General features: G+C 28.7%; 1 protein-coding gene across 2 annotated transcripts; it reads right to left on the reverse strand.

The window, feature by feature from the left end:
• Nucleotides 1-20,203: 20,203 nt before the first annotated feature.
• On the reverse strand, nucleotides 20,204-34,770 carry LOC129958176 (adiponectin receptor protein-like). Of its 2 annotated transcripts, none has more exons than XM_056070434.1 (8): nucleotides 34,618-34,770; nucleotides 31,562-31,751; nucleotides 29,492-29,644; nucleotides 28,459-28,609; nucleotides 28,065-28,245; nucleotides 26,298-26,485; nucleotides 24,889-25,082; nucleotides 20,204-24,766 (listed from the first exon to the last, which is right to left on the reverse strand). In XM_056070434.1, exons 2-8 carry the CDS (start codon nucleotides 31,748-31,750, stop codon nucleotides 24,626-24,628), a joined length of 1,197 nt encoding a protein of 398 aa, XP_055926409.1. In that variant the 5' UTR covers nucleotide 31,751; nucleotides 34,618-34,770; the 3' UTR covers nucleotides 20,204-24,625. The 2 variants fall into 2 exon arrangements, with proteins under 2 accessions (XP_055926409.1, XP_055926407.1); XM_056070432.1 differs by having other exon boundaries at nucleotides 34,573-34,770.
• Nucleotides 34,771-72,089: the final 37,319 nt, after the last annotated feature.

Genomic DNA, 72,089 nt, shown 5'->3' on the forward strand with positions numbered 1-72,089 from the left:
AAATTTTTTCTTGTTTCAATTTTAATATAACTTATAGATTTAATTATTGATGAACAGCTTTTGCAATGTTTCACAATTTCAGAGTAAATTTTACTTTTTTTTCGATCAAGTTTATATATATTAAATTTATATGACCGAAATTTAAATGCCATAGAAGTATGCAGTTTTCGTATTTTATGCTAGCCATACTTAATTCAATATACTCGGCTTCTTACAAAAATGAATCATCAAAGTTTTAATTAAGTTTAAAAAGTTGTGAAGTGAGAAAATAAAATGGTCAGTTATTTAAAGTCGGGGGTCTCGCACTGTTGGCAGTCTAAGGTCAAGAGCTTCTTCACAAACCTCTTTACCGAAATTTCAAAATATCATAGCGTTTTAAGCACAAAACGAAAGTATGATTCCATAATTGAAGATGTAAATCGATTAAAAGTTTCCAAGAAGAAAAAATCATCTTCAGATGATCGACTAATTCAAAGGTATGATGTGCTGCTGACTGTATAAGGAGTGAAAAACTCAATAAGCCTTTGTCAGATGCGCGAAATAACATTATGTTAATTTAAGCATACAAAAACATTGCTGTTATTCCAGCAAAAATCTTATTTTCACTTTAACGAATGTCTAGTATGTAATGTGCGGATTATCTAAGTAATTTGCAGATTACATAGGTAATTTAAGAAATAAAACAATTTTCGACACTTTAACGGGTCACCTTAGTTAATCTGCACATTACCTAGATAATTTATAGAATATCTGTTGAATTTAGTTGCAACACATATATTTAAAAACATTTTGACAATTAGGAATAAACATTTACTATACGAAAGTTATGATTTAATATTCAAAAAATGTGCCCAAGCATTGTTATAATCTCTAATCGTTTTCAACGAGACCTGTGATCGCAGTAGCAAGAATTCAATTGGAGATAAGGTTGCATTTTAATAATAAAGCTATTAGATCATCAATTTTTATTAATAATGTCTTTATATTTTGGAGGCGGTGCAAGGTGAACAAAGAATAGATTAGATCCTCTCAAATAGATCGAATTAAATCTGTAAGATTTGTAAAAGCATCTATTTGAACGCATTACATGAATGAAACACATTTCCTTAAACTTTATAGAGACCTCAAGAAATAAAACAAACTGGGAAAATATTTTTAATTTCGAATCAAGGTAGAATCCATATTTATCCTTGATAAGCAGACAACGCAGTGAAAAAATTTGTATCACTCATAATGAAATATAAAGTTAAAAAAAAAAAAAAATCTGCCTTTTTATATAATAATAAAAGCGCGTTTTTAGAGACTGTTTTTTAACATGACTTGTTTATATTCTAATTTAATAATCAAAAACATCGAATCTTATCAACAATATAACATCTGTAAGACATCTAATCGTTCATGAACAGATGGAAATACGAAATGCCATCATTTCATTTTAAAGAACCAACCAGCAAATGATAATCATATCTCGCGTCCTTGACAGATAAATCGTTTGATTCAACTTCTTTTCTTCTTTTTTTTTTCAGTCTTTTCTTCCAGTCTTCTACCAGAACGGAAACTAAGAGAATACTATCTTTATTTCTTTGCAATCTGTTAAAAAAAATTGTAGCATCTGACATTTGTATGAAAAAGCCGGCAGAAAAAAATTGCCTTCAACTTATTCGCTGTATGTCTAAAATTTCTTTTAAAAGCATATTCAAACGACAGGCTTACATGCCAAATTTTATAGCTAAATATCTTATTAGTATTGTGATTACATAGAATCAGAGTTTACAGAATCAGCGAACCATACATTAAATTATTCCAGTAGTAAGTACCCTGATGGTTTACTGTCCAAACTGCTTCGTTCAGTAGTGTTGGGGTGGTTGGCTGTATAAAAAAAGTACCGTGAACGTAAAGTCTCGGTTTTAGGATCCTCAGGATCCAGGTTCGAAACAGAATTCTATCGAATAACCGCAGTGTAAACGTTTTTGGTGAAAGCTAAATCCATCGGGGCCGAATGTCCTCCCACTGGTGTAGTGCAGAAATTTGGAAGAGGGAGATGCCAATTCAGGAGTCGCCCTGGTCATCTGGCCACAGCTTAAAATTGCGAGGTGCGTTTAAAAATAGCCTTAGGGTTGTTTGAAAGCAGGACATTAATATAAGTAATATAACCTTCTTCAGTACAGTGATGGGAAAATTACGCTGGTTTAGAGGCTGTATCTGGTCCACTGTAGACTTAATAGACAAAATAACAATATTGAAATCCGTGTATATAATCCTCCACCGCCATCTGTAACACTGGCCGAAGTTTAAAAATATCTCCGCCACTTTTAGCTGCATCATTAATGGATGCGCAAATTTCAGCTTCTTTTTTGGCGTTAAACAACTGAGATTTTTTTTTTTTTTTTTTTTTTTTTTTTTTTTTTTTAATGTTTGAAGTGACTGATTTATCTGTGCGGGAATAAACCGAAGCATGAATGAATAATATTTATGCCAATTCATCATATTTTCCCTTCACGGACAAAATCGAAGATTATTGCTAATATTTTCTTTCCACGTTCTTTTTTATTATTATTATTATTATTTTGTATTGAGCATTGTAATTTTTTCCTGTTAGTGGGTCACTATTTGTTTCAATCCGACTTTAGCGGTTTGAATTGAATGTTCGTGAAGATAATCTATAAAGAAATTTCTCGGGGGGGGGCGCCTCGTAATTGAGGATGAGAAGCTTCCGGTAAGGTGGATGGTTCTCGACACTCTTGATGGTATACGAAAGATGGCTACCTCCCATCGATGACGGGGCGTACTTCCTAAGGAAAGGGTTGTACCGTGGCCGGTGTGGCTCTTTGGACTCAACCACAGTTCCCGCCAGTGTTGTTGTCGCGGCGATCCGGTCATTCAGGTTTTTCTGTGTGCCTTCGGGCGGGTTCGGATTAGTCAGCCTATGATGATTATCTATAAAGAGGATCCCTTTTCAAGGAAACGAAACTTCTAATGCAATTCTACATTCAGATCTAAAGCGCACTGAAGATAATATATATATATATATTTAATTTCTTATGCGCTCTGCTAAATTGCATCATATTTTCTACTACAACTTACTTTCGTTAATCTGTGACAAAAAGATCTGAAATAATACTATCAGGATATTAGCCCGTCTAGACGAACACATATTTTAGTTTAAAATAAGAGAATGATAAATACACCACGGTTCAAACAAAATTTGTAAAATAATATTTTGTGAGCCCTGAAGCTCTATAATAAATTATAATTCTGTGTATATCATTTTATCAGCCAATTTTTTTTTCATTTGTTCTTTTCCCCGTTATAGTAGATTCCACCATGGAAACAACAACAACAACAACAACAAAAAAATCGATCCAACCTCAATTATTAAAGTACAAAAGGCAATAATAAAGCAGGAATTAATAATTTATCAGGAGGCAATAATTTCGAAGACTCTGTAAGTTAAAAAAAAAGCTGCAAATTAAAATAGCACTCTCTTCATTCGCAGATATTTTTAAAAGTGCTTATCACTTTCATTAGTCATACTCGAGATACTGTCTGAAAAACAAAAATGTGCTTGGCTAATCAAAATGAATGAATTTATGTCAAAACTGCTAACTTTTTATTTGATTCTATTGTAGTCTAATCTATGTTGCTTCATTCTGGGTTGTTTCATAACATGAATTTTGGCTGGGAGCAGTTAAAGTTCAAAATAAATAAATACAAAAGAAGAGTTCAGAAAACGATGAAAAAATTAATTATTGTTTAAACAAGTATGAGGCAGAAAAGCGTAAATAATAAATTTTGCTATAATTTTTTTTCTTAAAGCTGATTCACCAACGTTTATCAAGTTAGAATGATCTTGTTACTATAATACCCTTTCACTATACAGTACGGTTATTATTTTTTAATTTCTCATGCCGACTCATCAAAAAAGGTGTAAAACGATACGAGTCGATGAGATGATAGAGCTAATTAGAAAGGGCTGACTTAAAAAAAATTAAATCTAGTAAAACATTCATTCATTTATTTTAATATATTTTTTGATTTTTTATTTTTATCATATGTTATTACTATTATTATTATTGCTGTTCATTTTGGCCACATACAGGCATTTAGTTCAACATGCCTAATATTAAAATGCTTTATTTCGCAGGCGAGAAAAGAAAAAGTAAATCAATTTTGTATCAATTTCAATTTTAATCAACATATTTTTCTGTTTTATTAAACGCCAAAGGCAAAATGCATTACTTATCAAATGCTTAATAATCAGATAGTTAATATTTCGAGCGAAAAGGATGGTCGTCAAAACAGGCTAGTTAGTAACATATTAAAAAATACAAACAGAAACTATCAGGGGCAGTATAACAGTTTGTAAAATAAACGTTTTGATATACGATGGGCATTATTATGCTCAACATGTTCATACCTAGTACTTTGCCCTTGTCTTGATTCTGAAATAAACTGAAGTAATAAAACGTTGTACCAGCTTGGTTTCAGGATTTAGAAACTTTCATGAGAACTTTATTTTTAGTATGATTAAAAAAGTTCCAAAATAGCAGAACGGGGCTCATATATTCACAAAAATATTTAAAATTCAGCTATAAATTTGCACTTGCATCTAACTCTCCCAATTATGTGTTTAATACATGTATACTGTAATTTGGAATATATGTCATAGAAATTTAGATTAGGAGTAGATTATAGGAGTGATCGATTTTAATTTATTATATACATAATAACCACATTGAAGTTACATCTGCCTCTCCCGAAGTCATCCAGAATAAGTTGGAATGACCGGCAATGAAGTGAGAAACATGACTGAGTCCTAACAGCCATCACCGGCCACGGTACAACCCCTCCCGTAGGAGTGGGATGAGGTGAAGGTAATTTGAACCGACATCATTACTATGCCTACCAGAGATGCAAGAACTAACCACCATACCAACAAATTCTCATCCCCATTAATGGGATACCGTCAAGTAGGGTTATATTTATAATAAATAAAATTCATGAACATTTATATTTCGTAATGTTCACTTATTAGACATTAATATTGACCATTTCAATATATTCAAGTTTTTAATTCTTGGATCAACATCATTTTGTAGGCAAATAAATGAGTTCTTTCCTGTTAATCCCCCATTCAATATTTAGCTATTTTTAAAATAAAAATAAGTGAACTAAGAAAATTGGCATGGTAGTAGAAGAAATGTTCTTAATTATATATCACAGAAATTTCAGTCTTAAGTAGCCATCATAAACTATAAGATAGAGATTTTATTTTACTTTTAATCTTTCAGAAAATATTAACGAGTTGTATTTTATAATGTTGTAGTTGTAAATTTGATTTGTTGTATGTAGTACTTTTCATCAGTATAGCTAATTAAATTATTATTTTTCAAAAATGCATCCTTTTTACGAAACCGACATACAAAATTATAAAATTTGTTAAATCTGTAAAAATGAACAAAAATGTAGCATTTAGCGAGGGAAGGGGGAGCCATTTTGGCAGTTCTGCCAAAGGCGCATGGTCACCTTGGTATGATCCTGGCTCCCTAATAACTGTGCCAAGGACATATTCCCTGTCTATCCCGCCAAATTAAGCTACTGCTGCTTACTCAGTTTTCAAAATACCACTTGCGCTAAATACAGCTTCAACCAGCAAGTTGAAACAAATATCTGAGAAACCAAAATATTATTGAATACTAGATTGTTTAGAAAGAAAGTTCATTGACAAACGTGGATGTATTTTTAGCTGTCAATAGATATTTTAAAAACTTTATACAATGCTCTGAGCAATTGGGTGAAAAAATAATCTTATTAGGTGGAGATTTCCACCAAGTTTTATCTGTCATTCGAGAGATTTCAGATCACTAACAGTTTCAAATTGCTTTAAAAAAAACAAAAACAAAAAATGTAGACTTTAGTTTGAATTTTTTGTTATGCTGCTTGTTGAAAATAGGCGCACTCTTGATATTGAAAGAGAAATGACATGTTGGATTTTATAAGTTGGCGGATGTTTACGTGGATAAACCATTAAGTTGCCACGATTTTACTCTCCAGTAAATGACGGTCCAGTTTAACAAGTTTTTTCAGTGACATAAATTTTCAGACAGTGGACTCCAACAGCTTAAAAGATGAGCCATTCTTACAATGACAATCGATTTGTCTATCGAAAATAATGACATTGTTTCACCAGGTATGCCAGGAACTGAAATAATTTATGTAAAAATTAACTGTATTGTCAGTGAAGATAAAAATGATCCACTTGTGTATACAGAAGAATTTGCAAATAATTCAGCACTCACTGAAATCCCACCTCATACATTTGAATTTAATGCTTAGAAATTTAGCACTTTCTAAAAGTTTGAGTCGAAGTTTTTGCTTCAGTAAGTCTATTATTGAAACAAACAAACAAACAATGAATGAATAGTTTCTCATTCATCGAATACCACTCACTCTATCTGGCACTAATATGCTTTTTAAATTTAAGCTTAAACAGTTCCCTATTCTATTAACATTTACAATAACTATAAATAAATCCGAGAAGGAAATTTTTGAAAAAATTACCTATATTCGTTAAAACCAGTTTTTAAATATGGGCAGCAGTATGTAGATCTTTCAAGAGTAACATTGTTTGATTCGGTTCTTGTTCTGCCTCCTGCCCCTGAAATATATATTTCTGCATGTAAGAAAGTTTAAGCTTCAATATTCTCATCAAAAATGAAAGATAACTATGTTTTTCACAATTGATAATAGTGCACACTTTTTACAGTGGGTAAATAGAACAGTGTCCAATAATATTTTGTGAATACGCAGAACTTTCAAACATATATAATGCTGAAATCTATGCCTATGAGAGCATGCCTACTATTGAGAGCATTTTATATGCCTCAATATATATACATTTGATTGAGTTCATTTTGCCTCTGAATGATCGTGTTCACATAAGAACAGATGATAAATAATCTTCACATTGCCGGATTTGGATCAGAATAAAATATAGATCTAAAAATTTGATTTTATAACTACACACCAAATTTCATCCATCCGTTACTTTACGTTTACAGTTATTGCGTTAAAATGAGCATAGACTTAAAGATATTATATTTCTAAAAAAGAAAAAAATTGGGGTGGTGGTGGGGACTTATTGAAGTCTTAAACAGTGAGATTCATCAAAATCAAGAGATTGAAGTTTTTGATGATTACAATGCTACCTATACTTCATATACTAAAATTAAAGGAGTTTTAGAGACATAAAACATGCTCACCACATCCGAAAATTCGGTGTACATTTAAAACCAGCGGGAGTATTCTCCCCAAATCTTTCTCACAAACTCTATAATAAATGCCAGAGAACGCCTTACATGGCATTGGCATACAGTAGTTACGAAATATTAACTTTTCGTTTGAATATATCGTGTGATGCTTGGCGAGTTATTTGGCGATTAATCCCTGGCATGCGGTTAATAGTATCCGAAAATCGAATTTGTCTTTTAGATGCGTTTTTACCAGCGATTGATAAAAAATGACACAAGACTACATTTATAGCCACAAAATCCCAAATTAAATTTGATATAGCCAAGTCACTCAGCTTTTGGGTTATTGCGTTTACATGCTTTTGAAAGTATAGATCGACGGGCGGGCAACCCCTGGTTGGATTTGGTTCAGAATTTGATAGATGTTTATACTATAGATGTTAAACATATGAACCGAATTTTATTCTTCTAACTCTCTTCGTTTTACAGTTATTGGATTGAATTATACTCGAACAGCCAGACAGACAGACTTTCCGTGAACAGATTTTGCTCGAAATTTGATAGAAATCTGCAAATTTGGTGCAAAATATACTAAAAATCCAAATATATTTGGTATCCAATATATATTTGGATACCAAATTTCAACCGTCTAGCCCGAAACGTTTTTGAGTTATTTTTTTCACAGACAGATAGGCGGACATTTTTCCAAAAAATGTGTTTTTCGAATACAGGGAGGTCCAAAACGTGGAGATTCGTCAAAATCTCGAGCTCAATTTTTTTTTTTTTTTTTTTGACGAATATTATACTTTCTCTACACTGCGCATGTGAGAAAGTAAAAAAGCATTCAAATTTAACGGATAGCATGAGAAACAATGAATCTGAAAAAAAAAAAATTCTTAAATGAACTCAAGATTAAAGTATGAGGAAGAAATATAGCAAATATGTACATACTTGGTTCGTATATACATATTTCCTATGGTAAAATTGTAAACGGTATATATACATTAATACCAAGAGAAAAAAAACATTAAATAGGTAGATAAGTATGAAAGTAATGGAATTAGTATTTGCTAATTTAAAAAAAAAAATAAAAGACATATTTTTCTCGTGACGATGGTTTTACAATTTCGTGATAACTCAACTGGTGTCAAAAAATATTTCAGATTTGCCGAACTGTAAATATCTACAAATATAATTCATACTCATGAAATTTTTTTCTAATATAATGATGTAATTAATATTCACGAAATATATCAAGAATTATAAATTATTTTTTAAATTTATAATTCTTTGCACGGTTCGAAAACAAATTTTAGAATTTCACAATTTCAAAGTTTAAGCCTAAAAAAATTCATTTTTTACAATGTATAAATTCATCTAAAATAACCATTACGTTACTTGCAGATACTAATACACTTTAAGAACGAATTTTGTTGACATTTTAAAAAAGCATTATCAGTCAAATATAACGTATTTGCCTTTTGGATAGATTTTGATAAAACCACCTGACATATTCATAATCGAAAGCAGAGAAATCTTTTTTGAAAGTTTGCGCAATCAGATTTATCACCTACATCGTATTTTTTTTTTTTAAATCTTATCTTCCATTCCTACACTGAATTTCAAAACTAGTGAATTCATTTAATTTCAGGGATTATATGGAGTGTCCGACATGGTGCAGACCGACATTAAAAAAAAAAAAAAACTTTAGAGATCTCGGCCGGATATCCGCAAACAAGTTTTTTATGAGTCAGAAATGTAGAGGTGAAACCGCCTCAGAAGCCCTTTCAAAGTGAAATTAAAATAAAAGGATGCGTAAAATGTATAAGGCAGGAATTAATTGAATAAAATTTAAAATATCACGAATCGTACTCATTCAGATAGGACTAAAAAATAATACATTTTTTTTTCAAGCCGCTACACAGTCTAAAAATTGCCAATTCATAAGAAATATAATGAGGAAAAAAGTTAATAAAATTTACTGACATATTCCGCTACCAGATGCGCTTAAAAATCATAAAATATGACAAATATCGACTTTTTTTCAATAGTTTGTAAAATCTTACAATTCTTCTCTAAATGCTTATTACTGTATTAGCTGTTAAGCACCAATTCATGATTTTTAATTTATTATGTACGATGGTATCAGCAATATTATACTCTTTTATGCCTTTATTTACTTTAAAATAGACTGTTTTTCCTTTTTTTCCCCCTACGTTTTTCAATGTAGACGAGTATAGTTTTTTTCCATAGTTAAAGGGTTAAAAAGTAATATTTGGTATCTATCGCCCGTAAGACAGGCGTCCTGGGCATTTATACTCTCTTTGTCCTTGCTCGCTGTCATTAGACCAGAGATAGACATCGCTCCGTTTCCCCAAAAGTTTGAACTCAACATCAAGTTTTACGTTCATATGTTTGTAAAATTATATAAAAAATACAATTAAAGTCTATATTAACTATTTTACTGAAAAAGAAAGAAAATTGATTTAAATTAAAAAAAACAAATGTTGGTTTTATAAGATGGAAAACAAGTTTCACTTTTTTTATAACTGATTTTTTTTTTATTTCTCGTCTAAGGTGAGCTAATACTGACATTCCATGTGTCTCTGTTTCTAAAATGCATAGCATTGCGTCGTTTATGATAAAAAAAAACTTTATATTAATTAAACATATAAACTGAAATACAATATCGTGTAAATATATTCTCTGTAATATCCCTCAAAAAATCTAACTTTAACGAAAGTCAACTCATTAAATCCTGATACATTCAGTCACGAATATAAGAGATGCAATTGAATGGAGTGGACTGAGTAATCATATATCAAAAGGAACTATTTCCCTGGTTTTTATTAAATGGATTAAATTAGTAATTATTTAGGGTCGATTTTTTTAGCGATTACAGTTTCTTTCAGTCATCAAGAGATGGCACCAGTACTTGACGACCGGAGAGCCATTACAAGTCTTAAATAAGTACAGACATACTTCGCGTGATGAACAACACCCACTACGATGATTCGCATTGTTATATCAGCATTTAATATCGAAGAAATAAGTAAATACTACTTCTCTAATTACCAAAATGCTGGAACATCAGATTCTTTTAAACATTAAGATTGATATGGAACTTGGCAAATTGGATTGTGTGACAAAATAACGTTCACAGTTGTAAAAATGGAATTTTAATAAAAATAAGATTTACAAAAACAAACAAACAAAAAAAAAAAAGCTCGAATCCAAAGCCTTAAATTATAGTTTGCGTTTTATCCAGAAATCGTAGAAATCAATTGTTTAAATCAAATCGTATACGCGGCATGCATAAAGAACAAACCAAAATGCTGAAAAACACACACAACTCTCCTAATGAGCGATATTTCATAGAACAAATGATGAGAAGGCACCATGACGTCTTGGCCTGTATTTTGGATATCAGTCAGCGTTGAGCACTTGTTTGAAGTGAGTCCGCGATTGCTTGATGGAAAAAGCTCTGAGCGAATAGCGCTTTCGAATGCAGCTCCGAGGTGTATCAGCAAGTGCCAGTAAAGCCTTAATCGATGAGATTGTGTCTCTGACCACGATTATAGAGATATAGTTGGATAACAACGACATCAATGAGCTGGTGGAAGAACACAGCCAGAATTATCAAGGATGTTATGGATCGTTATTCTATGTCATAGAACGAAAAGTCGTGGTGATATTTGATCAAGAGAGGAGAAAATAATAGTCTCAACAAATTAACAACGCTCTAGAGACATAAGGGAGATGCTGAAGGCAGGGAAAATTACTGCATCGTATGTTGAAAAACATCATCATTTTATGCACGCTACAAATTAATTTAAAGAAAATACTTGTCTCATTTTTGCAATATTTTGAAGCTAAGCCAAAGACAAATACCCTCTTAGACTACTTTATTCTAAAACAAATGAATTATAAATAATAAATTACGTTATTATAAATCTATTAGAGTATCTTTTTTTTTTGGAATGGAAGGCATTGGCCTATTTCACATAGATTCCTACAAAAAAAAAAAAAAAGCATTACGAGTAAGATTCGAAAACGAATTATGCTCGTTAAGTGAAGCTCCACTGCATATTGCTTAACCATGGGTGATAGCAATTTCTTTTCTATCAAGCGGAGTTTTTTTTTTTTTTTTTTTTTTTTTTTGTACAAGTGGAGGCATTCGTCGAGTATCTCGAAATTTAGGGGCTTCAAAATTTATTCGAGGTATATCGCTGTGTTAAACGAATGGCAAAATTTCTACTTGTTCACAAAACATTTTTCGCTCTTGCTTTATCTTGTAAAAAGGAAGAAAGAAAATGAATGAACGAAAAAAATTAAATTAAACATAAAGGAAACTGAGAACTAAGGAAAACACAGAGAAAAAAAATCGGATTATTAAATAATTTCAAAAGCAACGACATTCAGGAAGTTTATATGATAATTGGATAAAACTGATCAGTCAAAAACCAATATTTTTAAATTAACAGTATCTTTTAAGCTAAAAGCATAAAAAGAATTACCATCAGTATGTTGTTTATCCAGAGAAAGGGAGAAATTTTGAGTAGAATTTGAAACATTGAGGGGATTTTCTGCTTCTGTGTTTATAAAATTTCACGCCCCCTTTTTATCATTTATTTATTTATTTTATTACCATTCAAAAGTATAAATACTATTTAATCTGTACTTTTGTACTCCCTTTAATTTTTAATGTATTATTTTTAATTAGCATTATAACTTTTATCATTATGGTTTATAAATATTTCTTTAATTCTTTTTTATCAGAAAATATGTCAATAGCCTGAGTTTAAATACCAATGTTTTTCATGGCATATTTCTGTTTAAATATATTATGTTGGGACTCTCTATTTTATTACACAATTCATATCAGATGATGTAATAACATTATATTACATTATTAATGAAGGAAAAAAAGGAAAAGTCGTCTTACCAATACTCGAAAAAGATTACAAATTTTTTTCTTTTAAAAACTTAGAAAAGGAGGGAGACGCCCATATCTTTCTGTTTTTGGTCTAGATTCTCATCTTAAAAGGGTATTTGAGATTAAGACATGATTCAGATGACTTTTCTAACACAGCCCGTGGATCAATAGGTCATTTCACACTTGTAGGAAGCTCTTTCTTCAGGAATTTTGCTTTCTCATATTTGAAAGAAAAGCATATTAAACGTTAAAAATTCTGCCACGTTTTAGACTATCACATGGCCGAAAAGCAAATGGCCGTGAGCATGATTATTCTAAAACACAACTCGCTGGGAGGCATGAAATATGGCACGTGTCCTCTACAACAAAATTGTCGATTTCTATCAAAATTTAGGCAGAATTTATCAATGGATAATCTGTTTACCTGTTGGGAAAACTCAAGAAAACTTCAAACTAATAAGTGTTAGAGATTTTGAATAAGATTTTATCATCAGATTTTTAAAAATTTATTTAAGAGCAATTTTTGCGTCTTCATTAAAGTAGTGTTATACTGAACAGAAAAATATCACTAAAAATTAAAAATTTTCGCATAACTTTTCGAAAAAATCAACAAATACAGGTGGAAAGGGGCTCGTCGAAAAATGTTTTTAAATACTTTTATATTTGAATTTTTTTAACGGAAAAACGTAGTAGTATAGGTTTACGATTTCGAATGGTTTTTGGATGGTCGTTATTCAGAAGAAAGTGATGAAAAATGCATTTTCTGATATACCATTAAGCACGCGAATAATGCGTTTTAATGCTTTTCGAGATACACCTATCACAAAGAAAAAATTATTACTTTTTTTTCAATATTTAACATATAGAAATCATTTGAATTTGTAGAATACTTTTTGATAGGATTTTTTTCCCGAGCGCACATTTCACAAGTGCACATTCATCTTGCAAACGGGGGCGGTATCCTAATCGTCAATCAATCACAGCCTTTTTTTTTTATTATGACGCAAAAGTAGGAATTTAAACAAAGGCTGCGTTTCAAGATCTTTGCAATGACTGTTGCGGTTCAAAATGAAACTGATTGACTCTATTTATTTTATGACTCATTTTTAATGATGGATGGTTTATTCAATTAAAACATGCTGTAATGATAAAGAAATGTTTCCTATTTTCCTTCATACAGATTTGTTTATCTTGATCTTTTTTTGAACTTAATTCGTTTAATATGCTAATAATGTGAGAACTAACTTATAGCAGAGATGAAAGTACTGACATATATGAAATATTCCCAAAGATATATTAATTATTTTCAGAGACGGGTGTTTTCCGCCTATACTGAATATTAGGAAGCATAATTGATTACATTGAATAAAATAAAATACTTTGATTTGATTTTTCGACAAAACCATTGATAAATTTAAATTTTTAGGGGTTTTTTTTTGTCTTTATTAAAATACTTATAAAAATAAAAAGCAATATTTCTGTTGGTAAAGCATTGCAAAAGAAGTGGGTCATAAATGGAGTCTGGAGATTCAAGTATTGTTAGTTTGCCTGTTCTATCTATCATCTTTGACTTGAGAAGATGAAACCTTCTCGCATCAATTTGTTAACAATGATAATAAGTTATAATCAATCTTAAATCAATGTTTTGTTCTAATTTGCGAATATTTGCTATGTAGTTTACCTACCCCACTAATGCATTCTTTCCCATACTTAAGGGGACATAGAACTTTGAAATAAGCAAAAATGGACAGAAACATGAAATTTTATTTTTATCGTATCTTCAAAAAATATATGTTTTTATTCATCTAAAACAGTGTTAAAAAATATATTGTTCAATAAAGTGAATGTTTCAAAGGCACAGAGAAAAAAAAAACATTTAAATTATTTTCCTCAAAATGATATTGTAATTAGATTTACATACATTTGAAATGCTCCAGATATCTTAATTTTGGAAGAAGTTGATAATATTTCCGTTAAACATTAAAAAAATAAGGTATGCATTTTATATTTCGAGTTTTTAGATAATTAAAAGTCAATTTTAATTCCGAAAAACATAAAATTCTTATGAAAATTTAGTAAGTGTGCATAGAATTATTTCTAAAAAATTAGCAATTAATTGGAATTACAAAATCATACATAGCTTTATTTCAAATAAATTTATGTTAGATAATAAGGGAAAAATAATTTTAAAAAATTATAAACTGGGACGTCTGCAATATTTTAAAAATGTATATATCTTCTAATTTTTAAAAAATATTTCGTTTTAAAAAGTTTTTTAAAAGAAATTTGAGTTATTTATATTTTAATATATATGCATAAAAAATTTCATAACTCTAAGTGAATAATTGAAAAAAATGCATAATAGAGGTCACCACCCCCTTAATATAATGCTTTTAGTTAAAGTACCAGGCAAAGTTAAAGTCTCATAAAAACATATTAAAGTTATAAAAATAATTTATCATGATTTTAAATGTTTGATTGTTCAGACTTACCTAGTATATTATAAGATAGTTTCGATTTAAACCAACATAAAATATGTTAATACTACGCTACTGGATCAAAGATAGGATGAAACAATGGCTGAAACACTAAAGACAATAATTAGGCGGTATTTGTTTACATTTACTCTTTCAAAGGCGCCTGATCTACAACATGATAGGTTGAAATTAAGAATACCACCCCCAGTAGCAAAATAATTGTGTACTTCTGAAATATGCTTCGCGGACAGATGGACAAGTACTTATAAACATTTTTCGGAGAGTCTTTCTTAGATAAATGACGTAGTCTGAAATTTTTGCTAAACATTGGTTCCTCTATAAAACATACAAAGCGTAATTGCAAAAATTTTGCTCGAATTTATAAAATCTCTATCTATCTATGTATGAAACACATGATGAGCTGAGCAAGAGAAAGCTAGTTTTAAAATTGAAATAGTACACATACTTTGTCAATTATAAAGCATATATTCTCTGTATAAATGAGAGAAAATAAATGTTATAGATATGTTGCATGACAATTTAGAAACTGCCATCAAATTAATATAGAAAATAAACATAAAAGTGTTAATGAGTTTAGTTCATGTTTCTTTCTTTTTATCAGCAGATTTTGCCTAAGAGGGGACTTCCAAATATTTTAGCGCTTGCAGCTTCATATTTTCAAAATCCGCCACCATTTCTGTTGGGTATATTTTGCCACAGCTGCAGTGCAACACGCAACAGAGCACTGATTAAAAAATAAAGAGAAATATTAATAAAAAATTACTATGTCGAAAATTATAATAAATCTTTTAAGCAAGACCTTTTTCGGAACCATTTTTTTAAAGTTAAGTCTGATAGAAAATGCTGCTGTGAGAAAACTCGTGACCAGTCTTTTGCAAGACTCCACTTAGAGCCACTGCAATAGTTTTTTAGCTCTCCTCTTCATAAAATGAAATAAAGTACTATTTTGACTTCTGCGGATGCTTGAGGAGTTCATACCCTCTTGACAACTATCATTACCTTTCCTACCTGAAAATTATCAAGAGAGGGTTTTACAACAAATAAATAATTGCTAATGAATTTAAAATTTCGAATGAACTAGTTTTTTGAAACCTTGTCGGTTTTAACAGCCCGACAGACATTGGGATTATAACATTATTAACTTTGGTAGGAGATTTTGTCTTAAAGAGGCAAACAAATTGATAAAAAAAAAAACAATGAAAATTTGTAGTTGCAAGGTTGTATTTAACAAGTGTTTATTTGTAAGATATTTGAAGGAATGTAGTTAGTGTTGCTAATACGGTCACTTGAAACTAAGCAGTAGTTTACCAAAAAAAGAGCTCTACTGGAAAAATAAAGTTATGGAGATGCTGTAGTTGCACGTTGAGTTGAATGAGTTCAATAATCTACCTTATGTAACAGAAATCTAAGTTTGTCTCCCACAGCGGTCATTCTTATTTTAATCTCGTAAATTGAACTTTTTTTTTCGTGCTATTATCGGATTGAAGAATACCGTTGAATCTGATAACAATAATCTTTAATAATGTATGATGCGTTTTTTCAAAACATTTATAGTTCTTCCATGAATCACAAGAGCTTTCATAAATCTAAATGTAAAGAAATAAAGCCATTAGTAGCCGACATACTGTTTTTCCTTTAGAATTCAAGATTTATGAATTCAGAGAATTAATTATTTAGAAAATTATTACTTATTATTTACTGTTTTATTACTCATGAATTCCAGAATTTAAAGAAACTTTAAAATTCATTATTTATGATATCGTTACTATACTTTATTTCATTGTGTCTTTTACTTTCGACTCAAGGGTTTTCGTTTTTTGGAATTCTTTTTATTACTAATCAATACAAATCAATTCACTTAATAAAAGGAGGAATTTGTGCCTTTTAAGCAATTCTCTTTCTGATTAAAGTATAAGGAGGCTTTTTTTTTTTTTTAAATAATGATATCTGAGAGCAATATTTTTTCATTTTCTAATGACTTTTCTGCAAAACTAAATAAATTCAACACAATTTTTTTTTATTCAAATATTTTTTTAAAACATTTAAGAAAAAGAAGATTTTTTTTTTTTTTCACGAACTTTGAAAATATTTTTAAAAAGATCAAAAACAAATGATCAGAATCCCTTCATTACATATCATCATTCATGTATTTGCTAGGGACTGAAATAAAAATTTAGGGATAACTCAAAATTCTTGCAAATGACAAGAATTTTAGCGTAAAATCATAACTTTGATTTGAAATTTTGACCTTTTTTTTTCAAAGCTAAAGAGGTACATTATTTACAACTGTTCATCATTGCATTTATATTTTTATTCATTCCCTAGACAGTATTGAAAGTAAAATGAATGTGAAATTTCAAACAGATAATTTTAATAATCTTGTTTGAAAAATGAACATTTTTTGATAAACCATATTTTGAGAAAAATAAGTTACAAATTTTTGTTTTTAATTTTCACAGAGATGACAAAAGGGTTTTTCTTTCAAGATTGGCAGATTATTCGTTTCAAGAACGTAATTCATTTTGGGAAATTTTTTCTTCCACTTAATGAGTATTTATTTTGATATGCTATCCAACAGATTTCAATATTTCTTCAATCTTTTAACTTAAAAATGTATGTTAACTAACATGGAGATTCTGTTATTACTTAATATTTATCATAAGTGCATTTAACTGCTTTCCACGAGCTCATTGTCAGAAATTACATAATATAATAAAGTCAAGATTCTTAAGTCATTCAGTATTATATAAATGTACAATGATACCATGAAAAAGAAATTCAATCTAAAAACGTTCTTAAACAATTATCTAGCACATGATAAAGGAAATGAAGCAAAAAATAGGCAATAATTATTAAACAACCTAAAGCTATTATGTTCCATGAAAATGTCTTTAATTTAACTTCTAATTATCACAGGCATAAAATAAAAACGGTCAGCAGAACGTAAAAGAACAGGCTTTAAGATAAAACGACGACGACAACAACAACAATAATAATAATAATAACTAGTGATTTTCGGTGAAAAATGAGTTTTCAATGAAGGCGGATACCTTAATAGAAATAAAATTCAATAGAAATGAATTTATTGAGAAAAAAACGAAAAGGGCCGAAATGTCTTCATTGTTAATATTACTTTCAAAAGTGGGAATTCAACGAAATTTCAAATCTGGAAGTAAATATAAAAACAATGTTTTTTATTAACAATTAATTAAAAATAAAGGAGTGTTTTTTTTTAACATCCCCACAATTTTCACAATTTAATTTGAAATAAGAGTGATTATTACAACTCAAAAATATTATACAACACAGAAATATTGTGCAAATTGGGCGATTACTTAGAAAGCAGCATAATTCGATACAAATCATAATTTTTATATTAGAAGAAAAAAAAAACTTCAGGAAAATGTTTAGAAACATGGAGCTATTAAACATGCTTGAAAAGATTGCAAATCTCAAACATGACCGATTCCAAGTGTAAATGTTATCAGTTTTAACTTTAGTGATATTCTAAATGGATTGACTTGCATGCCATTTTTGATGAATTTTTTCCTTTTTTTTTTTTTTTAAATTGCTATTCATCTAATGCCACGCATGATGACTTTCTTAAATTTTAAGAGATATATATAATTATATATATTCAGAGACAACTTTTTCTTTGAAATTGCTTAGATAGTTATAAACAACACAGAGGACGACGTAGAAAGCTTAGGGTTATAAAAATGAGCTAAATAAAACTATATATTTTTTCTTTTAAATCCAGAATTTCCGTTAAGCAGAATAACTTTTTTTAATCATTTAAATTTAAAATTAAAAGGCATTCTATCTTCTGAGTTGAAGGGGCTCCCGACTCTTCCACGCTTCTCAGGGCCTCTCTCAATCACGACTCGCCACGCTCTAATTTCTGTAACTTTTAACTGCCCAACGTTGAGCCGCAGTATCACGTGAAAATCATTCATCTACAATAAATGCTGGCTTACCTAAGTTTTGATAAATTCTCCCTTTGAACATAGATAAACTTAGAAAGCGTTTATCATGCTTTTTCTTTTCTTCACATCTCATGAATTTTAAAATTTGATTTAAAAACCATGAGAAATGACGATTTCATGATTCACATTCTCTCTCATTAAGTTGCTAAAAGCCGAACACGTTGACGAGCATGAAGAAAAGAATACAGTTTTGGTTTAAAGACACTCTTTTCCTTCTTACTAACAGAAATATAATTTCATATGCACGTATTAGATAGAAATCAAATAATTACATGAAATTAGAAAAAAAAAAAAAAAAATTACCTACTTTTACAGCACACTTGCACTTAATAAGCATGAAGCAATTTAAATTAAGACAGGATTGAGATTTTTTTAAAAAATTCTTTCTGATGTGCTGGAGTTTTGAAATTTTCTACTCGTGTTTTCTCGATGAAAATACATCATTTTAACACTTTCATAACTATCGGTTAATCGATTAATTTAATTCAATTTTGATTACATACGAGGTTTGAGAAAAATTAATGTCAAGAATTCATATTTATAATAATTATAAATTGAAAGAAAAAAATGTAAAATAATTGAAATAAATTTAATTTTTAGTATACTAATAAAAATGTATTATAAATCGTGTTTACTAAATTTATTCTCAAAATTAATTATTTGGAAAAGATTTCTTGATTTGATATTATTAATGGGGCCATAAAGTGGGCCACTTACGTATCAAACTTACTGAAAATTATTAGAAATTCTCAAAACCTATCTTGGTGATAAATCCTTAAAAAAATTCCAAATAATATTCACTTCCAGACGAAATACGTTACCAGTCTGTTTTGATTTAAAAAAAATATTACGTGAACAGTTTGCATTAAATTAATGCTGCATCTTTTTCCCCGTTCTGTTTATATATTTCAACATGGTTGACAGCATGAGAAGTTCACATCACACAGCCAACAAAATGGATAACATCAAATGAAAACTTGCACGCGCTCTCCGCATACGCAATATCAAAACTTTAAATCAAGGCCTCGATTAGGCCCAAGCGCCAGTCTTAAAATGGAGATAATGCATGGAGATAAATGTCTTTAAAAAAGGACATAAATGTGCTGTTTACGGAACAAAAACCAATGGCCCGGCCCTACTTGCATTTTAAGATACTGGTAGCGATTGCGGGCAAAGAAAATCCGTTTTTATGTCCGAAAACACTCGTTTTTGTTACATTAGTGCATAAAATATTCTTGGAAAATTTCGGCTTGTCCTCATTAGCTTTAAGTATATCGATCAAACTTTTTTTTTTAATGAAAAGAAACTTCAGTTATGTTAAGAAGGATTCCTAACTAACAAAATTTCCAAATTCAAAAGATTACAGATTCTGTTCATTTACTGTACAATTATTGCACACTAATAGACCATTGATGTAATTCTCCCATGTATTAACGCAACAATTATTCAAGAAATGAAATTTAAAACTAATAGTTAAATAGAAGAGTTCTAAATTTGAGACAATGTACAGAAAAAGAAGAGATTGAGGCAAAATGATACAAAGTTCAAATATTTATTGAACAGCCCTTTGTGTGAAATACTAAACTTAAAAAATAGATATTTCATTAATAGCATTAAGACACTTCATAACACCACAGTAATGTGATAAAATGCACTTAAAGTGAAATAAGCATATAGTATATTCAAAAGAAATATGTTTACATTCAAGACACATCTTTACTGAACTATGAAAAACACCGGCTTCAATAAAAATTACAATTAACTGCATAAAAGCTACATCACATATAACCAACAATGACACACACAAATGGATATACGATTGGTCCTAAATTCAATTTTATAACATCAGAAGAAATATTCTGTTCATCTTTGAATTGTAATCACATTATGACAATTTAAGAAATGATTTTTTTAACTAAAAACACAAACAAAAAGAAAGTTAATTATAGCAAGCCATTAAAGAAACATAAAACCAATACTTTCTTCAAAAAGAGCTTTTTTAATACACACACACACACACACCAATGAATATGTTCAAAGTAAAGCACTACTTTTGATTTTACATGGTATTCCATTGAAAGATAGCATTACACTATCCTTCCACTATATAAGTCAAAGGCTTTAATTCAGATATTCAGTTAATACAAACACCATAAATAAAGTTGTTCTAAATCTAAAAAAAAAAGTCCAGAATCTACTTGGCAATAATTTATATCATTTTAAACAACGAACTTGTCCTAGATGAAATATCAAAATGAAGAAAACGAAGCTATATTAGGCTGTTAAACATTTTTCCCCCAAGAAAAAATTATATTATGCGACACAGTATAAAATCAAGAGCTTCAACAATTACAAGTTCTATCAAAAATTAAGTAAAGACTAATATTCAATCTGCATTAGTAAAACATTTGTATGTATACAAAGTTAAAGGTTAATGGCTGAAACATTTCAGCTGCTATTCTTAAAATTTTACAGTGTATCTTAAGAAATCCAGTACCTAAGCAAATAATTTTTTTCAACAACATATGTTCAGCTTTCTATTTATACAAAAAGACTTCAACCTTTCATAGATTGATTTGAACATTCTTCGACCCCTAATAGGCACACTTAAGACGCTACCTAGACCATGAGCAATTAAAAACATAATGAAAGAAAAATCCTGTCATTATCATAAACACCATCTATTTAAATGAAACGGAAACTTCGGTCTAGTAATAAGCACAACAAGCTTTTTTTTTAACTCCCACTAGAAACTATCACTATAGAATTAGGTTAAAATTATCAGAGGAAAAAAAAAAAAAAAAAAAATAGACATACATAATGTGTTCTCTTACTGTGGCCCAATACCCGATTTTAAACCGTTAGATATAGGCATAGTTTTTAATTGAAAAAATCCTCTAAATGGCAGAAAGAATTATATTTTAGGCAATTTGAATCACTAAATAAATTTCTGAAAAAGTTACGAATTCCAACTTAAACACTTTCTTTGCTCCCATCAATCAAAAAAAAAAAAAAAAAAAAAAAAAACGATAAAAACGCCGTTTCATGATCGATCGAGTTATAATTTAACTTAAATCTGGGTCGCATTTTAAAATGGTCTTTAAAATAGCAAAATAAGTGTTTAAATGGAAGTTAAAAATGTCATTGTTATTTCTACTGCTCTCTATTAAATATACATATATTTAATTAAAAATTATAAAATATACATTCAATTTGTACATAACTAATAACAATATAATAAGTTTCATTTGATAAATTACGATAGAAAAATTAAATCATTTTATTACAAAATAAAATGATATTTAAAATACAATTAAATCGATGATTCTGTCGACTTGAAATAAAAGTAACTTTACGGTTAAACTTCAAAAATTAGTTACAATTAAGACTATTTAAGTTCTATCATTCTTGCCTAGATGTACAGTCCCGAAATGTAAACAATAAAAAATGCGAGTCATCTTGAATTAAAATAGCATCCATGACATGTTTTAAATAGAAAGTAACTTTTCCATATAAATGAAAAAAAAAAAATTAAGAACATATTGTTAAAAGCAGCTGAAATCTTGCGTCATAGGATTTGAATTTTCATTTGCCTGTTAACAGCTGGGTTACAATATATTACACATAATTATGGTTTCCATTTAGAAGCGGATTCTTTTCTTTCGCCCCCTTTCCTTTTTACGAGTACTTTTCGACCAATTTTCTGATATCAAATGTTTTACAATCTCGTGCAGAAAAAGCAAAATATTCGCCAAATTTAGCACAAAAATATTCATAGTTCTATGAAACGCAAATTAAAGGCGAAATAAAAATGATTAAAAAAAAATCTAAAAACTGTTTAAGTTGTTACACAGTCGGGAATATTTTATTGAATATGATCGATTGGACCAGGGAACTGTATGTAAAGTTACATTGCGTAACATTTTTGATTCAACATAAATAATTCTTTCCATCATTTAAAGAATTTCTTCAATAGGAACTGTGTTTATCTCTAAATGTTTAAAAGTTACTACTGCGTCACTATAAGAATGGATACCCTACACACGACTATTTTTAAGTATTACTATAAAGACTGCAAGATGGGAAAATATATGTCGATAAAATTCGTACTTCATACACTCCATTTGCTTTGAAAGAGAATAACATTAATAAACACTTGTTTAACATTTATAGATTAATTACTAGTACACAGCTTAATTGTTTAATAAGCTTAATTTTTTTACACACATAGCATTTAAATATTATATTTGTACTCTGGCGACATTTCAAATAAACAGGGTCAAAACAATTTCCTATCGTTCGAGTTGAAATATAAAAACTGCAGCTACAAATATCAGAGTTGCACAATTTCAAGTACACTTCGTGAAACAAACTAAGCTGCTTTTATTAAACAGTTAACTGTGGAATTTTTTAAAATCCTCACACGGTGCGCAATTAAAATCAAGTGATGACATGTACACAGGTCCAACAGAATACAAATAGCCTTCATAAATTTTGCGAGAAAAACCCAGTAAAGGGGAAAAGATTTCCTTTTTATTAGATAAAAAATCATGTTGAAAAAGTATTGTTACTGAAAATTTAACAGTTGCCATAGAAACAAATGTAAATATTAATGGTGTAGATGGTATAAAATTGGGCAAATGTTTACCAAAAAGACATGCAGGTTTTATAACTTTTCAACTGAGTACAGCTGTAAGTGTCAAAACACTTAAATAAAGTTATTCTCACGAAACAGAAATTACTAAAGGTCTTTCAAAGTTCTTGTGTTTTATTTATCTGGTTGCCATCGTTATCGGAGAATGCTCGAAATACATAAAAGAAAGGGAAATCCCAATATACAAGTAAAGTATGGGGAATCCCAAATGTATTGGAGAAAATAATCATTTTGTATAAAGCAATACATTGTATGGAGAATTATATAGAAAAGAATTTAAACCAGTTGATTTTTTTTTGATAGAATGTTTATTGGTATTGCAAAGAAAATTTACCATTAAATGAACGTGCATTGCATCTTACTGAAATTGAGTTCTTATATTGAATAATATTAGTGGAAATTAAGATATGGACTAATGTGTATACAAGTCGAACACACTTTCTGATTAAGGAAAAACTTCAGCTATAAAAGAAAGTATTGCACACGTTTTAAATTTGATAGAACTTTAATAAAAATCCAGCCTTTAATATCTTGCTATTTAAAACTCGTAAAATAAACGACGAAATACAAATCTAACAGCCAGTTTCTTTCACAATACAGAACCAATAATGGAACTCATAAATACAATACAAACTTATAAAATATTTACAGGGCACACTTAACATATCAATAGCAGGTTTTATGTGCTTTATTTATAAATAATATGATTAGGAATGTAAAGATTTTAACATAAAAATCAACAATAATCTGAATGGAAACACCATGCTCCACCATTGGGAAATAGACGGGGAGGGGGGTATAAATGCACGTGTTTTTTTCAACAAATAATTTTAAATCGCAAGATTAAAAATCAATAAGCATGTAACTCATAATTAATAATACTTCACATAAAGTTCACAAACATTCAGAACTATAAAAATATTTTATAGCAAATTTATGATTTAGTAATTTAACTGGACAGACTAAGAGAAATTTGTTTTTAAAGTTTGTCCATTCTTTCAAAGTATTATATATATATCATCTTATATTACCAGAATGTTTAAATTATAACTTCTGATTATTTAAATTGCTAGCCATAAAAGTACAACTGTATGATAAAAAGCTATCACAGATTCTTTAAGTGGTGACAGGCTACGAGTATATATCACGTACATGCTATAAAAATACTCTAGGTCAAAATCCCCCACTTTCATAAGTGAAATGGTTATAAAAGTTTTACAAATGTTTTATACAAGGAAATAAGGCAAATGAAATCTTCAACTTCAACAATATGTCTCTTCCAATCAACTAGTAAAGAAAGTTCAATATTCGAAGTCAATAGGAGCATCTTCTGCAGAACATGTACCCATAGACAACCTATAAATTGCCATTTCTGAAATACCATGGTAATGAACAAATGCAGCTGCAATAACCAGAACGTGGAATATTTGATGACTATGAAACTAGAAAGCAACAAGAGAAGATCCTAATTAGTTAACAATTCATTTGCAATGAGTACATATGGTTAAGAAAAAAACGCTCATATATTCAGAATTGTCAAGTATGGATACAATTGAGTACATACCCAAATGTCACATTTTCCTGGGAAAAATCTTTCTGGTACTCTCAATGCATAAAAACCAGCTCCAAGCAGATAAAGTGCACCCATTAAACATAACCATCCAAAAGATGCATGATAAACAGCTTGAAAAAAGCCTTTAACTATTAAGTAATGCACTGCAGGAATAACACCACTCAAACCGAAACCAGCAAAAACTCCTAAAAGTAAAGACAGATGGTGAAATAACTTGATTAAAAAATTTTGCAGAAACTAAATTTGCGAGGAAACGGCCTCACTTTATCAATGACAAAATTCTTAACACTTTCATATATTTGGTTATTCCATTACTTGATGACAAATACTTTTATATTTCATAAACATCTGTTGTTTTTCCCAAGATTAAAAGAAATACAGAAATGGATACCTAAGCCAATATAATAATCATTTAAAGGATAATTTACATAAGTAGACCAAATAAATGTAGGATTTCATTATAGAACAGTTCATCACTCAAGATTTCACAATATCGAGCAAACGCATGTTTCCGATATTGATATCAAGTTAAAAAAGCGCATATTATATAAAAATAAGTAAAATATTGAATTTGTTTATTTTGCTTGAAACTGTTGCACACTTTAAAAAGGGGTGCATTGTCATTTTAGAAATTTAGTTTGCAAGCCAGATAACCGAGGCGAGATTACGTAAATACCGGAAAATAATTTGTCTACCGATAATAAAATTATACAAAAAACGAAAAAAAAAAAAAAAATCATTTCAGAATCTTTTCTTAGATGTATTCTTTCCTGAAGAGACAGATGCAGAAAAATTTACGATAGAATATCTTAGTTCTGAATAATGAAGCAATCTGAAATTTTAAAATGACAAATAAAATATTACATGCAAAATTTATAGCTTGCCATAATTAAAGGAGTTGAGATTATACAGAGAATTTCATCTTAAGAAATGATCTCATGAAAATTCATATTTTAATGTATACATATAACAAGCATCTTTATGTAAAAGACTTATGAAACCCTGGGCCAAATCAAAATTGTTACAGTATTGATTGCTAATTGTGGATGTACTAATAACAGAAAAGTGAACCAACTGGTTGAAAACAAAACTTAATTTAAAACCATAAGACTCAACCTCACTTTTTGTAATGCATGATGCCATTTAACAAGTTATGAAACAAAGAGTTAAGCAAAGCAATACTTAATGGACTTATTAATTTTGAGTTTGTACTTTATTATATTTCCAGCAACAGATTCAGCAATATTTAAAGGTAAATGCAAGTGAAATACTTCACTAACACAACTGAAAAAGACAGTTTGGGAAAAAATGTTAAATATTAAGATGCTGAAAAATTAACAAACTCCAAAACTCATCAGGATTACGTGTTAACTGAAAACTGCAAAAAGTAAAATACATACCTGCTCTTAGCCAGCGAAATTGAGGTTCACTGAATTTATCCCACATAGATACTATAATGGAGGCAGCACCAAGAACACTAACAAGCACAAAGTAAAACACTTTGGGCTGATAGTCACAATAAAAGCCATAGTAAAGCCAAGGAACAAACGATCCAATAATTAATACTGCAATACCACAATAATCAAGCCTATAAAATTAAACGTTTTTCTTCAATACTAAGAAGTGCTAGTATAATAATAATGACAGTACAATTCGTTTAATTCTAAAACGAAAATTAAATTTGAGATAATTACACCTGAAAAATTTATAAACAGAAAGTTAAAGCACTTGACAGTTTCATATTATACATGAATTCATTAGTCTATAAGCTGAAGGAAAATGCATTTGGAACAGAATGCTAGTCAATGAAATTCAGAAGACATTTCAGAAAATTGAAAATATGCTGCACAGCCTCATTCATATAATGCAAATTAAAGTTTTTTTTTTTTTTTTTATATACAAAACAAAATTTTAACAATGTATATTACAGAGACACAGCTAATAAATGTTAAATTTGGAATCTTACAAAATAAACTTTGAATGTATTACTTAAGGGGAAAACACATTACTCTAACTCAAAGAAAAAGGCAATTAAAAAGAAAAAAAGACCAGCATCTTCCATCTCAAGTAAACATATCATTTAATGTTGCTTATTTAGTGCAAGATTATGGACGCCCGATTTTTTTTTAAAGGAAAAAAAAAAAAAAAAAGTTGCATCAACTAAATATATATTTCATTTCAATTCTTAGCTGTATACACTTTAATAAGGCAAAGCCGAAATTCCGAATTATTTTCCACTTCTTATAGTCTACTTCTGCATTAACATACTTATGATGAATGCTACTCAATGAAATTCATCTTAGAAAAATCTACTGCAGAATTTCATATAATTTGAAAAATATTGCGTATAAAACAATCTTAACATTTATATACATAGTACAAAGTTGAAAAATGCTCGAAATAATTTGGGACATTACAAATTTCGAACATCGGGTGATCGTCAAAGTTTTGCACTCTTGACGATAGACCCTTTATGACATCGCAAAAATATTAACCTATAATATAGAGAATGTAACCTCGGCAAATTTCTCAATACTTCAAAATTTACTTTAGAAGCAGAAAATTAAGTTTTATATAAAAAGAATAGATTAATGTATCCAATTCAGAATTCATGTTTTATATTTAAGCAAATTACTAATTAGAAATCATACAAAGATTATGCAGTCGTTTCTAGATTGAAACAAAATGAAGCAATTCAAACTTGCATTTATTGCCTGTATACACAACCCTAGATTAAATTTAACAATCGATTAAAATAAGAAAAATGCCCACAGTATCCTTTCAAAGTATTTTAAGACACGAAAAATAATTGAATAAAAATATCTATCTTCCCAATATAACTAAGTTCTAATGTTTTAATCTAAATTATGTCTATTCAGAACAACCAAGATATTGGTAAAAAATAACTTTAGTAAATAGCATTTGAATGCAAGACTAAATACCAAGGGCTATAGTTAATAAAATTATTAAAAACCGTCTTTTGTAAATCAAAATTATCAAAGTATAGCAAAATCCTTAGTAATTACAAAAATAACATTTAAAAAGTCTTCAGAAAGAAAAATCTGAAAATGTGTTCCCAAATAATAACTTAGAGTTGTTAATTTTCTAATTTCTATGCACTAAAAAATTCAATATATAATGAAAAGGCACAAAAATAATCAACATACTTGCTGAAAAGTCTTCCAACATGTTCAGAATGGCAGCTTACAGTATGAAACATGGAAGACGTACCAAGGCATATAATGGCACTTGCAAAGAAAGTAGCAAATACAGCTTTTTCCTCCCATGGAATAAGAACTGAAGGACGTGATAGGAAATAAGCAGCAATGCCCACAAAGAGAAGACAACCTGGAAATACAGATAAATGAATAAATATTTAATTTCAAAATGACACAGCAAAACAAACTTCAGAAATGTTGAAAAGAAATGAACTGAAAATAAGTAAAAGATAAATGAAATTGACAATCATTTATACCTATATATTGAAATATATTTGGCAACAGCAATGATAAGGAATTTAAAATGCATTAAAAATACTTGGCAATGATTTTTAATACTAACCCAGTAAATGTGTCCATATGTTGCCGGTTTCAGTATGAATTCTGAAAATGGATCGGAAGCAGGCACTAAAAGATCTTAATGGAGGGCGATGTCCTTTATGCAGAAAATCATTATCTTGAAGCCATTTTGGCAAATGACTAAAATGGCATACCTGAAAATGAAATAGCATCTTTTTTACATAATTGGCATTCACACAAGATTTTTTAAGTATAGCAGAAGCTACAGCTTATTTTCAGAAAACCAAACTTCAACAGCATTAAATGATTATCATTATATATTTTGAAGATATCCCAGAATTTTATTTTTTCAGCTCTTAATTATTTAAAGATTCTATTTTACAAGTGTGAAAAGTTTATACTTTTCTGGTCAGTCAAACTAAATGATTCCAACGGCCGGAACATTCAAAAGTTTATAACAAAATTTAAATTTCTTGACTTAAAAAGAATATAATAAACTTAGAAAATATATCGCGAGAAGGTTAACAATAAGAAATATCAAAGTTTTAAATGACATTTAAGCAAATTAAGACTACCTAAAATATAGAACAATTCGATTTTACACTTTTGAATTGCTTTAAAAAAAAATCAAGAAAATTTTCTACCTTTGATTTAATACTCATGTTAACACAGAACATTTTTTAAAGCCAAAGTTACACATAACCATATATTATTCAGAGATTCAATAAATAATTCAAAAGAGAACAAGGATTTTATGACAATTATTAAATAAAATTGTCTTTAAATAAAACCTCTACACTTAAAAAAAAAAAAAAGAGGCAAATCTTAATAACAAAAGTCTAAAAATCAGAAAATCTTCAAAAGAAAAAGTTTTATAAGGGAATTCTCTAATCAATGCTTGTGTGAAACTTCATTTCAAATTGTGTTAAGTCGTGTAGGAATTAGTAATATTAATTATCGTTAATCAACACTTCAAGTTCTTACCCAAACAACTCTTAAGTAGCCACTAAAATGGGGAGGGCATAGTATTTACAAGAAGTTAAATCGTTTTGAGCAAAACTCAAAAATACACAAACCTTCCATGCACCACCCCAAATCTTTCTGACCAACTGTTCTGCATTTTCAGCTTCTTCAAGTACTTTTCTGACAATATTTTCAGCTTGCTCAGCAGCTCGTGCAGGTAAAGACATATCCAAACTACCAAAATCATCAGAATCGACATCTGGAACCTATTTTGAAATAAATACAAAAAGGCAAATTTTTAAGGATACACTATAAAATAGCAATGACATTTTCTTCACCAACAATAATTTCTTTAAAAAATTCTCATTTTCAGGTTATTAGCATAAAAACAACTAATAATGAGCATATTGCATATTCTATATGCCAGTTTTATTTAATAAGCGATATGTAAATAAAACATCTATTATATTTTCTGATATTGCTAGAGAAGACAGGAAATTTAATATTAAGGTTATCTCATTAAAATTTAGTACACAAGCAAAGTTATGGGAGCCTAGATTTTCAACAAGATTCCTCTTTGAATAAACATGGTACATATGTAATAATATTTTATAAATAAGAAAATTAAATTTTCATTACAAAAGGACTGTTCTAGATAACAGCACTTGTAATATCAAAGAAAAAACTAATAAAATCCAAGTAATGTTTTATAGATCATTCAAAAGCTAAAAATCATGAGTTTGCACCTATTAAAAAATTTAAGCCAGCACATTTCAATATTAATTTTTTTTAACCAAGGGCATCAAAATACTCAAGGCAATTTCAAATCAATTAACTGCCACAGTTTCTTTATTCTAGTTGAAAGCACACGAGAAAATTCATAGCTTAAAATGATTTTTGCTATATGACCAAAATAGCCCCCCCCCCTTCCTCTTTTTGGAAATAATTAAACCAAGGGACAAGGAAACATTGAAGTATTTACAAACTATTTTACAATATTTATATTCTATGAACAAAAACAGTAATATCTATACACGAAAAGCACCCAATATTATGTAGATAAATCAAAGGTATTTTAATATTTAAGTTTTTAATTTATTATTATTATAAAATATCTGTATAAAGTACTGTAAAGTTTAAAAGTTATTTTATGAATCAGAATTTTCTAATTTTTAAAAATTAAAAAGGAACTCATTTTAAAACTAGACGTCCTTCTCGAAAAATTGTGCAAACTTAATACAAGTCAATTCTATAAAATAAATATTATAGGGTAGAGAAGATTATATTAACTACAGTTGAACAAATTAAGAGAAATGACAAATTATGAGAATTAATGAAAGATTAGATTACCAATACCAGCAAGCTATTTAGGCAGATTTATGCAAGTACGTAATTTTAAGTATTTAACATGCTCAAAAAAATTAGAATTAGTAATGTTAATTTTGAGTTATCGTAAATATTCATTTAAAATTCTTGCATTGCCCATACTGTTTAAATTAGAAAACATATCATAAGCAGAAAAACAACAGTAATAAAAAAACATACGATTTTATATAATTGAAAAACAGAAATAAAATATAGTAGAGGTTCTATATAACAAATTTGAATATCCTATGGAAAACATTCTATATATAAAAACTACAAAACATAGAAATTTAATATACAGAAATGCATTGCAAGTATTTGATAATTTTATTTCGAGAAACAATTTTACCTCAATTTAAATAGATATTTTTTTTTTTAAATATACGAGAATTTATAGAGCATACTTATGTTAAAAATATAAATCTAAGCTGAATTTAAGTAAAAATATACATGTGCAGCAAAATTTATAAAACAGAAAAACTTGTCTACCTATAAAAACACAGCTTCTAGTCTTCAAGAATTTCTATTGCTGTTATTAACAAAATAACCGTCTTCCTTTTCCCAACTTAAATTATATTTTTCAAACCAAAATCAGCAGTTGCTTTTTGACTGCAATGGATATACATAATTTTTTTCTTTACATAAAAATTGTTTAATAAAAAATTTATTCAATGCACAGAAATTGTTTTTTTGTTGAAAATCCAAGATTTAAAAAAAAAAAAAAGTATTAATCTACTAATTTGCCTTTATCTTAAATATTTCAAGAATAGAAAAAATAAAATATTCATTGCAAATAAATACATGATCAGCTTGCTTACTAAATTCTCATTTAATAATCCACGCTCCAAAATTTGAGGAAACAACCTTTTTCGCAAACTTGTTTCTTCATCGGCATCTAAAAACTCTGAACTGTCAGAAAAGGAAAGATCATCGAATATTTCTGGCAGAGGATCTGGCAAAGGATCAGGAACAATACTTGGGAGTAAATCTTTCACAGGTTGCTCCATTCTATAAAGCAACAGTAATAAAATATTTTTAGTTATATAGCTCATAAATTTATGAGCTACAGCCAATAATGGAAGTAAAAAATATAAATATTTAGAGAAAAATTCTTGTGGTAAACATTGAATAAATTTTAATCAATATTAAATAAGCAAATTCCGTTATAATACTAAACTTTACATTTCTTACAATAAGGTTAATCTAAAAAGGATAAAGAAAGTCAATAAAGATTTTTTTTTTTTACTCAGCCAAACATGAAATTATAACTATTTATAAAAATGGATGTTAAAAAACGAACCCCCCCCCCCTAATGTAAAAATCAATAGTGAAAAAAGTAGTAAAAATTTCAATGGCTTTTTCTTTCTTTCAATGGCTTTAAATATTTTGATATGTACCATTTAAAATGTTACAGCAGACATTGGAACATCTCACCCAAGTCGAGACAAAAAGATTCAACGGAAATCTTTTATAGTAGAAACTACATTAAAATCAAATATAAATTCTGTCTGGTTAATTATAAATTCAAAATCGAGTTAATAAAGTTACGACATAAAAAGTTCACCCATAACATTGAAAGTAAAATGTATTTTATTTCAAAAGTTAAATAATTTATTCACAATGCAATCAGGGATAACAATTCAAACCTAATTAGAATGAAAGCACATATATATACATAGCACCATGTTTTCAATTGGTTAATAACACTCAATTTCTAAACAGATGCAAATCAAAATATTACTGCAGTATTGAGTATATCGATAAGCTTTCAGCAATAAAATATCAACGAGAAATAATAAAATGCAATATATATGAAAAATTTAATTAGAAAATTATCTTTCTTATAAATTAGTTTTTACTATGTCACATAATCCTTTTATGTACAAACCCTTTCAAAGATGTATCAATGCTATAAAGAGTTTATTTAAATGCAGTTCCTGATAAAAATTGCTAAAATTTCAGTCACTTTATTCAGTATTATAATTCTTTTGTAATGTTATTCCAGTGTATTAGAATGAAAACATTCTATTTTACAGAATTTTTCTTTTTTGACTTTAAAGTTGACATTATTGAAGATTTAAAGCATTAAAATTGTTTGTTGCGACTCTTCTGAATCTAAAGTCTTTAAATTTTAAAATATATGTTCATAATATCAACAAGTAAAAATTAAATACTTGTATGTTAAGTATTAAAACTTGATTACCTTCTAATTTTACTTCTAACAAGTAACCATTAACGATTTTGTCTTTGCAAAAATAATGGAATATTCTTAAATTTTAGATTCATTTTCAAATCAAAAATAGAAGATAAAAAAAATGTTCTTTTAATTAATCTATATGCGCTGTGAACAAGAGATGAAAGTAATAATTTTACAAGAAATCTGCTGAAAAAATAAATTCTCACGTAATTTATGGAAATAAAATGTATAATGAATAATCTCCAAACAGGGAAAAAAAAAAAAAAAAAAAGAATTCAGGAGCAGTTCAGTATAAAAATAGTAATTATAAGAAGTTCCTTCAGATTCAAATTATACAAGACTTTTAAAATGTTTATTTTCATTTAAATGAGAATATCTATATAAATTAAGGGTGTTGTAGATATAAATTATACATTAAAAAACATTGCAAAACAATTAATCCTGTTATAGAACAAAGAGTTTAATTTAACAACAGAGAATTGAATTACACATAAAAAGAATTTTCTTGAGGAAATCCAGATGTATCCAGATTTAGTCAACACAAAAAAAATATTAAAAAATTATTGAATAATATGCATAACTAATTTTCTTCAGAAGTTTTTCTAAAAGAATAATAATGCAATTAATATTTGAAGACATTAACAACAATGTTAAAAAAAAAAAAAAAAAAAAATACCCTCCATTATCTTATTGTACAACTCAATAAATTTTAACTTGCAATATTACTTTAAAAATAACAGCTTAAAGATCTTATCTATTTTTTAAATTCGAATTTTGATGCCATAATTGTAATAAAAGACTTTGTATGCATATTTAACTTACAAGCAAAGAACAATAAATTCAACCATATCACATACAATGGGGGAAAAAAACATACAATCTCATTAGATTTTAAATCGGTAGTCTTTCGGATAAGGAGAGCTTCCTTATTAACTTCTGCAAATTTAGTTTCTATACGATAAGAAAATTTTAAATTATACCAGAAATAACTAATTACTAGCAGACGTTCTCTCGGCTTAAAATCGCTGACGAAGTCAGCGGCTTGTCTACGACAAGTGCCATTAGAAACATCTTTCATCGCACAGCTGAAGATAATCTTCCGATTATGAAAGTCTAAATATGTACGATGTACTTTTTCAAAAAAATTCATTTTATTGCCGTAGATTTACTTTCATCTTTTCAGTTTACTTTTCAAATGTCATTTTTTACATATCAATGCCTGATAATATTATAAAACGAACATTATATTTACACTTAGATATACATTAGATTTCTTGCTACAGGAAAAATCATAAGACTATATCAAAACCATTAAATAATTTACACTTTTTTTCTTTGAGCAACTGCTCTCCTTATAACCTTAATTAAAATAATGATAACTTTCATTTAACATTCGCGAGAATAAATACATCTAAAATATTTTTAATTTTATATTCATGCTATGCAACTTATTTATCAAATTTGTTTTATTCAAGTTACTGTCATATACATTTTTTAAAAAAGCCCACAGGAAATTTAAGGGACCTTAATAATAAAAATAGCTATTCGAAAGCATGCGTACCATTGATCAAAAGGAACAATTAAAGAGACTGACAAAATAGAAAGAAAATGTTAATAATTAATCATGCATACCTTTTCTGTTACTTGTATCGAATAAAAAGCAAAAATGTTTCGAACCTTGCTAACAGAATAAATTTATGAAAGAGTAACACTTCGTGTACAGCAGATGAAATGCAGGAAAAGAAAACAAAAGTCAAAACACAAATAAGACTTCATAAAACCAAAATAACCGTCCTCCCCACCGAACAGCTGAAACCCGTTTGAGTTGAAAAGTTGAAATCGTTCGGGTTTTCAAGGTATAAATTTGGAGATAAGTTGCGGAAAACCATCACCTGGTGGCGTATGCAGACATGTTGTTGTAATTAATCAATAATAAAATGTGGCTGGGCAGAGAGAACATCTATTAACAAATTTTAATTCCTTTAAAACAGTTTTTAAGTACAATTTTAGTGAATCATAGTAAATGAAGATATATTTTACTGGATGCATAGAAAGAAAACATTAGATGGTTTTCCTTGGATTACATCCATAATGCAGCAGCATAAAACAATTCACAATACTCATTTTACACTGCATCAAATTATTGATCCTAAATTTTAAAGTTATAAAAGATGAATGAATAGATAAATTTCTTTGTTTACTGTATAACAGAGGCATTAAGGTGGATTTAGCATCTATTGGTGACAATTTCAAATCACTTTTACAAAAAGTATTCTAAGACGTTACAATGGTTTTTGTCAATTAATTTCAATCGTTGAATAAATATTCGAAAAAAATTACATGATTTTTCTTATTATACTGAATAAGAGCATTATTTTTTTAAGATTTTCTATAATCTTTATGCGTATTATTGAATTGATCAACTTACATTTTTAAACTTTAGATGTGGATGAACATGTTCCTGGAATTTTTTTATTGTTAAATACTTTCCGTCCTATTACATACTTTTCCATCCAGTTTCCCCCGCCCCCACCCCAAATGAGTGTGAGTATCGTGTCGTTTTCGACTGTACTATTTTATTTTAACTGAAACTTGCATATTGATTGCGTATTAGGGTGTTGCCGAATTCTACCGACAAATTCAGAGGGGTGATAGTAGTCATCAAGAGGATAAAGAATCACCATACAACATAGGGTCCCAAACGACGTTTAGTAGGGGAAAATCGCAAAAATATAGAATGTTTGAGAATTGTTGGAAACTGTAAAAAATTTATAAAAAATAACGAATGATGTTTCAACTATGAATTTTTTAAAAGTGAAAGCACATTCTTAAAAGACTTTTTTTTTTTTTCATATAGGTAACATGACGATTTGATGATCTACGAGGTCGTAAATTACTGAAAACGAAAAAGTAGCTTAGAACCCTTATTTGCAAAAATATTAATTCTTGAAGAAAAAGAAAGCTTTAAAATGTAAGGAATTTCATACTCTTCAATTTGATATAAGAGTGTAGCGTGAATTTCGGAGAGTTTTAAAGATATTCAAGAAAAACCAAAATGGAGACCAAAAACATCGCTGCAACATCGGTACCGATGTTTGCAGAGGATGTTGTCAAATTCGAAAGATAAATTCAGAGCGTGGACAGTAAGCATTAAACAGATGAAATGTAAACAGTAGGCATTAAATAATAAATGGTGTTTCAACTTTGAATTTTGTTAAAGTGAAAGCACGTTCTTAAAAGTTTTTTTTTTCATGTAGGTAACATGCCGATTTGATGATGTAGGGGGTCGTAAATTACTGAAAACGAAAAAGTAGCTAAGAACTCTTATTTGTAAAAATATTAAAACTTGAAGAAAAACAAAAGTTTGAAAATGTAATGAATTTCGTACTCTTCAATTTAATATAAGCGTGTAGTATGAAAACTGGGGAGTTTTAAAGATATTCAAGAAAAACTAAAATGGGCACCAGAAAACATCGCTGCAACATCAGTACCAATGTTCGCAGAGGGCGTTGTCAAATTCGAAAGATAAATCCAGAGCAAGGATAATAGGTATTAAGGAGATGAAAAATTACCAGAAAACATAAGGTGGCAGCTAACATTTATTCAGTGAAAGTTGCAAAAACAGACGTCGGAAAGACAATGAGCCTGGCGAAGAGAATGGGCCTATGAATGAGAGGATTAGAAACAAAGTAGTCGGGAATAAGAACTCTTCTCCTATGTCAATTTTCCATGCGTTTGAGGAAAGTAAAAGCATCGAGCAAGTATTCATTAATGAGCATTGCAGAATTGATGTCAAACTTCATTCTTAAACAACAAGTCAGATTTCACGAATGCAAGTAAAATATGCTGGTACTCCATCATACATTAACGAAATGTTCTGTGTGCTGGTGCTCCATCATGTATTAACCAAACGTTCTTTCGTACAGTTATTGGTGTTCCCTGCAGTAAATCCAGAGAAACGTGCTGCAAGAAAACAGGGTACTTTGTACCGCTGAGGCATTCGGGCAGAAGATACGGTCCCAATAGATGAACTTGCTCAGATGTTAATATCAAATTTGTGTTCTACGTTAGACGAGATAGTGATGTGGGGATTTTCGAATGACCAAATATGCGCATTATGCTTGTAGAAGAAGCTTTCTCTCGAAAAGCAGGCTTCATTTGAGAATCTAGCAGAAAAGTGTGCATCTTCCTGTGTGGCATCAAGCATGTGAACTCCACCAGATTTGCGATTTTCACTGAAATTGAGACCCTATGTTTTATAGTAATTTTTCATCTGTTTAATGCCTACTGTCCCCGCTCTGAATTTATCTTCGAATTTGACAACATCCTCTGCAAACATCGGTACCGATGTTGCAGCGATGTTTCTGGTCTCCATTTTGGTTTTTCTTGAATATCTTTAAAACTCTCCGGATTTCACGCTACACTCTTATATCAAATTGAAGAGTATGAAATTCATTACATTTTAAAGCTTTTCTTTTTCTTCAACAATTAATATTTTTGCAAATAAGGGTTCTAAGCTACTTTTTCGTTTTCAGTAATTTACGACCCCCTAGATCATCAAATCGGCATGTTACCTATATGAAAAAAAAAAAAAAAAAAAAAAAAAAATCTTTTAAGAATGTGCTTTCACTTTAAAAAATTCATAGTTGAAACATCATCTGTTATTTTTTATTAAATTTTTACAGTTTCCAACAGTTCTCAGATTCTCTATATTTTTGCGATTTTCCCCTACTAAACGTCGTTTGGGACCCTATGTTGTATGGTGATTCTTTATCCTCTTGATGCCTACTATCAGCCCTCTGAATTTATCGGTCGAATTCGGCAACACCCTGTATAGTTAATTCTAGAGGTAAAAAATATTATCAGGCACGAAGAATATTTGACATAGTATTATTAAATGTGGCCGAGATTATGTATGGTTGTTGATCACAAAATGTTATTAAAAGACCCAGACAGAAATAAAAAAGTAGTGTTTTAACATAAAAAAATTATTATTATTTTGTAAAAAATTGAATTGGCAAAATTTTCAGAACATATATTTTCCATTTATTCATAATAACTTAATATGTAGGCCCTTTAGAGTAACTGAAAATTGGTTCCAAAGTATTTTATTTGAATTACTATTTTTTTTTCCGACAGTATTACGAGTTACCCGCAGTTTTCATGCCTCCTAAGTCCGTGTATAATCCTAGTTCGCTTCATAGTTACAAGGAAACATCTCCTCCCTCCATCTTTACTTTTACCCCTATTTTGACTAAAAAAACACATCCTGACGCATGCGTATAAACGCCGAGGGATTTCAAATCCAAGAACGGGCTATATATAATCGTCCACCATCGTCTGTAATGCACGGAACGGAATTAAAAATATATATGCCTTTTTGGTCTGCATCATTGTCGGTTGCGAAATCCCAACTTCTTTGAATGTTTTGTGTTTAGCAGCCGAGACTAGTTTTTTTAATGTCAAATGGGCTAATTTATTGGTATGAGAATAAAGCTAAGCATGAATTAAAATTGCACATGAAATAGTAAATTTTACACTGTATTTTCATTTTTTATACTGGATTATAGCAAAAGTTAATGAACTGAAGGCAACGATTTTTATTTTATATTCAGACTGTTTCATAATATTCCCCCTTCACATAGAGAATATTAATAATATTTTTTTCAGCATTACTTTTATATTGTACTTGGCATTGCATTGCTTCTGTCAGTGGATAACTATATGTTTTAAAGCAATTTTTAGTAATTATTTTTGATTTGGGCGTTCGCGAAATTATGGATAGAGAAAATCCAATTGCAAATAAACTTAACTTTTAATTTTACTATATATTTTCATTTCATTCTTAATTATTCATCTTTAAGTTTATGTTAAGTCACAAGTAATAATACCTTTTATTTCTTAAGAACTCTGTCAATATGCAAAAGATAATGAGTTCAGTTTTTGTTGGTTAATGTGTGACAACCATTTCCAAGTCCTTTTCAGAGTTTAACGTGAATTAATTTCCTAATTTTTATTTTAAATCAGCCCATATTACTTTAGTTTAAAATTTCTTCTAAATTCCTGACCCAAATCCCACTTTATTTTATTTAACTATTTCTACGTTTTTAAAAATTCGTGACTGTAATTCTCAACCTGCAAGCGAAGGATTGAAAATCCCTAACATCCACTGCATTCCTTCTAAATATACCTAAGATTCGCTTTTTTGAATCAACAAAGGTCAAAGAAATTCCTCGAAGAATCTCTCTGTAAAGTGCTGAAGAAGAAATTTCTGAGACTTTCCTCTTGCATCCCTGTTTGAACAGACGTGTTTTATCTCTATTTCCCTTAGACCAATGATGCTCTCTAGTAGAAAAATAAATTGAAGTTAAATTTCCAATCTGTCTTCTTGTCGGCTACTCATCTGCAAACTTATGTTTCATACATATATGACCTTTTCATGAAAAGCTCCAATGACAGTTCCTATTTTTTTCCATTCAGAGAATAAAAATTTCCTAAGATGATCATTAAAATCAGGCATGTTCGATTCTAAAACAATTTTAGATAATCCCTGATTCCAAGTTAACTAGCACTATAGTATGCAAAAACGTAAAAATATGAATTAAATTTAGTAAAAAGTAATTTTTAAAAGCACACTTTTATAGGTGTTGATTGGTAGTGTCCTAGAAATTTATTTTTTAAGAATTATTTTCAATTACTTTAATGATTGTATTAAAACGAGTTAAAACGTATTATTTCAAACAATGAAACTTATTGTAAGAGAAAAAAAAAATGCCGAAAATAATTTTTTTCGAAATTTAATCGAAACTGAGTTTTTCTTCATTATCACACCCACAATCTTCAAATGGAAAATAATTATGCTATTTTTGCCTGAATATTTGAACGGTATTTTTTCTTTTAATTTTGAATATGCATTGAAATAATTTAAACCTGCATATCTTCAGAACTTTCTTCGATCTATTAAAATAAATCGTGCTTTTATATACAAATAATTGATACCACAAAGGCAATATAAAGTAATGATAAATAGCAGAACGGTATTCATTCGAAGCTAATCCTCAAAAAACTCGATTTTTCAGAAAACTTGAGACAAGAAAACTTTATTTAAAAACGGGAACAATTTTAGACTAAATGACAAATTTTTGACTAAATATGTCAAGGAAAGATTCATTATTAAAACTGAAATATTTTAGAAAATATTACATAATAAGTTAATTAACAATATTCATTTTTATAAAAAATGTATCTTGTTACTTCTATTTATAATTTAGAAATAATATTTTTAAAAACTTATTTAATATTTAAAACTTAAATTTAAAAGAATTTCAATACGTGAGGGAATTTTTTGATTTTTATTTGGATATATTAAGTACTTCAGTGAATTAAGAGCATTGCAAAGTTATTTATTCATAAGTACCGAGAACATGAAATACAGAATTATTTATCCAATGAAAAAAATTTATAAAATTCAAAACGTCGTTTCATATAGGTAGGAAAGTAACGTATTCTCGTTATAAAATGACTATGGTGAATTTATTGAGATAGGTTACAGCATTACAGAAGTTATAAAATAACTCCAAAAATGCACACTACGCTGTAATAAAAACTCAGTAAAACGTTTCATGAGGCTATCTATAAAATTGGCAGAGATATGTGCGATTAAAATTAGGAGCTTTTGTGACTTAAAAAAGGGTTCGTCCTAAAAATGAAAAATGTATTCTCCATTATTATCATACAATTTATCCGAGTTAAGAAACGCCAAAGTGAAATTTAAGAAGCGAAGAAAGTAAACATAAATAAAGATTGTATAATAAAGAGTCTGAAAAACACATTAAGGGGGGAGGAATCTGAGTGTACATTTTTCAATTTTAGAAAAACCTCTTTTTCATGTCACGGGAAGGTCATAATTTTAATCACAAATATCTCTGCTTATTTTACAGGTAACTAACTCCATGAAACTCTTTCTTGTACTTTTATTATGGTATAGAGTACAGTTTTCTAATTGGAATTTTGGCTAATCTCTTTTATTTCGGTGACTTCTTAATTTCAAGCTAGGGACGCTGAAACCTGTCTCTATAAATGCAGCATAGTTACTCTACTGTAGGTAGAGGTAGATGAAAGTTCCCTGATTTTGTGAGATACCATTGTGAATTTAAAGAGTTTAAAATGACTTTCCCGATCACCCTGCATATGTACATATTGTAACGGAACTTCCTCCGCTAAGTCCGTAATGTCAACAGGTTCGCTTGTAGTGGGTGTATAGTGTAGCACATTCAAAAGACCTCAATAACGAATGACGACTTTATTAAACACGACTGTCTTCAGCTTGGACTATCGGCCTTTTATAGTTCCCGAAGCAGGGCAGAGAAGGTTCTGGAATAATCAAGCATATCTCAGCTTCTATTAGCTCTATAGCCAAAATTCTTAAAGATTCTAATATTATCTATTTTGTTGCCAAATTTTGCGCCAAGTCGCCATATGGTCACAAAGTTTGTCGCCAAGCCCTGGGATCTCTGATTCGGCCCATCAGTATTCCCATCAGTATTAGATAGAGCTGATCGTAAAACGGTCTTTCCAGTGATTGAACTCACTGTGTTGAGAATCTACATTACAGATTCGTAATAATATTTATGTATATACTACATTTGCATGTCTTTCCATATCGTGCGAGTCTCAGAAGTTGGGTGTCTCCAAAAATTCAATAAAAAATTGTCCTTAAGTTTGAAAATTTGCAGGGATTTCATTTCGAACTTAAGGATAAGAAATGGAAAAATTTAGAGCTCTCTTCAAAACAGTGTCCCTTGATAAAGGGCTTGACAGGGTTTGATAAAGCGGCAAACTTTAGTAACTCAATCAGCTGTTTCGGGTTTTTTTTGTCATTATTTTATTACAGTAGAAAAGATTTGTTAGAGTTTTCACATCTGATAGAGTTAGCTCTGTGTGGGGAAGGAAAAAATGATAGCATCGATTAGTAAGCGGAATTAAAATCACGAAAAAAAGTCATAAAAATAATACTCTGATACTGAAGTAATAATTGATTGAAATTTGACTGCATTCTTTGCAACAATTTGTCCGGAGTCCTATTGGGAGCAATCAGTTAAAGTCCGACTCTGTTCACAATCTTTTTTGTTTCTCTCCCCCCTCTCCCTAATCTTTTGTAATGCTCTGTTCCACAAATATTCTATAACCTAGAATAAAGATTTTCGTATCTTTTCATTTTTTTTCTATTTTCATAATCGAGGATTTCATGGCTAACGATGAAAGTTAAAAAGGAAAAGTTTAAACACTTGTGTCCTTGACAAACTCTGTGTTTTATTGAAGTAAAATATTTTATCCAAATTACGTAATTACAATATTATCATGAATCTTCTATACTTATTAATTGGATCAATACTAATTATGCGGAACAAACTGAGTTTTGAGCATTGCTTCATATAATTTAATTTAAGACTGAATTTATTCATAACTGTTTTTAAGAGTAATATAAGAATTTCGTAATTCGCTTTGATTTAATTCTTTTAATAAATGCTAAACTATCTTTAATCAAATATTATCAAATATTTCTTTCAATTTAACTGAAAAAATAAGATTAAAATTTTGCATATGATATTAAATTACTCAGAAAAAATAAATAATTTATTTTGAAAAAGGTTTTCATTCGAAATCCTTTGAGTTAATAATTTGCAATATTATTTGAGCGATGATTAGTGTCAGAAAATTTTCATGATTTAAAATTCCGACTGAGGTGCCAACATAAAATAATTCTTTTAAAAATGAAAGAAAAAGGCACCTGATAATCATTATAGTCTCAGAAGTAATGAGAAGAAACAACATTTGAAAATTGAATAATTCTTAGAATATCGATTTAAAATCGAATTGGATTTCAAAGGAATCCACGAACAGATTTTGCATCGTTATCTTTTTTTAAAATTTTTTTTTAACTAATATAACTAGTAAGCATGAGTACCCTTCCTGTAGAAAAATTAGTTTGGAAGATTTATTGTAAAATAATTCATCTTCGCTGATATATTTACCATATAGACTGATAACTTCTTCACTATTTTAAAGTTGTAAAGTAATTGTAAGTTGTAAAATTGTAAAGTGGTATTTGAACATGCTCATAAGCTTCTTTACGTTATATTTAAATATAAAAGTATCTACATGCAAAGAAGTACTTTTGACGATGAATTTATCTCTATTATAAAATCATAAATTATTTATTCAAATGTCATGCATATACAGTAATTTATTAGTTAATAAAAATGAGATGTAAAAAAATATAATGCCTAAAATTTTATTAATCCGAGAAGAATTATTTGGCTAGAATTAATAAAAAGCAAAAATTAAAAATTCTTAAGAATCTTCAGTTATTGACGTGAATATCCAGAATGTCATTTTGCAAAACAATGTTGATTTGCGTACAGATAAGTATTACATAATATGTATGAAAACAACTGATAATGCATATATGATATCTCTGACCCATTTATTTTTCAATGTCATGATAAGATTGATAACACAATGAATCGAATAATCATACTGAGATAATTTTTTTTATTTATTTTAAAAATACATTTGTTTTTACTTGAAAGCAAAGGAATAAAAATTTCATTTCAGCAACATTAAAAAAAAAGTTTTACAGAGATATACACTGTCATAATCTCTGAGACTATTGAATTCAATAACATTTCGAAGTTAATATTATATTTTGTTTATCATTATATTAAACAATAAAAAGAATTTATTTTTTAATGCAGACAGGAAATAAAAATTAAAGAATCAAATAAGTTGTAAACGAAATATTTAAATAAGTGAATAAAAGAATTGTAATGAATGATAAATAATAATAAACGATGATAATAATCAATAATGACATGTTTAAATCATCCTAATTTTTTAAGGCACCATCTTAATAATCATCATAAACAAAATGGTAATGTAAATATAAAATGAAAACTGACATATTTCTCCATCAGTACTTCATTAAATTCGAGAAACTTAATTTAAAGTAAAGTAAAGTAATACAATTTTTTAATTTCTTTTGTTTGATGAAACCAGATAAGAGATTAAAGCTTTGAAAGACGTAAACACCTGGGAAAAAGCTTTGAAACAAAAAGCAATGTATACCACGTGCAACATATTAACGTACATTTGACTAAATACGAGGCACAGAAATTGCATTTTAAACAATTTTACATTAGCATGGTAAATTGTATTAGAAATAAAAAAGCGAAAATGCAGATTTATGCATAAGAGGTAAGAGCATTTGGTGCAGAGCATTTAGTGACAGGAAAAAGTTATCGATTTTGCAATTTTATTTATTTCAAATTGCGCAAGAAATTACACTTTATTTTTGTCTCCGCAATGTTTGAAAATCCCATATTTCCAATGCTTGTTCAGTCCTCTTCCCAAACACTAAAAACCTGAGTTAAAAAAAAAAAAAAAAAAATATTTGGAGCCCAATTTTTCATATCAGCTAGACAGGAAACTATTTTTGTTGAAATTTAACTGCTTTCAAATAAGTTTTGATGTTTTAATAGTAAATATCAAAATGCTGTTTATATTAGTTACATGCATTTATCTATTCTAATGGTGAAATGTCATTTTCATATGAAAAACATCTTTTTTTTTAAAAGAAAATCTGAATTCATTAATAAATTTTTCGAATGTTTGTCAGTATTTTTCACGTCTTCTCGTTTCCGTTTAGTCATGTCCTTTTAATAAAGAGCAACTCCTAGATTCAGAACCAACATCTTAATTTTGTTTTTTTGCTGTCTAAAATGTCTGAATTGAGGCCCGATCTGATGTCACTGCGGTTCTCTTCTCGCAAAAATTTTCTTGTACAAGTTTTTTTTTTTTTTTTATTCCATAGAAAATCATTGTTAAGTGGGGGGGGGGACCCCGCTTTATGAAAAAGTGGAATAACAATGAATTTTTGAGACACAAGCGTAGATTTTTCAGACTCTTATAACTACGATGAAGCAACATTTTTCTGAAATAAATAAAAGTCGTAGATAGGGGAAGAAAAATTAAAAAAAAAATCAAAGTATTTAGAAATATTCTAGAATAAACATTTTAATTCCTAATGTATACAATTGAAGGTTTTTTTTAGTACTGATGACTATACCTTCTTTTCTATTATATCATAATGTTCATAATTAATGCTGGTAATCCTTTGTTTTGAATAACATTTTCTTATTAGGTTTGTCGGTTTTAATACTAAGCATAGCGAAATGAAAAGTTTTTGTCTCATAGTAATCTATTTCGTAGTGGTTTGAATCCCCTATATTTCAGCAGAAGCTATCATTGTGTGAGCATAAGCAAAATTGTTATTTTGTCACTGAGATGATGTTTAATTCATAATGAAGCCATTTGACATTTTTTTTTTAAATTTCACAAAAAATAATTAATTTTTTTAAAAAAATAACTTTTTTGACTCCTATGCAGTTATTAAAAACACACGGGTTTTTTTTATAAAAATATAAACTATTTAATCGTGGACATCCAATATTTTAAATTATCTTCAGCATTTTTTTGTAGATTTTTTTTTTAAGTTGCACTTTGAAGTAATAAAAACTTTTAAACATTTTTGTATGTTTATTCTTAATGTTTTTGAAGGTTAATAGCTTGAAAACTTTGAAAGAACATTCGGGAAAGATCTACTTTTAATAGAAATGGCATACGAGACATATTTCTCTTTGTTTATGGTTCAGAATAAAAAGTATTAAAGTTTTTTCTTTTGGCCTTCAGCAGTTCCCACTCTTAAACTTACAGATAAAAAAAATCATGCTGCGAATAACAATTAGTATTAGAAAAGGAAACTAACTGTTTCCTGTATTTTAACATTCTTCTAGGATTAAACTTAGCGAGTGCCTTCAGGCGCATATGTAAAGGGAACCAAAGAAAATTTAAATGACTATATTATAATTATTTTGATACTATAGAAATTTTCATGCACAAGAAATCGCAATGAAAATATAATTAACGAGAAATATAAATTTATTCAAAATTCAAAAGAAGCAAATCTGTAAAAGATAGTTTTATAATGATAAGACAAAGCAGTTTAGTATCATACTCAAATAGGATTAAAAGAGTCATTAATTTCTTGCTATTAATAAATCATAACTTGTAATTGCAATGAAATTTCTTCGTATTTATTCAGAAATTTCCATATTAAGTAAATGCATGGTCAAAAATTCAAATCGTAATTACTGTTTTCTGACCATAATTTAAGTCAGAGAAACTTTTTATGACTAAATAGAGCAGAGTGATTTGAATGATTAATGCATTTGATTAATATCATTCTTTACAACTTCAGACGGATTTATTATTTTTTTTTTACAATTTATATATCATAATTCAGAAACAATAATTTCCAATATTTTTACTGCATATTTTTTAAAATAAAATTAATCTTTCTAGGATAACTTATCACTGAACAATAGAAAGAGAAATTTCTCATTTTAAAGTGTTGACATTTTGCTAAAACATTTTACCAAAAGAAAGTTTCTGGCAAGCGATCATTACTAATAATTTTTTTAATAAGCATACTTTAATTTTAACATAAATAATAATAAAATAAAGAAATATAGTAAAAAATATTGCGAAATTTAGTCTATTTACATAAACGCTCCATTTTGAAGTTATTTTGGGGCACACCTCGTAATTCAGAAATGTTGAAATCTTGTAATTATAGATCAATTTCATGCAAGAAAAATTGAAATCCTATTAGTTTATATTTCTTTTATACTAATTGTATAAAAGAAATAATTATTAGTCTTGTAATTATTGATCAATGCTGTTCAGCCGTTAGCGCAGAAAGAGTAACTTGGTGAATGAATACTCCACACCACCCAGTGACGGGTGGTCTCACTGCACAGGTCGTGGCTATCACTATGGGACACAGTGAGCAGTTGGCTATTAAGGAAACATGTAAATGGGCTAGCAAATTGGATAACGATGCTAAAATAGGAAGCGCTAATGAGTCCAATTTAAAAGCGATCTGTTCATTTTCCACCTCAAGCCCTATTGTATAGGATATTCAAGCCATTCCACTCCGCCAATCTTCTATTCAGTTAAGATGGGTTAAAGCCCACGTGGACCATAATGGTAACGAGGCTGCAGATTCCTTGGTCAAACAGGCCATTTCTACAAGTATGTCCGTTCAATATGCAGCTCCAAGAAACCATCTTAAAAGTACATTAAACAAATTGAACCTACAGCGATGGCAAGAAGAATGGAACAATGGTTCAACTGACAGAAATATTTATCAACTTATCCCCAAAGTCTCCTTTAACCCATCATCTTGGAACAGGTTAGATATAGTATTTGCTACCGGCCATGGCTCTTTCCCTTCGTATTTCAAATGATTTCATATTATAGGATCGGATCACTGTGGCATCGGTGAAGTAGGCGACCCTCTTTATTATGCCACTAGCTGCCCTCTCACCACATCTTTTCTTCTTAACAAACCCACCCACGACCTCGAACGAATCTGGTGGATCAACGTTATGGGAAATAAGATGTCCAAAGTCAAAATTAGAAATCTTGTGCGGTTCATGCAAAACAATGAAGAATTGGTCTCCCCAGACCCAAACCCTGAATAATTTTCTTCTTGTACCTCAATCAAGACCTTCTCCGAGAAATATTAACTTAAATAGAATTCCTCAACTCATACTCTCCACCGAACACTTCCTTTTTCATTATAGTTTTGTATATATTTATTATTTTGTGTACTGTACGTAAACTTTCTTTCTTTCTTTTTTTTTATTATAAATCTTTTCACTTATATTCATTCAAACGTCAGGGAATCCTAGACATTCCAAGTTCAGGGATATTCTGTCGCTAAAAGAAAAAGAAAAGTACCCTATCTTACGAAATGTATCTTTATACGTAATCATATGCTCAGTTTGAAAGCGGTCAGCATAGTGTACGGTTATCTATGTGCGAGCTTCGGGAGAACAAGTGATTTTATGATTAAAATGCGGTAAATTTCATCTTCCATATCTTATTTTAAAGCATTTCAATAGTTTTATGGATTTTGTGGGAGAAATGTCGTAAATTGCAGTTTTATTTACTCAAGAAGAACTTCGAAACCCTATATCCATCCGATGGAGGCTTGCGCATTTTACCGGGATTGTTGGAGGAAAGAACTGTACAGATTTATATAGGAAAATAACATGAATCGGTAAACAAACTTTATAAGAAAAGTATTTCTACATTTAAAAATGCTTTTTTATTGCAAAAAATTGATTTTTCTTGCCTGGAATCACTTGAGCCAATGTTGGCTTCATCACGTTGATTCTCGCGAAACTCCTTTTACCTTACACCGCTAAATTCCTCATGACATCAGTCCTATCAAGTAAGGATGTTTGAGCTGCAAGTAAAAGCAAGTAATACAATTCCTATGTGCTAAGTAGATTTTTATAACTACGCAATGAATGTCTTTTGGAACAAAACTATTCAACTTTCCTCCTAATTATAACGGCAGCTGAAGCACGAGCTCACGGAAACTATTGTTTTAGTAAAATTTTTTGAAGGAAAATTTAAGAAAGATAATCCAGGCGGAAATTGAGTTTTACATTTTTACATTCGAATTTATTAATTTCTCCGATAGACAAAATATCATTCTTTATAACTCTCACTAGAAAAAGTCAAAATGCTTTTTAACTTTCCATAGTATTTAACGAGCTGCGTATGATTATTTTAAAATTTACAAGAGCATCTTAAGTAAAAAAAAGCATCTAAGTGAAAAAAAAAAAATCTTCGACTTTTTTAAAAGTGAATATCATTTGAACATACGATATTTCATCTCATTTCTTAGTTCAGAGATTTTAAAGATGCAATATGTGATTTTCATATATTATTTCAATATATTATTTGAAATAAAAACCGAGCAAATTTACCATGAAACAAACTCTATTAATGCTTATTCTTTATAATTTTTTGAGATGTTTCATCAAATTGATATTAGTAACGATTCAATAAAGCAGAAGTCAGGCATGGAAAACTATTTTCTTTAATTTGAAAGAAGTCTAATCCATACATTTTTTATAAGAGTATTACCCTATTTAAGATATATTTTATGAGCCTAAGGCTCCTATTTCTTCTTATATTTTCCTCTTTTTTGCATTTATTCTTTTGACACAAGACCTTTAATGTTATCTCGATTCTCATTAAGCATTCTTTTTTTATGCTCACCTGTCATTGCAGTTTCATCATATTAATAATCTCTGACGTTCTAATAAATTTTCATTTTCTCAAAACCCTTTATATATATATATATATATATATATATATATATATATATATATATATATATATATATATATATATATATATATATATATATATCAGTTTGTAACTTAATTAATATAAAAAATGTTTCTTCTAGTTATTCCACTTCTGTTTTTTTTGGGGAAAGATTATTTTTCCCTCTTTCACTCTTATTTTTCTATATTCTTGTTCTGGTTTCAGCTTGACTTTTCATTTTCAAGAATTAATAATTTACAAAGTCTTTCTTTATTGTGAAATGATTTTCTCCGTCCTTTTTTTCCAAGTTTTCTGCATAGGATTTAGTCTAGTATAAAATAAATTCTCCAATTTATTTAAAGATTTTCATTTTTCTGTGTCTCTGGAAATATTCTTTTCTTTTTGCTAATTATAACTGATTTGGAATTTAACATTCTTCAATTTAATACAAGTTTTAATCTTTTCACGAAGTTCATTATTTGGTGTCATATAGATCTTTGGATCATTTGTCTCTACATCATATTGAATCAATAAAACTTCTTTATACATTTTAAACCTATTTTTCGTTTCTGAAGCCAACTTTTCGTCCTATGTTTAATCAATATCGTAAAATTAAAACTTTCATTATTCTAAATTTAAGATCTCATTTTTTTAAAGTAGCGAATGTGGGATAGTGTAAATTAAGATCTATTTCATGTATCCTTTACAATTTTTGGCAGCAAAATATTTGATGTTTTCAAGTCATAGCAAGAAATTTAAATTAATATATGTTTGACAAACTCTTCACTGAGTAACCATCGATTGACAGATGCACGTCGCTGTCAACATTCTTCTAAGCATTTTGAATAGTTGTCACGGATACAAAGATTTTTCGATATTTATTACTTTGACTTGATACAACACTCCAGGTAATGACATTTTTTATAAAGACGACATGACTCTAATGCAGCAACTTTTCCTATTTATGACTCATAACGCTGTTATTTCTGAAAAAGGAAGGGTAAATTCGTTTAGAAAACTTCTGAAAGATAATAAAAATTTATGACCAGTTATATCATATATGGATAAAATGGAGATAAGAAATTGAAATAAGCACACCTCAGTAAATTCATCTGTTATCTTCTATTGTGTTTAAAATGAGGCGGTTTAAAACGTTTTTGTTATTTAAATCTTTGTAGCATAATGTAATTACATAAATATATCAGTAGAAATATAGTAAAGTAAACTCTCGATTATCTTAAAAAATCTATTCACAGGCAAAAAGAGTTGTTTGCCTATTGTGCACAACAAATCTATGTAGCTTAAATATTTTTCCATTAATGAAAAAATGGAAGTTTTAAAGCAATAGACTCAGGTTTTGATTTTATTAGCAGGTCAAAGATCAAATCAATAAGGTCTGCTTTAAAATAATCCTCGTAAATCTTCCAAATCAGATATTTAGTTAAACATAACTTAATCTTACGTATCAAATAAAGCTGGAGAAATATTTTTAGTGTAGTAGTGTTAAGAGCTATTCTTGATATTTTGGCTTGTTTTTCGGATAACTCGATGGAGAAAAGCAAGCTCCTTTATTTTTCTTATTCAACTTTTTTCAAAGTAACAATCACATGCTCAAACATTATTGTTGAAAAATATCTGTAATTCTGGAGCAAAAAATGGTAATAAATATTGTTCTATTGAGAGTTAATTCAAATTTCGGGTCGATCCCGAATGAGGTCAACTCATACTCCTTAACAATTCTTATATTCATTGGGCATCTCACAGAAATTATTTAAGATAAAATGCAGTTAGATGTTAGATAATATGTGAAGTTATACGTCACTTCCATGTCACGGTTAACAGAATTTTACTGCCGCGAAGCTCTATGACAGTATAAAATATAATAACGTTATCTATTACAAGCAAGTAAAAATTGCAATTAGAAAAGAATCCTGATTTAAATCGTAAGAGTTTATCTAATAATAACAAGAAAAGTAAGTCAATTTTTTTATTTCATCATTTATTTGGACGAGAAAGAAAGTAAGTAAGAAAAGTAAGTCATTATTTATTTGGACACACTATTGCGTCTAAACCATTCATATATCTTTGTAGAGTGTAAAAAAAAATGAACAATTCAAAGAGCCATAAAGAATGAAATTGCTGAATCACTTTTATATAATGTACTTAATGAAGATGTTCTTAACTTAGCCTGTTTTCTGTGCATTTTTTTTATTAAAGTATGAAATCATACATAGTTTAAACATTTGATTTCAATTATTCAGTAAATAAAAAAAATCAACATTGAATAAAAAATTTAAAAAAAATTCCTGACCATGCTCTCAGCACGATTCCTCAGACGGGGAGGCGGAGCTCAATTTAGTAGCTTGCATTAATTTCTTGGTTTGTTATTTGGGATGGACTTCTTAATTTTGAAATGTGGTCGTAAGACGAATGGCACATCTTATGAATGGTATGTTATTTGAAGCAATAATTTACAGGTGTCAATAGTTCAAGAGCTTTTAAAGTTTAAATACTTTACACATTCTACATCCATCCCCTCCCCCTCCCAAGAAAAAGTCTACTATGAAGCTTCAAAACGATATCACAATCCATAATTAAATAAATTTTATTTTGATCATATTAATGCTGATCATAATAATTTTCCATTATTCTAAACTTTTATTAAAAATCATTATATTATTCAAAAATTAAGCAATCACGTATTATTAGCCGAAAAAGAAATGCAATGGCAAGAAAAGAAATTGATAACGCTGATTTAAAAATATAAGAATACATCAAAATGTAATAGTAATCTATTTTTTAGCATCAAAAAATTTTTAACTTTAAAGTTGGAATGTTTCATTGGAGCACTAGTTGTTATGTCGAAAGGACAAAGAAAAAGGGACTTTTTTAAATCATAAAATTGCATTTATTGAGTTGACCAGAACCTATATCACACAGACAGAAAAACAAATTGAAAAAGAAATAAATAAACGAGCTGTTATCCGAGGTTTCATCACGGGATACCTTGATATGTACTAAAAGGGATTACCAAGAGAAATACGATTGAAAAATTGTGAAGTGGAATGCTTTTTGTATTAACTTTTTTGCTTGTATTTAATGGTTGTTTAAAGAGACAGAAACAAATGCAAACGTAATCAGTATTCTGCCGTTATGCGCTTTTCAAAATAAGTAAAAAGTATTCTTAAAAAAAATTGTGACAAAAAAATCTTTTTATTTATAATACTATTTAAAATGTATTTACCCAATTTTTAGATGATATATTATTTTATTTTCCCACAGTTTGAAGTTAATTAATCACTTTAGAAACTGAAAATAGGATTTTTTTTCAAAAATTTTGTCGATGTTTTAGCTGTAGTCGTATTGACAAACGGGGACTAAATCCAATGCAGTTATCATTTAAATTTTGAGCGACAAAATAGTGAACATTTTTATCAATCCGAATCACATTTGATTTTAAAAAAAATATGTATGCATTGACATGCTTTTATGGTTTCTGCGAACAGTTGAAATAGCTTCAGCTTTTCTTAGGTGAACTCAAGCACTGACACTGAATAATACAAAGAACGAACGTGATTATTATCCCGAGATAGGCGCAGTTTCTGATTTTTTTTTTTTTTATGTCTCGAATGATAAACAAGTTCTCATTTAGTCTCACGTTCGTCGCAAATAAATGGACGAAAGATAAAACGAAAGAACAGCGCCATCAAAACTGGCGAGAGAGTTGTTTTGTTACTTCTCATGAAATCTCTTCTCTAGAAAAACAATGTTCTGTTTTCTTGCAACCCTCCGATGTTTATGAATGTCCTTTACAAGGTCTTTGAGTTCAAGTTCATTAAGCCTCTGAATGCATTTCTCCTCATAAACATGTTACCGAGGTTGTATGAAATTCAAGCAATATACAGAATGTTCGATGCTTTGGATAAAATATGAATTTAGGTGTTGGGAAAATATATTTGTTTCATTTCTATGTTATTTTATATCTATTTTTATTTCCCCCTAATATTTAAAGATAAGCATTAAATCTTGAAGTCTGCTTGCCTGGACAGAATAGTTAAATGTAATTCACTGTGCTATTTAAAGTCTACCATTTTTTTGTTATTTACCAAAACGTATTTTAATTTTATGTGATGGTAATAGAGGATTTGCTGGGGAATGTAAAATATTAATATAAACCAGGTTATTCATATTTTACTTAGAAATACCAGACATTCTATAGAATGCTTAAATTTCATATAAAATCCAGATACATTTTAATGCCAATTAATATTATAAAGGATCTCAGAAACTAAGTCCCGTTAAGCAATTAAAAAAAGAAAACAATAATTGGAAAAACACTTCCTCATAATAAATAAATTACATACAATACATAAATTATTCTTCAACATAGCGGTTTCATTGTTGAAGTATTTATCTCAACTGGCACGAGATTTTGCAAGCTCTCGTCGTAGAAAAAGAATGCTTAGAATGAGGAAGAAGTGAACGGAAAAGTTGAAGAAAATGCAATGGCAATGTCGTAACGGTGAATTTTCGATTCTACTCAATCTTCTGTTTAACTTCTGTAAGCGAATCATCATCAATCAGATACCACTGCCCCTTTCTTGCTTCATCAGGAACACTTTCACGTCCTTCATAGAAATTTCGCGTCCGCCATCTTACCATCGTTTTTTGTCTGTAAACTTCCGAAATTCACTCATCGCTTTTTCTCAATAAACTTCCGAAATTCACTCATTGCTTTTTGTCTGTAAGCTTCCAAAATTTGTCTGTGAATTTCAATTGTTTTTGATTTTTAACATTAAGATAGCGGACGACAGAATGTAACTTGGAGTGATATTCAATATTTTAAAAACCTTTTAAATGCTCGACATGCAACCGTCGCAAAAAAAAAAAAAAAAAAAAAAAAAAGCATTACCGTTTCAATACAGAATGTGACTTGAAGTTAAAAAAGAAATTTATGACATACGGATATACTGACTTCTACACTAAACATACTTTTAAAAAGGCGTGTTTAACCATTATTATTATTACAATGTAACTTGATTAATTTGAATGTTTTTAATTCTAACTCGTAGACAATTTCGAATTTTTCTCTGAGTCCCTTGAATTTTCTATTAATGCAGTATTAAAATATCGTAAGTGTAAGATGAATTTATTTTATCTAGTTTAAAGTCAAAATTACAAATTGTAATTTTAAAAATTTCGAAGTTATTTTCATTAATGAAATACAGCCTTTCTTTCTGTCCGTAGTGATCATGAATTAAATAACTTTTTCAAATGCTTACTTCCCTCCTGGGCTTGACTGTTATTTAACGTTTCCACTAAAAAAATTCTGAATTTCTGAATTTTAAAAAAATTAAGCAATTTTATTATAATTATTATTATAAAAGAAAAACAATTACATATAAATGTAATTTCACTATTTTTTAAATGTCCTAGTTTTTTTATTCAGTATGTACTATTTATTAAAATTGTTAAACATTATGAATGAATCACTCTTTGCTAATTTTAATTTAAAATTCATCATTTTCTCTTGCTGCATTTAAAAAAAAATTTCTTAATTCAAATTTTTAGATAAATCGAGCTTTTATAAAGCTTCAAATTAATCAAGCTAAGCTCTTTTCATTATTTTACATTGCTTTTTTTGGCATTATTTTCTTACCAAAACATAATTTGTTTTAATAGATCTTAATTCTGTAAATATATATACCGATATAAACTATCCCCTTTGATATTCATGGTAAAATAAAAAAAATAAATAAATGATGGAAGATTTTTCAAATATTTGGACGAAAAATAAGATTTTCTTTTTCTGACCTGAATGCCAAAGCATGACAAGTAATTTTTTTATCCTTTATAGGAAATTTGATAATCCAAATTTATTTTGGTGAATTCGGACAAAATTAAAAATTGCGGAAAATTCCACATTTTTCTCAATGAATAATTTATAAAACCCGTAATTTACTCGAGGACTTTACTTCTGTGAAACCAAAAAGACATTAAAAGATTTCACAAGTTTAAAAAAACTTTTAAATAGGAATAAATTTTACTGTTTATTAAAAAAATTTTTTTGCACAATTTTTGAAATTAAAGTGCTGTATAATGGTTTTTTATTAAATTTTTTTAATACACTGGCAATATTTTTAAGATTTTTAAAATTTGTAAAATAATAATAAACATAAATAATTTATTCATTAGAAGCATAAGTGACTCTATAGTGAGTTATAAATAATTCATTTACAACTCTGGCATTTCTAAATAATTGTGATGGCATCATTTATTACAGTAAATACGAAAGATATGTCGACACACGGTATGAAGAAAAACATTTTTTTTACAGATACTAAAAGTATATTTAAAATCAAATGCCATTAACTACATTGGGTATGTTATTTAACTCATTCGCTTTGCTAGGGAAATGTGCGAACATATCGGCATTAATTTACTTTTCCAAGAAATTAATTTTTCAGCAATAAAATGGGAATTTCTAATACATAAATTTCAGTTGCAAACCCTGTTAGTCATTTTCTTTCAATTTCCCATTTGAATGGTTATCGCTTTCTTAACATTAATATCACCTGCATAAAATACCATTATTAAAAGGAATTTAAAATATATTTATCTAATGATGTTTAAAAGGAACTAAATAATGTGGTTTTATTGGATTAGGTAAGGTTTTTTTTTAATAATTAAGGAATTAAGAAATAAACAGTAAAAATGTTTAAGCTCAACTTTTTTCCTAAAAGTATTTGAATTCACATGCAGACATAGAAATTTTTTTAATCAGATAAAAATCTTAAAACAGAGATCTGAACTATCAGACCCATGGCAAAATTTTGAACTGATAATAATTTGTAACAACGAGTGTGTATAGAATTATTTCTAGTTCGAGTCTTCAGTGCTCCTGAATTCTTGAAAAAAAGTAATTAAATATACTCATCTTTTTATAAATTATTTATATTATATCAGCCAAATAATTGCATTGGATGAAATTTTAATTTGTTTTCTTCCATCAGTATTTTATTTCAGTATTAAAATGTATTTTCTTTTATATATATTAGACGCCGCGGATTTTTTTTTTAACGAAAACTGCTCACATATTCTTAGAGCGGAAAAAGATTAAGAGAACTAAAGAAGCTTTTATTGTAGAAGAACTTTTACTATTTTAAAGTACTTTTTCAATTTAAGAAATGGGGCCAGAAGATTTTGCTTCTTGATTGAAGGTTTCTTTGAAGTCTCAATTTCGGTGTCGATGTGTGAAAATTGAGGATGCTCAAATATTCAGTTATTGGAGCTGCGTGCAAAACTTAAGAAATGACATGTTTATTCTAATATTTCTTTTTTAATTTTTTTATGTATCTCTCAGTCCGAAAATTACAAAGTCTTTCTTGAATGATGCAAACACATACCGAAATTTAAAAATACGATAATGCAAAAATAAAATTTATAAGAAAACTGACACTTTTAAAAAATAAAATTAAAATGAAATACCCAACTAAATGGAAATACAGAGACTTTTATGACTGCGTATTGTATCCAAATAGTCTATTTTTTAAATCTAGTACAAATTTTTCCGATTTCAAACATCTTCCGATTTGATTTTCCAATATTTGAACTCATATCAGTTAATAAATACAATTTTCAAACCTTGTAAAAACACATTTTTTCCATTTTATAAAATACAACTAGAAAAAAAGCAACTCTGTAAAAATATAGCTACAAACTTTTAAGATTTTAGGTTAGAAGTGGACGACTTATTGTGTTCAAGCAGAGAAATCTGGATACATTTTAAAATTATTTCAAAATTAATTTTTATTTAAATATGAAAATCTTAACGTCACATTTAGCACCAACAAAAGGTAGGCATTTATTTATGATATTTTCAGTTATGCTTTATTTTTCCTTTTTCAGATTCTGTTAAAGTGCTACATTAAAAAAAGGTTTCCATTTCGAAAAATTATAATATTTTTTTTTTAAGTTCAAAATGGACCCGATATTAAATTATATCTTTACCTATGATTATGATGAGGAGGAATGAAAAGGAGGAATTTTTTTCTCTAATTAATTAGTTTAGGCAAATTTTGTATTTATTTACTCATGAGTTTTAACGCCTTAGTTTATGTTTATTTAGTAAGATACTCGTAATGGTGTTTCAAATATCATGTCATCGGGGCTTGGATATAAATAAGTTCAGCAAAATCTTTTTAATGAAACACTACATTTTTTAACTAAAATTCTTTTAAAATTTTATGAATGCTGTTTCTCAAGAAAACTTGTTTTAAATATTACTGAATGATTTAGCCCTTTTCTCAAAAATTAAATGCTGTTTAAATAATAAACATAAAGAAGCTTTGTATTTCGCAATTCTATAAAACGAAACATATAACAATTACACTATTTTTAGAATAACGTTTTGAAGAATTTTTTTAGATAATTCAAAATTCCAAAAATGAAGTTGAGATGAAAATTTCTTCTTTTTACAATTATTGAAAACAGCAGAAATCAGAGTATGCAATTTTTTTTATTTGTATAAGAATATAACTTAGCTTTTCAAATATAAGAGATAATAATTTTAAAACAACTGAATTCCCAAGAATGTCGAAATACTTTTTTTATGATTTTACATTCACCTTTTTCAATAATTACTTGCTAAGCATTTCAATTTTTTAAAATTTCATTTAGAGGAATGCTGCATCATTGAATTCTAACATTAAATAAAGCATGTTTTACAATGATACTTTATTATCAGTTGATGTATTCGTTCCAGCTCGATTTAATTCATGAAAACAAAAATCCGTTTTATTGCCTTGCTATTTACTAACAGCTGCTCTGTAAGTTTTGACTGTTTCGCCTTTCAGCTGTGTACAGTTGTTTCTGGAAAATTTCCAGAGGGTTGAAGAGCCGAAAGAAATTTTCGTCGACTTAACACTTTGCTATTGTTTCGAGAAGATAACACCTCCTACTCGACAGTGTTATTTCTCCTTCTACGAGTGAAGAAAAATTAGAATTATACTACATTTCAAGTACGCGAAGGATACAGATCTCCGAGGAGGCGTCTAGACTAAATAAACTAAATCAACGTAACATAGTCTAGACTATATTTAGGTTAACGAGTGAGCAATTACATCACAGATAAACACGCAAGGATTCGACATTTAACACATATTGTTTCATTATATGTAACAAAAACACTTTTATAGGTCTTATATTTTTTGTACAGAAAGATACATTATACTAATGATACATAGAAATGTCATAATGTATTAAATTTGCTTGCTAAACTAGCTGTTGTTTATGAAGGCTATTCATACCTTTAATTTAATATGATTAGGATGTTTTTAATGTGATTTTATATTCTTATTTTTAGGCGAATATTATGTAATTTAATGAGAATATTATAAAAATAAAAGCACAATGGATGAAATTTTATTATTATTTTGTGTGCTTTTCTATAAGTGCAGTCCGAATAAAAAATAATTTTATTTTCTATGATGAATACTAATAATATGGAATTGGTTTCAAATTTAAAAAAAAATGTTATTTTATTTAGAGTAACACGTTAGAAAATTTATCTGATTTTATAGAGGCTTTCACTTCTTTAAAAAAATAAAATACCTTGTCGGTAACATGCAACAGTCGCATTTCTGTGAAACCTTCTAGACATAATCAATACATTTAGGAGCTGTAAACTTTGTCAAGTAGCTAACATGCACCTCTGTAGAATCAATATTAGAATTGCTTTCCGAAAATTGGAGCAAAATGGATTTCGTTGGTGAGAGCCTGAATAAACATTCCCGTTCAAATATCCTTAAATGAAAGAATATTTAAGTATTTTTAATAAAAAAACGTTATTACAAAATGATATAAAAAATAGGGATATAATAATTTATATTGAAATTATATTAATATAGAAATAATAATTTATATTATACAAATGATATGGATATCTTATATAAATCTTGGTATGAATGTGCAGGCAACTCCCCCTTCCCTTATAAAAACTCATTGGCATATTTTGAGCAATGGTTTAGAGATACTAATGATAATATTTGATAACATTATGGATACTGCATTTTCATTTTACTGAAACATGATCCTTATCTTTTGATAAGGTCATCTCATCTTAATGAAAGAAAACAAAAACAGAGCAATTAATTACCGTTGGTTTTTAAAATAGTCAACAGCTGAGAAACCCCGCTACTTATTTCAAAAAATGAAAGACCACGATTTTTCATATGGTATATTGAGGATAAATTCATTTTGTGTGTTCATTTGACTGATAATGGTCATGTATTCGAATTTATTCAAATTAAATTCAGGTATCTCCTAAATTTCAGATCATTATTCGCAAGATTTTCTTTCAAATTCGCTTGCAGATCAGTGTGGTTCATTTTTTTACTGTTCTCAGATTAACTCATGATTCAATACCCTTGACCGATTTCTCCACTAGTCGTAAAATAAATTAAGAAAAAATTGTTATTATAGCAGGGAAAGAAGTAGTCGTTATTACGGTTTGCCCTCTTTACAATGCGGAAAAAAGGATTTCGTCTCACTCCCCCGTCATCCTACATCGAGTAGATGTCACGGTTCCGTAAAGAAGTAGTCTTATTTACCATTTCCTCCCTATAAGCAAATACGATATAATACACAGCAAATTTAAGAAATCGTGACAACTTTTGACTCTCGCAATCTGCTTATTTTAAACAGGGCCAGCTTCTAAAAATAATTTTAAATGAAATTTGCATAATTTCATATATTTTATATACATTTACTACTTATAATTTCATTCATGTCCTCGCGCTTTCACTAAAATAGACCCCTCCCCCCCATTCATTATAGTTTTCTCGAAATAACTGGTTTGTAATTATCTAGTTTAAGTATTCCCTCAACTAATGACAGCTCTGAAATATTCAGATCACCAATAGTAGCGGTAAACATAGCTTTTCGAAAAATAAGCTACTGGAGAACTATTTTTGGTCCCTTCAAGAACGCCTGAACTTTCTTGCTATTATGGTCAATAAATAAGACAAAATAAAAATAATTTTCTGATTTAAAAAAATATTTATATAAAAAAAGAAAAATGAATAGTTAAAGCGTTTTTATTAAATATTTTTCTAATTACATATTACTATTTTTATAATTCGTTGTTTTATAATTCAGAAAAATGTCTTTTAATAATTCAGAAAAATGTCTTTTAATAATTCACAAATTCACTAATCCTATAATTAAAGAGAATTTATATAATTTACGTATGTTTTTAATTATTTTTTTATCTTTTGTTTGAAATCGTGCTTCACTGTTAAATTTGAATCTTTTTTTATAATTGAAGTATTGAAACCAACTCTTTTGATGGGTATTCGCAATGAAATGTTTTATTATTTCAGTTTTTCACAAAATTTGCTATTAAAAAACTACTTATACAGAGATTAAATTAAAATCAATAAAAAAATATCTGGTTTCAGAATTTGAAAAGGGAAAGAGAGCCCCAAGACCTAAATTCTCTAAGACCCTCTTTAAGGATTCATCTGGCTACCTGTGTTCCTATAAGGATTAAAGGGAACAGTGAACTTTGAAATAAGCAAAAATGGACAGAAACGTAAAATTTTATTTTTATCGTTTCCTCACCAAAATCGATGTTTATATTCAAATAAAACAGTATTATAAGATATATTGTTCAATAAAATAAATATTTCAAAGGCTTACAGAATAAAAGCACATTTTAATGACTTTCCTCAAACTGATATTGCAATTAGATTGAAATATCTTTGAAATGTTTCTGGTGTCTTAATTTTTGACGAAATTATATAGAATTGATAATAAAGATTTCTTTTAAACATTAAAAAAAATATATTATGCATTTTATATTTCAGATTTTTTTTAGATAATTAGAAATTAATTTTAGTTCCGAAATAGTTTAATTAGTTAAGAAAATTCAGTAAGTGTGCATAAAAATATTTCTAAAAAAATTAGCCTTTCATTGGAATTACAAAATCATATAAGGTTTTATTCTAAATGAATTTATATTGGGTAATAAGGCAAAAATAATGGAAAAAATTGAGTCTCCTGGAATATTTTGAAATTTAAAAAAATTATATATCGTTTAATTTTTTAGAAATAATATTTCGTTAAAAATAATAAAAAAAGAAATTTGACATATTTATATTTTAATACATATGCACAGAAATTTCAACTCTAAGTGAATAATTCCCAAAAATGTCTTATAGAGTCCACCGTCCCCTTAAGTCTGAATAATTTTTAAGAACCGTCTTAAATTCTTCGATTTTTGTAGTTTAATAAGAGTGAATTTTGAAATTTATTTGAGTGTTTTGAGAGAAAAATGAAATTAAACTTTTACTGATTTTTGAAAGCTGTACAATTTACAAGACATCTTCCTGGTCTACAAGAATACAAGTATTCAATTTCGTGGTGGTTGTACTTGAGACCAATATCTCTGTTTGTTAGCGACAGTTGCATGACCGATTCAATTAAATAAAGCTGTAGGTTTAAAGTTCATTATATAAAATAAATAAGAATGAATATTCTTGTTCAAAAGGAGCTTTTGTTATGCGATCGAAATTTTTTCAATAGAAAAGAGAAATAAATCGATAAAACTGCTATGTGAACTTCTTTTCATTACTATTAGCTTTTTGTTTGTCCTTGAGTTTTTCTTTGAATCATGGGTTTCAACTTATTTGCCTTTCTACCAATTAAAGTTATTAGACATTGAAGAAGAGTGGCTAAACCTGGTACTCAGTATTTACGAGCAAATATTGAAGAATCTGCGTGAAGAATGAATGAACTACAATTAAAAAAGTAGGAAACTCATTAAAATGGTTTTGGAACTTGGCATGGGAATCAAACCCCTAAATGCTTCCCAAAAGTCATTATTTTGTTGTCTCAGCTGAAAGAAATTTTAAAAATTTTTGGAAGAGTTGAATTTTAAATGCACAATCACTTTAATTTGTTTTCTTATAGTAGCACAAAAGCAATACAGAGGATGACAAAGAGAAGGAAAAAAAAAAGAAACGTAAGTGGCAATTATTTTCTCCTGCTCGATTCTACTGAAGTGAAACCAACCATTTCTTATTTACTTCACAGAAAAATCACCAGAAACATGAACTCCCTTTACTCAAATTCTCAAATTTTATTTACAGATCTAATTCTGAAAGTTTGATGGATGCTTCTTTAATGTTTTTCAATAATGTGGTAGTAGGAAAATCTTACAAAACAGCTGTTTTAATATATCATGCGAAATTCAAACAATTAATATTATGAGGGAAATGAAATTTGACACGAATTAAAATGATATTAAGAAAAGTTTTGAATACTACACTTATCTCACTTTCAGAATCTTCTGATTGTGTTTATATTATATTTACATATTAATTTATTCAATTATTTTAAAATTAAATCAATGCCTTGTAGAACTTTCCCTGAAGTATACAGATAAATATTTTATCTTCCCCCACTGTTACTCGCAAATTTTGAATAATGATATCTTTTTGAAGTACTTTTTCGCTTTGATGTTGATCCCTTTGTATCATACTTTTCAATCAAATTTCCATGGTTATTTGATTAGTTAAAATATACTTGAGTAAAATAATTACCACAAATATTTAATTTAATTATAAATAGCAACTTTAAAAAATTAAAAGTTTAAAAAATAAATCGTCGGTTTTAAATGTTTTATATACATTATAGCCTAGCATTATAAATATGTTAAATATACAATAATAATATTTTTGTTAAATTACAAATATCAGCTGATCAAAAGTCTTTTCAGCAATTCGAATAACATCCATAATTGCATATCGATCATGACTACAAGCAACTTACATAAACATAAATAAAGATTGATGATTAAGTGAATTCGCTATCTAATCTGTTTTTCTGATTTTTTTTAAAAATTGCATTTATTTATTTTTGTATTGTACTTAAAATGTTCTCTTATTCTGGCTCAATGGCATTCATTCTTTCAATCTTCCAAATTTCGTTTCTACTCTTACTTTCTCACTCTATATATAATTGATAATATATGTAGTGATTTGAAAGGTTTCTGGAAAACTTTTAGGGTATATTAGGCATACAAAACCAAATAACTTTTGCATAAGAAGATATAGGTCAAAATGTCATATGTGCGAGCAAAGGGGCGTTATTTGTCTAAAAGTGAATTGACCAATCCAGCCGTGTTCCTACCAATCAATGTCCTAATGAATGTGGGGTGGAGATGTGCAGTTATTTTAAAATGGTATGCATACATCTAGTGTATGAGGCAACTAATAGAAATTGGCTAATGCATCGTGTTAGAAACAGATGCACGTTCAAAAATATATTATTATGCAGTTGCGTCAATAGTTTTTTTAAACTGAATATTGAAGATTTTCGAATAACATGTTCCCGTATAACCAAAATAGTGTAATGCTACAGAAATTGCTATTTGTACTTATATAAAGAGATTAGTAAAATAAATTTGACATTTTCTATGTTTTATACTTTTTTGTTTAGAACAGTTAATGCATATTTTTAATTGTTATCTATAAATGAATAATGAAACTGAAAATTTAAAAACATACTATATCTTTAGCAATATGAGCAATTACAATTTAGTAATATGTTTGAATTGACATAAATATGTTCTATAATGCACGTTTGCATTACGCTTGTTTCATTATGTGGAACATTATGAAAGCATTGTAAAGAAATCTACTTATTTCGGAAAATTAACAACCAAAATGAGTGGTGATTGGGAATGATCTAATTTTTTTTGGCATAAACATATAAACAGTTTCTGATATAGCATGCGTCTTCCTGGAAACTTCTCAAACGCAACGGCTGTTCTCTTTTTCCATTAGCTGTCCCAAGCAGTAAATGCATGTCTTCCATTGGCAGATAATTATACAACTCCATTTTATTTTCTGTAGATTTTTAATAGGAATAATTAAGACTTGAACTTCCATTTCTGAACAGTCTACTTCTATATATGTGCGTCTGCACTCTGTAAGAGCAATTCTTGAATGGATTGTTTTTTCCTCCATAACTTCACAGAAAATTGTCTGTTGAGCCTAAAATTCACTCCAAAGAAACTATATTACGTACCCAAAGTTTACATAAATATTGGCCATTCCAGAAAGAAAAAGCTTTGGTTTCAGCAAAGCAAACAAACAAAAAAAATTGGGCAAAGAAAGTTGATCAGACAACTGCTTGCAAGGCGAACGAATAGCAAATAGATGTTCCTTAATTAGAAATGTGAACTCTCTTAACTGAAATGCTTGACAGATATTAGTTCCGCATGCTTAGTTCAAGCTTATTAAGGAGTTGCTGGAATGGATATGAAGTTGTTTTGGCTTTTGCGTGTTTTCTAATGGATAAAGAATAGTTGAAAGGTCTATTTCGCAAAGAATCAGTCAATGTTCAATGAGATTCAAATCAAGTGAGCGCGTTGACTAGTCCGAACGATGCCCATCACCCTTCAACAGCTCATCCACAGCATTAGTACAATGTGATCTGGCATTTTTATACATAATAGAAAATTTGGTTCAATCATACCTTAAAATAGATGCAAATAGGGAAGAATTACTTGTTGGCATTGGATTTCGCTTGTGGCAATATGCTCACCAAATATTTAGTTCTCAGTTTTCAAATTCAACATAATGTAGTTTCACCCGAGAAATTCAGAATTGTCAAAACAGTATCTCTCCTTGATGTTACTAGAATAAAAAACTAAAATCTTTCCCTTACCTTTTTCTATACGAGTTGCTATTCGAAGTTATTTCTGCCTGCAAAAGGATTGCCTGGAGGGGAGGGTTGTCATTGGTAAGCATCATTTAGGATAATTTCTTTTTGTTTGCAAAATGATATAACCACCATCTATTGATGTTGTTTTTCGTGAACAGCTATTAGTTATAATTCCCGTCATCAAAACTTGGGAAGGTTTACAAACCATGCTGTGGATGATGCCAGTCTCTTCGCTACTTTTATCGCTCCTCCTCAAGTATACTGATCATTCTTCCTCTTGTAAATTCACCTATCTTATATTCATGTAGCTATTGAAATTGAAATTATTAGATTTAAATTTCGCGCCAAAAATGAAGAAGTTTCATTTCCATTCTTTTTTTACAAATAGCATCTTTCTATCTTTATTGTTTGCGAATTATAGATTTTTTTTAAAGTTGCTCCGAAAACTTTTGAAACTCTCTTTACACTAAATATATTGCAAAATAATCTTAAATATCCATTTTTTATAAAAGATAAAGATCTGACATTTTAATAGAATGCAAAGCACGACTAAAGCAATAACGAACTCTATTTTTTTATATACTTGTCTTAAATGATGACAATAACAATTTCGACAAAAATGTGAAATTAGATTAAAATAACTTGCCAAGGATAATGATTTACCATTGGAGCTTCAAAATTGTCTTATATAGCTATGAACTACTAAAAGCTTTTTTGGAATAAAGCGAACATAGGTTAAAAATTTTTAATGAAATACATTATAAAGTTATTAAAAAGATTACGTTATATTCCAAAAACTCAGAGCTTATTTAATATATCGTAATTTACATTTATTTAATAAATTTTTACATTTACCCCACTTGCAAGGACAAAAGGTTATTGGAGAAAAACTGAAATCACGTATATAATTAACAAAAAATTTCAGCTCTAGAAAAATCATGCATCCAAGACGGCAATTAAAAAAATTCATGCTTTTTCACTTTGCTTACTTCGATTCGTAATGAAAGGTTATTGGTTCTTTAAACTTAATAACCATGGGAGAAATAACTTCTTTTGATCTTTTCCCCCTTTTACGCGAATTTCACCAAAATTTGCAAATATTTATATTTGCTATTTTTGTAGCATTTTTTTTTAAAATGATGAAACACTTTATTTACTGGCCGTGGGAATTTTTTTCACTTTGATGTGCATCATCCATTCACCTTGCAATAAAAATGAACCAACTGGGAACTAATTTCTTTTCTTGTCATTTGGGGTAAATAAATATGGTGCTTTTTGAAGGGAACAATTTAATTTATTCAACGCCAACAAAATAAAACACCTGACTACACCAAACAGGACCTAAAACGCTATAAAACCAACGCCTTTCCTCCCTCCTAACTCTGAAAAGGGAGCATTTCTTGGAAAATTAAATTTGAAAGGAGTTGTAAAAATCTTTAATTATCATGCGTCGTATGTTTAGTTTGATGCCAAATTATATATTCCGCTGAAGCTAAAAAATAATTACCTCGGAGAAAAAAATTAAGAGTTTTTTTCTTTCAGAACATGAAAATCTCTGCAAAATATTTGGAAGAACTTGAATTTCTAATTTATATATTCATTTTTTAAACTATTTTACCTTCTAAAAAATATTATGGATGCATTTAATTGTATCTCCATTTGCATTTTGTTGTTGCTGAAAGTCATATTTTTGGTTTAACTTTAAATGATTATTTATCTATCAAAATTCGATGTAGAAATGACATATCTCTATAAAATTTCTTCGAGCCCTAAAAAAGTTAATTTAAAAGCTTAAAATATTGATTGTGAATAAGTTAATAGGTGATCATTCTGCTTTGAATTTGTTGATATCGAAGTAATGTTGATTTCGATGCTTTAGCATTTCATTAAGTTTCCATTCTTTATTCAGGAGATTTTCCCGATTTATCTAAACTGCCTTTTGTAGAAATTCTTAAAAAAAGAAGCATTTTTAAATATTCATTTTCGCAATTTAAAACACATACGAATTAGTTTTTTTTAGCTCAGAAAGCCCAATAAAAATCAACTTCTTTTTTGAAATCCTGCATTTGTACTCAAAGACATTCCAAAACTTTACTCAGATCTAAAGATCGGTGATTTCTATTGGAAAAAAAAAAGATCCAGGCATAGTTGTCAAAATAAAAAACGATAGCAGTAAGATTATGCAAGATAATTAGGTACAAGAAGCAATTAGAAAGGGCGATTGTAGAGAGCATTGATGAATCCTTGGCAAACTGGAAAGCCTGCAGTTTAATTGTCAATCTCTAAATTAAAAAAAAAAAAAAAAAAAAAAAAAAAAAAACGCTTTCCCACTTTTTACTTTGCTATCTAATATCGAATTCTTCCTTTAGTTGCAAGTGTGTTAAATAAAAATGAAACCAAAACTTTCCTGAGTTCTTTACTCAAATTATGTTTATGTCAAATTGTTAAGCTATATATTCCTTGGGTCTGTAAGATATAACAGTTTAAGCAGAAATTTTAATTTTCGTTTTTGTATTTTCTTCTGAGATACAAGTTTGAGCTCCCAACTATCATAAAATAAATGAAAGTCATTGTAGCAATGCATATATATTTGTTTGTATGTATGTTCCACATCTCCTCCGGAACAACCAGGCAGAATTCAATCACATTTTGCAGAATTATATTAGTTATGAGAAAGAATACTGCCAACTTTTGAAACTACAAAAATTATTTAAATATTCAAATAATTAAATATTAACCAAAATTTTGCCTTTTTTACTTTTTGAACTACTTTATCACTATTTTTTTTAATGTCTCTTTCATTTTATTATGTATTATGACAAAGAATTTATTGGTTTTAAAGTAGTGATTTAATCAAGTTTAAACGTAAGTCAAATCTGTTAAACGAAGGCAACATTTCTTACACTTCAACATTTATAACAAGATTTACAGCTCTAATATAACAAGCATTAATATGGAGAAAATCAGTCATTGGAAGTTTTTAAAAACTGGTTCGTCTGGTTCAATCGATATTCTAATTTTAATTAAAAAACATTTTAGGCGATAAAATTTTTTTGTGTATTATAATATGTTATATAAAAGTAATTTTTTTGTTAAAAATATTTTGCATGCAAAGATTTTAATTCTGAGCAACGGCGGATGTATCAGCTAACTCCTGATAATTTTCATAGCAGGATACTCTAGAACAGGCTTTTAAGGTAAAAAATAATGCATACTTATTAGTTTTTAGGATATTTTATTATATGATTGCAAGTAATTTTAAACATATTAAAAGGTACGCGCATCGTTCGGTCATTCTTGTTTAATTTTTGAAGGCAAATAAACAACGAAATTTTTAAAATTTTGCTCTGTAATGTACATAAATATTATTTTGTACGTGTAGAAGTTGGTTGTCAATAATAATTTGAAGTTATTTGGCAAGTCTGGAAAGAAACAGCATCGACCAAGAGGAAGATGAAAACGCGGAACTAATGGGGAAATCTGAAAATGAAGATTTTTACTCTTTTCAACAAGAAACTGAAGTAAAGTTTCTCGAATCCTCATCTATAGCTGAATTTTCAACGAATATGTGTATTTTCATTGATAAAGTTGAAGGTGTCAGAATGAAGTTAAAGCAGGGTTAATGGATTTGACGGTAATAAACTACATAAGACAGGTTTAAGGAACACCAATTTTGGCTTACTTAAAATTTGCTTTGGTAGCAACTAACAAATTTGCGCTTTTTGCGAGTCAGATTAAAGATATACTTCTAGATGTTATCGCTGAAATAGATGACAAAAAAGAAGAATTTATTTTTTAAGTAGTGAATATCAAAGAAAAACGGATTGATGAAAAATGAAGAGTTGATGGAAGGAAAGTAGAAAAATGGATTTGAACACTCTACTTGAAGTAAAAGTTTATTTTCTACTACAAAATTGAATCACTGACCCTTTTAGTAATTTTAACTGCTTGACGAAATTACTTTTTAGTGTTAGATGTACTTGTACAAACTTGAAACGAATTAACGCGAGCGACGTCTTTAAGCTGTTAATGCATATTTATGAGTTTCAAATGTTTTCTTTTTGTATATTAAAATATTCAGTCTTTTCTGTTTTTACAAAGGTTCATTTCCCAACTTTTTCCCTGTATAATTTTAGGTAGAATGATTGTAAAATACTCCAAAATGGACACGTTAAAAAGGCACGATATTCCCTAAAATACAAAATATTTTTACTGAAAAACAATTGTTTTGGTTAATTAGAAATAGGCAGTAAAACGCAGCCAGAGGCAATATGCAATTTGTCTCATCATATTAAATATATTCTCATTAAATAAATTCGCAATTGTGATCAGAAAGCAAACCCAATTATCCAATTGTCCCTGGATAATTAGGAAACGCCGGAGTAAAGTGGAATAAATGAGGCTGATTAATTAATAAATTATTTTGGAAAAAAGACAGTTGTTTAATGAACTCTTCAGAACAGGATTGTAAACTCGCAAAAAACATAATCTTTTTCTTAAACTCATACTTATTCTCATTAATCTAAACTGAAAAAATGACAATGTCAATAAAATTCCTCCTCAATTATAGTAATTGACTCTACGAGCTTTTGTCTTGTGTTATACAATACAGCGATTACTTCACGTTGATTTCCATCACAAAGCATACTTTGAAAATAAAAATAATAAATATAAAAACACTTTTGAAAAATTGGTTTTATCAGGGTATTTAGAAGGAAAAATAAACGGAAAATAACCTTTTGTTGAAAATCCGGAGGCCAAAAACAAAACTCACATAAATGTGAGATTTCGATCGAAGAACTTTCTGTAAAGTGGAATTGTAATAACATTTATAATGTATTTTTATTTTTATGTAATTAATATTTTTGATTTTTTTTGTTTGTTATGATGTTTATTGCGATTTTATAGCTCTCTCATGTTGTTTTCTGCGTCTCATGATTTTCTGATTTTTATTTTTTTATTAAAATTTCGGGTGACAAATTATTTTTCTTTTTTAATGCACTGATAACTGACCGTTTTTAATTTATTTTACGTTTATTACTTTTTAGTTTCCTGTCTTTATTTCTTATAATATTCACTGTGGCTTGAAACTGACGTTAAGCGCTTACTTAGGAATCAAATGCACTTACACTGGCGCTGTATGGCAGTACACAAGCCACTATACCAAAAACGGCTGACAGTATTTGAGTTTACATGTCTTTGAGTTCCTTTTTCTAAACAATAATATAAAATTTCATTGTAAAATTACTTTCTACTCAAATTCGAAATCTCTAAAAATGAATATTTTACTTTGTAGATACTCTTTACATTTAATATTCTTGTTTCATTATTAATATTGCTATTCTGAATTTTTTAGTTAATATCTTTTATTAACATTATTTTTACTATAATAGTGCACAAATGATGGCAGAGATGATTTTATTACAGAAATAATGCAAGTAGAATATCGGCCATAGCTCTTTTCTTCTATGGTTGGCAACAGACAACAAAAGAAAGGTGAGGTCATCAGATTCTTAAGATGGATATAATTAACAGGAATCCGTCGAAGAGCAAATTCAAACTGTCACAAGTTTGGGAGTCACATCATGGGTCGTTAGGAATCATCTCTTAAACTAAATATTCAACACCGTACGCTCCTGTAATGCAGAATATTTTCATGGACGATACCTACTTTTTTTTCGGTGCTAGTGATCATATGGAACTGACAAGAATCATGTGAAATTGATGGTGAAGGCGATGGTGGGAAGATGATAGGCTTTTGCTGAATACCTTCCGGACATCCGAAGGGACTTCGATTTTTATGATTTAGGAGTTTATTTCAAAATGATTTGAGAATCTTCTTCGTTAGCCCTACTACTCTAAATACATAAGAATGCTGATGCAACTCACTGTGATACCGTCGATGGTTGGAGAGTTGGGGGCATGTACCAATATGAAAATACTAAATCCCAAACCTCAAATGCAATACTACATACCCTTAAAGATGAGGGTATTCACCTCGACCGCCACGATCACCAAATCTATCACCGACTGAGCATGATTGGGACTTATTTGAGGACAGATTCTTTCTCATCCCATTCCGAAACGACTATTACTGATATTATTGCAAAAGTCTTAAAATCGCAAACATTTGTTCTGCAAAATACATACCGATATTTGTACTAATTAATTTAATCATGGGTAGATTTTATTAATACATTTTTAATCCTTAATTTCTTTTATCATATATAGATATGTCAGTTTTATCTATAAAATTTATTTTCAAGATCCAACTATGGCTTATGAGAAGGAGAGAAAAAAACGAGAATTCGATTGGCAGCAAGAAGATAAAGAAAAAGAGCACTCCTGCCTAATTGGAATGATTGTTGAACCTAATTTACTAATTAGGACATTTTAAAAGAGCTCGCGATGAAGTTCGAACTAAGTGAGCAGATTGTCAAAGCAATTAAGGAAATCAAGCAGATTTAATAAGACAATGAACAGCTCCAGAGAAAAAGAAAGTTGTTATATATTTTTATTTATACTTTGGTTAATGAATCCATTCAACGTCTTTAATTTATATTCTTTACAAAAATATTTAAGCTTATTTAAGTGTTGTGAAAAACTGTTGTACTTTGATCTGAATCATGAAATGATCACCACAACACTATCTTGAATTATATGTAATATGACAATTACATATACTTCAAGTTTTCAGCACTTATCTTTCAAACTTTTTCTCAACTAAGAATTCTAAGTTTCATTTTTATTGACCTTTTCAATAATACGTTTTTAAGAATTGTTAGATTTTTTGTCTTAAGATTCTCTAAATCACTATCTTCGGATAAGTTAGCATTTATGGTTATCTCGGTGGCCCGTTTTACAGAAATGTATGATCAATTTTAGTAAAGTTTTCAAACTCTTAATCAAACAAATTCTCCCAAAGCGGAAATTTGAGGAGGGGATATAGCCCTGGGGCTCTTCCTTTTGGTGTGGCTTTGTAACTTGAGAGATGATATTGTTTGTCTTAATCTAACAATAGTCGAAGATTGTGAGAGTTGTCCTAAAATAGTCCTCGAGGTGTTTCAAAACGAGACTTTAATATAATTAAATTAACGAAATTAATTTTAGTCAACAATGCAAAAGGTAATGCTTTAGGTATTCATTTCTAGATTTATGGTCTGCAT

Source organism: Argiope bruennichi, chromosome X1, assembly GCF_947563725.1.
Source record: "Argiope bruennichi chromosome X1, qqArgBrue1.1, whole genome shotgun sequence".
NCBI classification, from domain to species: domain Eukaryota; kingdom Metazoa; phylum Arthropoda; class Arachnida; order Araneae; family Araneidae; genus Argiope; species Argiope bruennichi.

Coding starts and splice junctions, on each gene's coding strand:
- LOC129958176 (XM_056070434.1), bottom strand. CDS start 31,750: ATGGAGCAACCTGTGAAAGATTTACTCCCAAGTATTGTTCCTGATCCT. Junction 29,645..31,561: donor GATTATTAAATGAGAATTTA/GTAAGCAAGCTG, acceptor ATTTCAAAATAG/GTTCCAGATGTCGATTCTGA. Junction 25,083..26,297: donor ATTTCGCTGGCTAAGAGCAG/GTATGTATTTTA, acceptor CTTTACTTTTAG/GAGTTTTTGCTGGTTTCGGT.